The sequence below is a fragment of the Triticum aestivum genome, chromosome 7A, assembly GCF_018294505.1.
Source record: "Triticum aestivum cultivar Chinese Spring chromosome 7A, IWGSC CS RefSeq v2.1, whole genome shotgun sequence".
Classification (NCBI taxonomy): Eukaryota; Viridiplantae; Streptophyta; class Magnoliopsida; order Poales; family Poaceae; genus Triticum; species Triticum aestivum.
In genome coordinates, this window is record NC_057812.1 from 220,946,583 (window position 1) to 221,018,671 (window position 72,089).

Consider the following 72,089-nt stretch of genomic DNA (forward strand, 5'->3'; position numbering starts at 1 on the left):
ACTTCAAAGGTTACCAGGTAGAACATATTGATCGGAGGAAGAATGAGGCGGCCGATGTGTTAAGCCGGCTGGGGTCTCAATGTAAGTCGGTGCCCCCTAATGTCTTTCTTGATGTATTGAATAATTCTTGAGTCAAATTACCATCAGAGGAGGATCTTGCTATTCCTGACCCGGAGGCACAGTTGGTGGAAGCTCTCCATGTTATTCCTGATTGGACAGTTCCATACTTGGCTTATATGACCCGGGGCGAGTTACCTGAGGATGAAACTTTGGCCAGAGAGATAACCCGGCGGTCTAAGTCTATGACTATTGTCAATGGCGAGTTACACCGATGCAGTGTCACGGGCGTGTTCTAGCATTGTGTTTCTCCTGAAGAGGGCCGTGAGATTTTAAGGGAAAACTATGAAGGGGATTGTGGTCATCATGTCGGCTCTAAATATCTTGTGGCCAAAGCTTTCCGGCATGGATTTTATTGGTTGACGACTCATGCTGATGCAGAGGATCTTGTTAGTAAGTGTGATGGTTGTCAGAAGTTCTCTCGATGGGCTCATGTGTTGGATCAAGAATTGAGGATGATTCCAATTACTTGGCTGTTTGCAGTCTGGGGGCTTGATATGGTTGGACCTTTCAAGAGGTCTAAGGACAAGAAAACCCACCTCCTGGTGGCCGTTGATAAATTTGCCAAGTGGGTTGAGGCAGAGCCAGTTAGCAAGTGTGATGCTGCGACGGCGGTTCAATTCATAAAGAAAGTAATCTTTCGTTTTGGTTACCCTCATAGTATCATAACTGATAATGGCACTAATTTGTCTAAGGGTGCTATGAGAGAATTCTGTCAACATGAGCATATCTGTCTTGACGTCTCTTCAGTGGCTCATCCACAGTCTAATGGTGAAGCCGAGAGGGCTAATCAAGAAATCTTGAGAGGTATCAAACCTTGGCTTATGGTTCCTTTACAGCGAACACCGGGTTGTTGGGTCGAGGAATTACACTCAGTACTTTGGAGTATCAACACTACCCCAACAGGTCAACAGGCTATACGCCTTTTTTCATGTTCTATGGGGCAGAGGCGGTTCTTCCAAGTGATATCCGTCATGACTCGCCTTGTGTGGTGGCTTATGCTGAAGCTACTAATGAGATAGCACGCCAATATACACTTGATGTGTTGGATGAGGAGTGTGACCTTGTGGCGACTTGTTCGGTGATCTATCAGCAAGACATGCGTTGCTATCATAACCGCAAAGTCAAAACCCGAACCTTTCAAGAAGGCGGCTTGATGCTTCGATTGATTCAAGACCAAACAGATATGCATAAGCTATCCCCACCTTGGGAAGGACCTTTTGTGGTTAGCAAGAACCTAAACAACGGGTGATACTACCTCATTGATATACGAGAACACAAGGACTTGCGTAAGTCGGAGGAGGAGACCCGTCGGCCCTAGAATATTGCTCATCTTCGGCCTTATTACATTTGAGCCACCGGCTTTTGTTGTTGTACATACTTTTATCAATGTATATATTATGATCAATGTAATAAAGTCAACATCCCTGATAATTCAGGGCCTCTCTTGTTTCATTTATAAGCATCTGAGTCTTTATTATTTGTTCATAAGGTCACTTGGGGGCTTCCAACCCACCGGATTTAGCTTTCTTACCCTCTTGACCAGGCATGGACGCCGAATCCGGAGTTTGTCCTGCCTATCTGCATGATGCTACTCCGCCAGGTAATCCTAAATGACCCGCCGTACTCTTAACAGTCAATCTTTTTTAAGACCCTGAACTCGTTAAGGTTAAAATGACGGTTTGTCATGTGAAGGCCAGCTTACAGTGAGTGAGGATAACTCTAAGGCTGTGCGGCCTATGAAAGCACTTGGATTTTTGAGGCTATGCAGCCCATGAAAGCACTTGAATTTTAAGGTTGTGCGGGCTATGAAAGCACTTGAATTTTTCTGAATTTCTTTCCTTATGAACATTTTGGATTGTATCGTTTGAAGAATTTTTCTGCTCAAGTCCGTTTGGTACAATTCAGGCCATGCAGCCCTGAACATATGACTCATGTTTGAGCATTTTTTGGGTTTGGTAACCCGCCCTGATGGCGAACTTTAAGTTGCCAGGACATTATTGCCTTGAGCAAACAAGATCGTGATATTTCATGGCTCCAGGTTAATACCCGCTACAAATATTCATTATCAAGATGATACCATGATTTCAGTCTACAGGTATGTCTTCCAATAATTATATGAATATTTGGGGTGTGATAATCTGCCCTGGCTTTAGACTTTAAGTCGCCAGAATATCTTGGGTTAGATGGCCTTTTGACTAGTCTCTGTAAATATTTCAAACACTGTTATATTTGGGTTTGCCACCCTCCTTGGCTTAAACCGATAGGGTATATGTTGTTTAACCTGTGTGCGGGAAATATGAAAAAATTGATCTGCCCAACGTGAATGATGATATTATGGGAAAGCACAGTGGTGGGTCATAAATATCAAATTGGCGGTTTAAACAGTTAAAGGCTAACATGCACGATGGCATGACAGATCATTGTTTTCAAAACTAGCCTATTACAAAGTCACCATGGACCTACATAATTGGAACAAAGTGTTTTTTCAGCATAGAATGTATATGCCCTGATTTGAGAGCCGCCTGGTATCAGTTATCTTCATCGCGGCGGGTTGATGACTCCGGGTCATCCCGCTCCGGCTCTCCTTCTTCGCCCATCTGGATGTCAGGTGACATCTAGTCGATGTCAGTCAAGGCTTCGAATATAGCTTCATCACTGATAATTGGGGACGGATCAACATCAGGGGCAAAAGTATGCTTACGCGTTGGAGGTGTGAGATCCACAACATCATAAGACGGCGCCTTGGCCTTAGCATTCTCCATGGTGTACGGCGGTTGATATCAGGATAAATCAGTATCCTCGGCCAATTTGCACGCCAAGGGACGCATCTCTTTTACGCATTTTGCAAAGTTCGTCTGATCAAAAGGAAACCCATCTTCCTTGAGTCTTGGGCAGCCAGTAGCCATTTCCTCTAGGTCCAGTTCTGCTTACCATGCTTTGGCTCCTCTAAGAGTTGTCATGGCACCAGCGCGGGTGGCTGATCGTTTTATCTCTGCCAGGTTGGAGGCATTATAGACAATTTGGCTAGCATCTCACTGATGAGTGTTGGCGGATGTTTACCATTGGAGATAGCCACAAGAGTCCATTGAGTGCGATTATATAATCGTTCAACCAATGCATATGTGGCTTTGAGCTTTACAAGCATGTCCTGGCCAAGATTGGAGCTCCTGGGGCCTGTTGAGTAAACGTACAGATGAGTCACCAGACGGGTCAAAATAAATAGGTTGTGAAAGGCTAAAAATTAAGTGTTACTTACTGAAGATGACAGCTCTCATGAGATTAATGTGACGCTTTAAGCTGGATAACTCCTCAGTCACCGGCTTAAGAGCATCTTCGGCTCTTTTCAATAGCGCCGCCTTCTCAGTCTCCCAGCCGGCTCTTTCAATGTTGAAGTCTATTTTTTATCTTTCAGTTACTTCCAAGGCGGCTTCCATTTCTGACCTGGACTTGGAAGTTTCTGCTTGCTGCGACTTTATGTTCTGCCTCAAATCGCCCACTTGTGATTCCTTCGTGCTTAATTCAGCCTGAAATGCAATAATCAAGCAGTACTTAGCAATTATGATGGTTATTTTATTGAACTCCAAGCACATTACAAGCACTCTACTTGGCACTTGGGGGCTAATGTAGGTCATTTCAAAATTGTTTAATGACCTGGCTCAATTTTTCAGTTTAAGCCGGCCCTTGGGGGCTACATGTTAGATTTTTTTCCACGGTTCTAAGTCTCAGCTCAACTTTTCAAGTTTAAGTCGGCCCTTGGGGGCTACTGATTCAGATCTAATTGGGATAAATTGGTTTTGGGAAGCTACAGTGTGAAGACTATTATTCAAGTATATAGTACATTCAATTCTTTCTTATCCTCTAGACTTGGCGGCTAAACATGGATTCATATGGAAAGGGGTTGATAATTTACCTCAAAGAGTTCCTTAATAAGGTTTACTAAGTCGGCCTCCATGTCACGGTTGGTATGGAGGTGACTCAAGTAGCCTGCGTGGATATCACTTGCGCCTAAAGCTTGCGGAAATCTCCAGGTCCAGCTTCAATTTGCCTTTTTTTGGTAGTTAAAACCTCTTCCTTGGCACTGTGTTTGGCTAAGGCAGTAGAATTCCCTAGTTCTGTGTAGCCTGTGCCAGTGATGATAACATCCTCGGCAACCTTTTGAGAGGGGTTTTCTTCAGCAGGCTTGGCAGGGCTTGGCGGGCCATGACTAGTCGTCGGGTTAACTTCAACATCCATTTGTTCAGGGATGGTGACATCAACTGAACGTGGCGGGTCATTAATGAGCTCTGTTGGATCTTGAGTATGAGCCTCGAAGATATTGGCAGATTGTTTTTCTGGCTCAACCATTTTAGGATCTTTGGAAGACCCGCCAAGTTTATGCTTCTTACTAGCTTTGGCCATCCCTTTGTGGTCAAAATATAGGAACATGAGTATATAATCATAACATATTGATCAACAAATAAAAGCAAGTGTAAATACTTACCCAGGGGCGACTTTGAAGACAGGCATCTGGGTCCCTGAAGAATCGCCAGATGATGGAGGTGTCTATCGGTGTCAAACCCGCCAGATCTCGGGTAGGGGGGGTCCCGAACTGTGCGTCTGAGGATAGAAGGTAATAGGATACAAAGGGGACACAATGTTTACCCAGGTTCGGGCCCTCCTAATGGAGGTAAAACCCTACTTCCTGCTTGATTGTCTTTGATGAGTATAGGGGTTACAAGAGTCGATGTACCTCGAGATCGTGATGGCTAAACCCTAGTTGTCTAGCCTATGTAAATTCTGATAGCCTCTACGGACTAAACCATCCGGTTTATATAGACACCGGAGGGGCCTAGGGTTGTACAGAGTCGGCTTGCAGAAGAAGGAAATTATACATCCGGACGCCAATCTTGCCATCCACGCATAGGAGAGTCCTATCCGGACACGGGGGGGAGGCCTTCTACCTTGTATCTTCACGGCCCATCAGTCCGGCCCATATCGCACAGCCCGGACACCCGACGACCCCCTAATTCATGACTCCCTCAGTAGCCCCTGAACTAGTCTTCAATGGCTATATGTTCGGCACGCAGATTGTCTTCGACATTGCAAGGCGGGTTCCTCCTCCTGAATACTTCAAAGCAATCTTCTGAATAAAAGAACTGTATCCGGCTCTGCATGACAGTCACAACCCTCAACCACGAAGGCAAAATATTTAATCAAAATAATGTCTGTCAACTGACAACTTTTTCAGCAAAATGCCACGTCTGGCCTCTTTAACATTTCGAACCGTTTTTGCCTCCCGCTTCGTGTTGTGAGGCGCGGCCTCTATTGACACGTCTTATAAAAACAGAGATCGTGTCCGCTTATCGTGGGATCCTCATCAATACGGTTTGGGTAGTCCAACCATGTCATTCGCACGACCCCTTGGGAATAGGCGAGTTTTAAGGCTTGAGGGGGGCGCTTGATATCCATTGCCTATATATGTGGATAAAGATCCTGCTTTTCTCCCCACGCCTACTTCCATCTCCTGTTTTCCCACCCTCAAGGTCCAGCGCCCAAGCCTCAATCTTTCCCACCGCCACCAACCTCTCCAGCCATGTCTGGATCTAGCTCGAAGGGCAAGTGGGAGGCCTCCTCCGTCACGGAGAAGGATGTCAAGGAGCTCTGGGAGGCGGGGTACCTATCTGCGGACATCGCACACAGGCTCCCTACCAAGGAGCAGGTTATCCCCACCCCGGAGCCCGGCGAAAGGGTTGTGTTCATCCCTCACTTCCTCCATGGACTAGGGTTACCCCTCCACCCCTTTGTTCGCGGCCTCATGTTCTACTACGGGCTAGATTTCCATGATCTAGCCACAAATTCTTTCCTCCACATCTTGGTGTTTATCATCGTGTGCGAGGCGCTACTCTACATCCCCCACACTTCGGCCTATGGCTAAAAGTTTTCAATCCGAAGCCGAAGGTGGTCGATGGGCAGCATGCGGACTACAGCGGCGCCATGGTGAGCAAGCTCCCGAACACCACTTGGCCTAAAGGGGCCTTCATGGAGACCGTCAAGGTGTGGCAATAGGAGTAGTTCTACATCACCGAACCCCGCGCCGCCAGGTGGGCGGCCACTACTGAGTTCAGATCCAGACCCCCTATGCGGTTCGCGGCGTGGACCAACAAGGGTCTGGACTGGGGGTCGACCGCGGAAGTGCTGACGCTGCAAAAGCGCATCAAAAACATGATAAGCAAGAACACCAGTCTCACTAACGTGATTCAGGTGATGCTCTTCCGCGGAATCCTCCCCTGCCAACTCTGGCCTCTCCATATGTGGGAGTTCAATCCGGAAGTTCCCCGAACCCTGCAGCGCTTCTTTGGCACAACGCACGAAGAGATCTGGAAGCTGCTCTTCAAGGCCCAGAAGACGTGGCCAAAGAAGACTGAAGGCATCGGCCTCGACAGCGAAAATCCGGCCACTCCGGTAAGTGTGTTATTCCCGAACATACACTTGGCCCACAAATTCTTGGTCATAACGAGTTTTCCATCCATCTCACAGGGCTGGATAGCGAAGGCGGAGCGGATCAAGTTTTTTCGGCACCGCTGCCTGAAGATACAGCCACACTCCAGCTCATGAAGATGCTGGTTCCGACGCCCTATCAGATGCCAGAGAAGAAGGCCAAGAAGAAGAGCAAGGAGGCTAAGGGCGGCCTCCGCCGTAAGGGTACTTCGGACGTAGTGTCCAGAGAGACCGAAGTCCCCTCCTCCCACGAGGGAGATGAAGACGAAGAGGAGGAGGAGGAGGCGGAAAGTGACTCTCCCCTCATGGGGAGGAAAAAGAAAATGGCAGCCTCCACAGACCCGGAGGAGGGGGTGTCCAATAGGGGAAGATAACCCTCTCGGATGGTTCGGATTCGGATGCTGAACACATCCCCAAAGGCACCCCAGGGCGAAGCCCCTGGCCACATCGTAAGTATCAAAGGATACTTTACAAATATCCGGTCTTTTATGTTTTTAATATAACATATTATGTTGTGTGTATTTCAGTCCTGCCCGCGACCTCCCCCATCCATCGCTACCTGAGGGGAGCTCTCTGGCACCAGAGATGATGGAGAGCGAGACGCCTCCGCGAGCCTCTACGCCAACCACCGCGGATGACACTGAGGTGTTGTCCCGAAGGGCCTCTCCGGGCCACGGAGAGGTGAGGGAGGCTGCCAATACGGCGCCTGAGGGTGAGGCCTCGGCTGCCGAGAACATGGGGGGTGCAACCCCCATGGAGACCGACGACGGGGGGCCTGACCAGTCCGGCCCCCAGTCGAACACTATTCCGGAGACCCATATGGCTCCGGAATCGAGCGAGCAACCCCCTTCAAAGGAGGGGGAGCGTCGACTCTGACGGCGACCTCCACTAATCCGGAGGCGCCGAATACTCTAACAGAGGCACTATGACGTGCTGCCATCATGGAGGAGCACTGCACCCTGATGGGTGTGGTGGTTGAGAAGGTTCAGTCCGCAAAGAGCGGGCTGAACGAAGCCTTCACCAGCGCGCTAACAGGCTTCAAGGTATGCGATGTAATACTCTTAGACGCTTTTCATATGAAGGAAATATGCCTGTATATAGATAGTAGCCCTTGAGACTCTGCTCGGTTTTGAAAAAGGCCGAACAGAGGATCGAGTAGTAATCGCAGGAGGTGACGTACTTGTCTATTGGATAACAGGCTTCCCTGTTGGTGGCGACTGCCCAGGCCGCTGAAGTTTCCGAACTTAATCGAAAGCTGAAGCTGGCTGATGATGAGATCGACCTCATTAACAAGCGGTTCGATGAGGCGCAAGGTATGTTTAAAAGAGCTCTTATATGCCTGAAGTGATATGCAAATTCAGAGTTAAGCTCATGCACTGCTATGATTATGATTGCAGGTAGCGCGGCCAAGGTCGAGACCCTCAAGAGCGCCCTTGCCCAAGCCAAGGAGCAGGCGAAGGCGAGCAAAGTGGCCGCTAATAAAGCGGCTGCGGATTTAAAGACCGAACAGGTCGCCCACCGCCAGCGCGAGGAGAGGGTGGCCGAGGTAGAGCAAGAGCTTAAGGACGCCATCGGCAAGTGCGAGGCCTTGTAGGAAAAGAGTGTGGCCCAAGCGGCCGATCTCGCCAAGGCCCTCCAAGAGGCCAAAGAGGCGCCGACCGGGTCCCGGGCGGCTCGGGAGGAGATCCGGTAGGCCGAACAGATAGCGGTTGGTAAGCCCTTTCTTTTGCAGAGTATATTTGGTGGTCAAAGATATGCCTTGCTCACTCGACTATGGGGTTCTCTAGACGCCTTTGTGGATCTTCCGAAGAGTGCTACCGACGCCGCGCAGTTCTTCCGGGCCCAGGAGGGGAACATGACGGAGAAGCTCTTCTGGTCACAGTTCCTGGCGCTGGAGCGTCCGGCGCTATTGAACAACCGGATGATGCAACTGGCGGAGCTGCATAGGATGTACGTCTTGGCCATGAAGGACGTCATAGTCCAGCTTTGGCCAACCGAACCTATTCCTAGCAGCTACTTCGGCCTGGTGAAGCGACTCGCCGACGCACTGCCCCTAGTTGAAGTTGTAAAGCGCTCAGCGTGCATAGAGGGTGCGCGGATGGCCTTTGCCCGTGTCAAGATGCACTGGGCGAAGATGAAGGCCACCGTCGTGGCGACCGAGGGCCCACCCGAAGGCAATGACCACCGCAAGCTGGAGCGGTATTTTGACGATGTCGTGGAGGGTACCCGAATAGTAGAGGGCCAATGCTCAAAGGATATTATGTTTGAGTGAATATGATATATTTATCCAGACTTTGTGTTATGAACCAGGGCCTATAATATATGTATGCTTTTATCTGAAATTACTTTCCTCATGTGCAGCCGTTTTTTAATTCTGAGAGTCTGTCACACGTTGGCTTCAGCCCCCCACGTAGATGCTACGGGGGTGTTCGGAATAGCGCACGGTCACACTTAACCCAATGTCTTGGTCCGTAAAGGAGGTGTTTGCGCAACGAACCAGGCAATCAGACTATGCGGCTTTATCACTTTCACTTAGCCATAGGAGTTTGATGGTGGGACTAAGTACTAGCCCCTGGTGCATATGCTGCTATCCGAACTGGGATGCCTTAGGCGCGTGACTAGACGAAGGCCAGTCCTTCGTATAATATGGAAGAATCGCAAGAGATTTATAGCAAGTCATTGAATCGTCGGCCAGCTCTCGCCGTATCATGACAGTCAGTTTTCGGCTTTCTCTACTAAGGTGTTTGACCGGACGAACCAGAAACACAATCGCAATAGTTCTCCCTTTACTACCCTAGTCGAACAAGAGGAACGTAAGGTAGTAATCACAGGAGCCGGGCAACCCAACTATTGACCAAAGACATGATTTGAAGCTGATGCATATAATGCAATATTCGGGACGCCGAAGTATACTCTAGAAGTGTTCAGACTTTTTGAAAATATGTGTGGATGAATAGAGCCCCTGGCATTTAAGCCATACCAAAGTATATATGGCAATCTGACGCAAAGAAGGAATACATATTTTATGAAATAAACCAATGCCGAACAGGGGTTGGTGAAAATTGTTTCCATTATAATCTAATTGATACGTCAAAATGTGCTATTACAGATAATGCCATAAAGATCAAGGCTATTTTACATGCCGAGAATTTGTACACAAGGGGAAGCTGTATATAGGGCCAAAAAAAGAAAAGGTATTCTTGAAGATTCCCTTGATGCCCTGCCGCACGTCTGCATCGCTGTCGCCTTGGTGCCGAATCCTTTGAGAGGAGAAATCGATGATCGCGTGCATAGAAGGGGCCTGTGAAAGAGCCCTTGTGCGCCCGTCAGGTGATTAGGTTTTAACGAACCTATAATAAGACACTACTAGGGAAAACCCTAGTAGTAGCGCGGGTTTTGAGGCTATCAGCAGTGCGGGCAGCCACGCTACCAATAAGGCGCTACAGCTAACTATTAGTAGTAGCATTGTTTGCACCCGTGCTACTACTATTGACTATATCAGCAGCGCTTTTCCAGAACACGCTACTATTAGTTAGTTGTAGCGCTTTCTAGCCCCACGCTACTGCTATGTGTTTCATGATTTTTTTCCCGCTTCCTACCCAGTTTCAGTTTCAATAAACTGCAATTTCCAGATACTAGGTACTACTAGATATCAATTTCATAAAGCATTATAGGTACTAGGCAGTACTACCTCCGTTCCAAATTACTTGTCGTGGTTTTAATTCAAATTTGAACTAAAACCATGACGAGTAAGGAGTACTAGATAACAATTTCATATATAGTCAACATGCATCCTCAAGCAGTACAAGGTGATATCGATGATGATCATCATATATAGTTCTAGATGATATCGGCGACGATCATCATATGTAGTTCTACATGATATCGACGACGATCATCATATGTAGTTCTAGATGATATAGCCACACACACATATGTAGTTCTAGATGATATCGACGACGATCATCATCATGAAGCCTGGGCGATGGGTGTTCCTGATAGTAATTAGGATGGCCTGTCCAACACGAAGAGTCTTGCCAACGAGGAATCTCTTCCACCCAACCAAGTTTAAGTGTGCGCGACCGTCTGTGTCCATGCGGTAAGTACAGGTGGTGATGGAGCCCCTTGCGGTAAGGCGTAATCCAGCTGAGCCTTCTTCATCAGGCTCGATACCACAACTCACAGATAGGTTCTTTGGCAATTTCTGAATAAGAAAAACATATCAATTAATAAATAGCCTCTCACATACTCTTGCAAATATATTTCTATTAAGTATAGATTTCTACACTATCAAAAGACACAGTACTACACATTTGTACTAATTAAGCATGAATTCTACTAATAAGTATATATGGATTATCTACACTATTAATAGTTCCTTGGATTCTACACTAATAAGCATGTGACCAGACTCTACACTAAAGCATATCATCGACTAGATTCCACAAATCATATCATTGGACTCTACACTAAGCATATCATCAGATTCACTAAGCATATCATCGGATAATTTGCATTTGTAAGTATAACAATAAAGCATATATATGTCATCAAATTACTGCAGTCAGTATAACATACCATTTCATGCCGATCGACCATTTCATGCGGCACGGAGGGAGGAGGGGCATCGGGGGAGGACCGGCGCGGGGGGTTGAGGGGGAGATCCGGTGAGTGTGTGAGTGTGAGTCGGATAGAGGAGAGTGGGGGGTGGGGTGGGAGATGGAATGGCTTAGCAGTAGCGCGCTATAGAGAAAGGACATGTAAAAATAGACATCAAAAATACATTGATCACATCAAAAATAGCGCGCTACTATCAATTTCACAAAGAATGCGCTACTGCTATGTGTCAGCATGTAAAAATAGACATCAAAAATACATTGATCATCAATGATCTTTTTGTGTACAATCTGATTTGTCAATATGAGTCCTCACCGGTTTAGGAACCGGTGAAGACTCATATTGCGGTCACAAATTCTACACAAAGAGTTCAATGAAGACCAAGTTCTTGTCAAAGTTTGAGAAGTAACATATTTAAGCTGGTAGAAACTCTCTTCACGGAGCGAGGTGGGACTAAATTTTTGTAGTAAACTTAGCAGTGGCGCTTATTGGTGAAATGCGTTGCTGCTATGATCCGTAGTAGTAACGCTCTTTGTGATAACGCGCTGCTGCTAGAACTAGCCTTGCGGCAGCGGCGTGGGAATTATAACAGTAGCACGTCTTAGAGCGGGCGCGCTACTGCTATATTTATTTCAGCAGCGAGCTTTGTTTGCGCGCGCTACTGCTACGTAGCAGCAGCGCCTTATTTTAAAGCGCGCTGCTGGTAAGATTTTGTGTATATGCTTTTCCCTAGTAGTGGGAGTAAGAAAAAAGGAAGAAAAAGGAAGGGATTGAGGTCAAAATAGGGTTAAACCGCACTATAGACCCTGCCCGCATTGTGCCTCCATCAATTCCCAAGGTATTTTAAGTGCGTATTTATGCACATGAGGTACATATGTCGCGGTTAGATGGGGCGAGTGATGGAGGCGGAACTGCTAGTCCAGCTTAGAATTCACTGAGCTGTTGTTCTGCAGGGTAGGTCGGACTCGTTTAACCGTGTTCAGAGGCTTGATGGCCGATGAAGTGTTCGGCTTGATGAGGCCGCTTTGCACCTCAGCCGCAACGGCCGCGGTATGCTCCTTAGTACGGAAGGAGCGCTCCATGTTTCCAGTGACTATGATAACTCCGCGCAGTCCAGGCATCTTGATCTTTAAGTAAGCATAGTGCGGGACTGGATTGAAGCGGGCGAAGGCAGTTCGTCCGAGCATTGCGTGATAACCACTTAGAAGGGGGACAATGTCGAAGATTAAGTCTTTGCTTCGGAAGTTATCGATGAACCGAAGACTACTTCCAATGTTAAGGAACCCATGCAGCAGGCCTCTATGCCAGGTATCACCCCTTTAAAGGTGGTGTTACTAGGCTTGATTCTTGATGGGTCAATACCCATTTTACGAACAGTGTCTTGATAAATCAAGTTAATATTGTTGTCGCCGTCCATAAGGACTCGAGTGAGATGGAATCCATTGATGATTGGATCGAGGACCAGAGTTGCCGAACCTCCATGACGGATACTGGTCGGGTGGTCCCTGCGATCGAAGGTGATCGGACAAGCCGACCAGTGATTGAATTTTGGGGCGACCGGCTCTATGGCGTAGACGTCCCTTAGCGTGCGCTTGCGCTCCCTCTTGGGGATATGAGTGACATATATCATATTCACACTGTTTTTACCTCGGGGGAGGGGGGAATTTCTTCTGCCCCCCTGTGCTCGGTGGAGGGGCTCATCATCATCCTCGCTTGGGGGCCCTTTCCCCTATGTTCGGTATTTAACTTACCGACCTATTTGAAGACCCAACAGTTTCTGTTGGAATGAATTGCAGGCTTGTTGGGGGTACCATGAATCTGTCAAGGCCGATCGAGTATTTTGTCCAAATTGGATGGGCCATCCCTGTTTCCTTTGAATGGCTTCTTCCATTGACCGGGTTTAGAGCCGCTGACTCCGGCGTTGACCGTTATGTCTTCGGTTTCTTCATTGTTGTTCCGACGCTTGTGCTTGTTACATTGCAGCCGTCCATTGTCGTCCCTGTCTTCGGAGGTGCCGGGGTCGCTGGTACTGTTGCTTCTACGAGCTAACTAGCTGTCTTCTCCCGCGCAGAAGTGGGTCATGAGTGCGGTAAGAGCTGCCATAGACTCCGGCTTTTCTTGGCCGAGGTGTCGGGCAAGCCATTCGTCGCGGATGCTATGTTTAAAGGCCGCTAGGGCTTCAGCATCCGGACAGTCGAAGATTTGGTTCTTTTTAATTAAGAACCGAGTCCAGAGTTTGCGGGCTGACTCTCCGGGTTGCTGGACTATGTGGCTAAGGTCATCGGCATCTGGTGGCCGGACATGAGTACCTTGGAAGTTGTCTCGAAATGCATCCTCCAAATCTTCCCAGCTGCCAATAGAGTTCTCTGGGAGGCTGTTTAACCAGTGTCGTGCTGGTCCTTTTAGCTTTAGGGGAGGTATTTAATGGCGTGGAGATCGTCACCGCGAGCCATGTGAATATGGAGAAGAAAATCTTCAATCCATACCGTGGGATCTGTCGTTCCATCGTATGCTTTAATGTTTACGGGTTTAAACCCTTTTGGGAACTGGTGCTGCATTACCTCATCAATCAAGTATAAGGGGTGTGCGGTGCCTCTGTATCGGGCAACGTCACGACGGAGTTCGGATGACATCCGTGTTCGGTTTTCAGCCCGGGTGAGGTTATGCTTATCGCGCCAGGCTTGATGGCCGTCGTCTCGCATTGGAGCATGCCCCCTTGATCCATAGATTGATCTGGCCTGACCGACTCTATTGTCCAGGTCCTGGCGTAAGTCGTAGGTGTAGCCCGGAGCTGCTACCTCTTTGCCTCGACGACGAGGTGGTGCGGGCTGGTGTTCGACATAAGTAGCCGCTTTGCCTCGCCCACGTGGTGGTCGGTCTGGTTTATCAGCATGATTATATCTTGACGGTATTGGCTCAAGGGTCTCGTCATCGAATTGTGGCAGTAGCCGACGCTTCGGACAACTCTTTGTTGGGCGCTCGAGTCCATATTCTTCGGCAGCTAGGACCTGGGTCCATCTGTCATTGAGTGTATCATGTTCGGCTTGGAGCTGTTGTTGTTTCATTTTTGGGCTTCTGGCAGTTGCGATCAGCTGCTGCTTAAAGCGCTCTTGCTCGAGGGGTTCCTCTGGCACGATGAAGTCCTCGTTGCCGAGGCTGACATCCTCCTAGGAGATCGGTATATAGTTACTATCCTCCGAATCCTCATTCCCGACCGGCTCGTCGGGGTTAACTTGTCCCTCCTCCCAATCATCCTGCTCGGACCCAGGCTCGGTGGGGTCTTCGGGATCTTCGGCATCATCCAGAGTGTTATTGTCTCCGGTGCCGGTATTGCTTTCCTTTTTGCGGCGCGATTTTGAGCGGCGCCGCTGACGTCGACGTTTCGGTGGTGCCTCGATGAGACTGTCCTTGCTCGGGTCCTTCCTGCCATCGTCGTCATCCTTGTTAGGTGTATCCACCATATACACATCATATGTGGAGGTGGCCGTCCAGCGCCCGATAAATGGCGGGTCTTGTCCTGGTTTGTCTCCGACATCGTCGTCCATACCACCGATGTCTTTAGAGGTGTAATCTAGCATGTCAGTTAAGTCTTCGACAGTGGCTATTAAGTGGGTGGGGGGGTGGGACATAAAATTCCTCGCTCTCAGCCCCTAATCTCGGTTGGGCATAGTTCGGATATGATACTTCCGTAATGGCGAGAGATCGCATTAAGTCCAGGGCCTCGTTTAGCAGCGAAGGCCGGACAAGGAACTAAGGTCCTGCGGAGCTGATCATGGTACATGACACCTGGTCGTGTAAACCCTAGTTGTCTAGCCTATGTAAATTATGATAGCCTCTACCGACTAAACCCTCTGGTTTATATAGACATCGGAGGGGCCTAGGGTTGTACAGAGTCGGCTTGCAGAAGAAGGAAATTATACATCCGAACGCCAATCTTGCCATCCACGCATAGGAGAGTCCTATCTGGACACGGGGGAAGGCCTTCTACCTTGTATCTTCACGGCCCATCAGTCCGGCCCATTGATACGTCTTCGTCGTATCTACTTTTCCAAACACTTTTGCCCTTGTTTTGGACTCTAACTTGCATGATTTTAATGGAACTAACCCGGACTGATGTTGTTTTCAGCAGAATTGCCATGGTGTGATTTTTGTGCAGAAATAAAAGTTCTTGGAATGACCTGAAAATCAACGGAGATTATTTTTGGAATATATATAAAATACTGGCGAAAGAATCAAGGCCAGGGGGCCCACACCCTGTCCATGAGGGTGGGGGCGCCCCTACCCCCTGGGCACGCCCCCTGCCTCGTGGGCCCTCTAGTGCTCCACCGACCTCAACTCCAACTCCATATATTCGTGTTCGGGGAGAAAAAAAATAGGAGAGAAGGATTCATCGTGTTTTATGATATAGAGCTGCCGCCAAGCCCTAAACTCTCTCGGGAGGGCTGATCTGGAGTTCGTTCGGAGCTCCGGAGAGGGGAATCCGTCGCCATCGTCATCATAAACCTTCCTCCATCACCAATTTCATGATGATCACCGCCGTGCATGAGTAATTCCATCGTAGGCTTGCTGGACGATGATGGGTTGGATGAGATTTATCATGTAATCGAGTTAGTTTTGTTAGGGTTTGATCCCTAGTATCCACTATGTTCTGAGACTGATGTTGCTATGACTTCTCTATGCTTAATGCTTGTCACTAAGGCCCGAGTGCCATGATTTCAGATCTGAACCTATTATGTTTTCATGAATATATGTGAGTTCTTGATCCTATCTTGCAAGTCTATAGTCACCTATTATGTGTTATGATCTGTTAACCCTGAAGTGACAATAATCGGGATACTTACCGGTGATGACCGTAGTTTGAGGAGTTCATGTATTCACTATGTGTTAATGCTTTGGTCTGGTACTCTATTAAAAGGAGGCCTTAATATCCCTTAGTTTCCAATAGGACCCCGCTGCCACGGGAGGGTAGGACAAAAGATGTCATATGAGTTCTTTTCCATAAGCACGTACGACTATATTTGGAATACATGCCTACATTACATTGATGAATTGGAGCTAGTTCTATGTCACCCTATGTTATAGCTATTGCGTGAGGAATCACATCCGACATAATTATCCATCACTAATCCATTGCCTATGAGCTTTTCTTATATTGTTCTTCGCTTATTCACTTTTCCGTTGCTACTGTTACAATCACTATAAAACCAAAACTACTACTGTTACTTTTGCTACCATTACCACTACTATCATATTACTTTGCTACTAAACACTTTCCTGCAGATATTAAGTTTCCAGGTGTGGTTGAATTGACAACTCAGCTACTAATACTTGAGAATATTCTTTGGCTCCCCTTGTGTCGAATCAATAAATTTGGGTTGAATACTCTACCCTCAAAAACTGTTGCGATCCCCTATACTTGTGGGTTATCAAGACTATTTTCTGGCACCGTTGCCGAGGAGAATAGCTCTATTCTTTGAGTCACTTGGGATTTATATTTGCTGATCACTATGAAGAACTTGAAATATAAAAGAACCAAGATTTATTTTCCTCAACTACGAGGGGGGGGTAAGGAACTGCCATCTAGCTCTGCACTTGATTCACCTTCTGTTTTGAGTAAACTTGCGACACCTACACATGCTATTGATTCTGATAGGTCGCATGTTATTGATGATGACACTTCTGCTATGCATGATGCTGATGATGAAACTGCTTCTATGCTTGATACTACTGTGCCACTAGGTGAATTTCTTGATGAACAACTTGCTAGGGTTAGAGAGAATGAAATTATTGAAACTGATAATATTGATGAAAGTGATGATGAAGATTCTCCCCCTAGATATGAATTGTCTGTTGTGCCTGAGGGTTATGTTATGGATGAAGAAACTGCTAGAGACTTTGTTGCTTGCAATGATAGATCTGATCTTAAGAAATTATTAGCTAAGCCTAAAGAAAAGTCTTTGAATGCAAGAATGAAATATGACCCTGCTTTTGCTACTTCACCTATCTTTATTACTGATAAGGATTATGATTTTTCTGTCGATCCTGAGTTAATTACTTTGGTTGAATCTGATCCTCTTTATGGCTATGAATCTGAAACTGTTGTGGCACATCTTACTAAATTAAATGATATAGCCACCCTGTTTACTCACGATGAGAAAACTCGCTATTACTTTATCCTTAAGTTGTTTCCGTTCTCATTAAAGGGTGATGCTAAAACATGGTTTAATTCTCTTGATCCTGGTTGTGTGTGTAGTCCCCAGGATATGATTTATTACTTCTCTGCTAAATATTTCCCCGCTCATAAGAAACAAGTTGCCTTAAGGGAAATATATAATTTTGTGCAAATTGAAGAAGAAAGTCTCCCACAAGCTTGGGGGAGGCTTCTCACATTACTTAATGCTTTGCCTGATCATCCTCTCAAGAAAAATGAAGTACTTGATATCTTTTATAATGGACTAACCGATGCTTCCAGAGACCACCTGGATAGTTGTGCTGGTTGTGTTTTCCGGGAAAGAACTGTTGATCAAGCTTAATTGCTATTGAATAATATGTTGAGTAATGAAAATGATTGAACACTTCCTGAACCAACTCCTAAGCCAACTCCGGAGAAAAGGGGTATTCTATTTCTCAGTCCCGTAGATATGCAAGAGGCAAAGAAATCTATGAAAGAAAAAGCTATTAAAGCTGAAGATGTTAAGAATTTACCACCCGTTGAAGAAATACATGGTCTTGATAACCCTACAAAGGTAGTAAAGGTAAATTCTCTCTATAGATTTGATAAATGTGAAATCCCATCTACTAAGTTTGCTAGCCAATGCTTGGATGAGTTTGATCAATTTATGGTTAAGCAAGAAGACTTCAATGCTTATGTTGGTAGACAATTGAAACATAATGCTGATATGCTTGAACACTTGAGTGATTATATGTCTAGAGTTAAAGGTGAACTTAAACTTATTAGTAAACATGCTTCTATGGTTACCACTCAAGTAGAACAAGTACTTAAAGCTCAGAATGATTTGCTCAATAAATTAAACAATAAGAAAAATGATAATGTTGTTAGAGTTATGACTAGAGGGGGTAAAATGACTCAGGAACCTTTGTATCCTGAGGGTCACCCTAAGAGAATTGAGCAAGATTCTCAGAGAATTAATGTTGATGCACCTAGTTCTTCTAAGAAGAAGAAAAAGAAAAATGATAGAGCCTTGCATGCTTCTAGTGAACCTGTTGTTGACACACCTAAGAATCCCATGATATTTCTATTTCTGATGCTAAAACACAATCTGGTAATGAGCATGAACCTAGTGATAATGTTAATAATGATGTTCATGTTGATGCTCAACCTAGCAGTGACAATGATGTAGATATTGAACCTGTTGTTGATCTTGATAACCCACAATCAAAGAATCAACATTATGATAAGAGAGACTTTGTTGCTAGGAAGCACGGTAAAGAAAGAGAACCATGGGTTCAGAAACCCATGCCTTTTCCTCCTAAACCATCCAAGAAAAAGGATGATGAGGATTTTGAGCGCTTTGCTAAAATGATTAGACCTATCTTTCTGCGTATGTATTTGACTGATATGCTTAAAATGAATCCTTATGCTAAGTATATGAAAGATATTGTTACTAATAAAAGGAAGATACCGGAAGCTGAAATTTCCACCATGCTTGCTAATTATACTTTTAAGGGTGGAATACCAAAGAAACTTGGAGATCCAAGAGTACCAACTATACCATGCTCCATTAAAAGAAACTATGTTAAAACTGCTTTATGTGATCTTGGAGCCGGTGTTAGTGTTATGCATCTCTCTTTATATCGTAGACTTGATATGAATAAGTTTACACCTACTGAAATATCTTTGCAAATGGCTGATAAATCAACTGCTATACCTGTCAGTATTTGTGAGGATGTGCCTGTTGTGGTTGCAAACGTTACTATTTTAACGAACTTTGTTATCCTTGATATTCCCGAGGACGATAATATGTCGATTATCCTTGGTAGACCCTTTTTGAATACTGCAGGGGTTGTTATCACTAAAAAAATACACCTCCATGATGATACGTGTTTGTCACAGTAGGTCGCGTTTTCTGTCATGCATGTACATCCATGACAAATTTATGACAGAATCAAGATAGTCATACATGTGTTGTCGTAGAAGTGTTCCATGACATTGCCAAAATTATCATCACGGAAGTGTCCACTTCCATGACGATAAATCACGCGTCACAGAAGTGCTTTCATCAAGGGTGACCGACACGTGGCATCCACCGTAACGGAACGCCGTTAAGCTATCGGGTCGGATTTTGGATCCGATAACCCGTTAACAGCCACGACCAATGCCGATTTTCCACGTGTAAAATTCTCATTGGCTGACGGATCCACGCGTCAGCTCCACGTTGGCACAGGTGTCACTCATCCAACGGTCGAGATGGGCCTATGATATGTTGACACGTGGACCGGCCCAAAAGTGGCCCATAAAGATTAAATGGGCTGGCCCAACCGAAGGCCCATAAGATTTAGCGGACCATAATGGGCCATCCCAGCTAAAGGACCATGATGGGTCGTCCCAGCTAAAGGCCCACACGATTTCGCAGACCATAATGGGCCAGCCCAGCTAAAGGCCCACAAGATTTTGCGGACCACAATGGGCCGGCCCAGCTAAAGGCCCACAAGATTCTGCTGACCATAATGGGCCGGCCCAGCTAAAGGCCCAACATTCTCTGTCAAATCAGCCCGTCAACGGCCTGTCCTAAACTTGTCATCAACGCGGCCCATGGTCACTTCTAGCCTGTTAACAGTCCGCTAAGTAATTGGGCCGAATTACGGCCCGGTGTATTTCCGGCCTGTTAAAGGTCCGGCTTCATTTGGGCCCATTTATAGGCCATCAAAACTTTCGGCCCATAAACGACCGTGAAGGATTTGGGTCATATTCGGCCATGTCTGACATTCGGCCTGTTAGAGGCCCACTATAGCTTTGGGCCACTTCCGGCCTGTTGTCATTTTCGGCCTGTTAACGCCGGACGTAAACCATGGGCCATATGTGGCCCAATGTTATATCAGGACCATTAACGACCCATATAAAAATGACGATAATCTAGCCTGACCGAAGTTCCGGCCTGTTAAAGTCCCATGTATTAGGTTGGCGCATTTACAGCCCGTCCGAATTTCGGCCTATTAAAGTCTAGTGGGTTATTTGGCACAATCAGGGCCAATCTCACTTTCGGTCTATTAAAGGCCCATGTATTTTATGGGCTCGAGATATTTACACCTGTAAACGGCCTATTTTTACTGAGGGCCCAAATTATGTTTAGGCCTGTTAAAGGCCCACTATGGGCACAGGCCTACCAGAAAAATATGAAAGCTTATGCTGATTTAGGCCCAGATATTTTTAGTGGGCTACATGCCAATTTCGGCCCGTAATTGTTTTTAGCCCAATTGGAATGGGCCCGACAAATGTTGGCATGTTGGGCTCCTACGAAGCTTTCGGCCGAATACATTACTAAGATAAACCTACACTATACAAAAAAAGCATCGTAATTACTACAGCCTGAGGCAGCATCATAAATGCTGTATCACAACAAAATAAATTCCAACCATACAACAAAAGGCTTGTTGGCATAAAGTTTACAGTCCTTCCAGATAAAAGCACCATCAGATGTATAGAAGCACAGATCATTTGACCTGAGTGCTAATGTTTCAGGCTGTAGAATCTGATGGAGCATCACGATCTCCACCTTTTTTCCGCCATTGCTCTTGAACAACGAAGCGAATGTCTGATAGTCTGGTTTCAAAACCATTCATATCTTGACGACATTTCTCAACCACTATTCTTATTTCCGAAACAATGTCCATTAGGGATTGGACTTGTGTCTGGAGCACAGATATATCACTCTGTCTAGCAGGAAGATTTTGTTCAGTAGGCGATTTGGACGAGGTTACCTTGACAACCAACCCAGAATTACGCAAGAAGGTGCTTTTTGCACTGTTAGTGGAGAGATACTGACGCACTGCAGCAAGAGGTGACATTGTGCCTGTAGTAGCCTCATCAAGGTGGTTGTGGTTGTTCAATCATTTGTTCCATAGCTTCCTGAAAGTTTGAACTTGTAGATTAGTGTACCCGATAAGTTACTAATGAGACAAAAACAAACAAAGTAGGTTAAACGTTTATACATAACTTATTTTGGTGAACTACTATAATACATTAGCATGTACTGTAGTGCCAACTACATAATAAAATCACTTTCGGAACATATGTCCATGTAGCATGCCTACTGTATTGTCTATTTCCTCACATTCGTTGACATCTAAGGATAAAGAGACATGGTTTAAAGTAGGATGAACATAGTATGACATCATTCATATCATGGGCAAATAGATATAAAAAAACAGGCTATTTTATCATTGTGTGCGCACGTGAACATAACAACTAGATTACAGATCAAGACCAAAAAATATCCTTCATCTCTTTTAAACCATGTAAGGTGAAATGATACGTTAAGACAACTGTGAATAAAAGTGAACAGAGTAACTGACATTGGCTGCAAACCAAGTAGTTAAATGAACACATCACAGTACCAATCAGTTCAAGGCAGGAGGAGTAAGGACTTACAACAGCGGCTTGAACTGGTGTGCTCATGCCCTTCATCTTGCTGGTGTGGCAATCCTTGAAGATTTGCACTGCATTCAGTTCAGGTTCTTTTTGGTCCGCACGGGATTTCCTCTGTATTTGGAACAAGTCAATATAGATACGATAATATGGCACAAAAAAAGAAGGAAGTAGAAACTATTTACAAGAGCCTCGCAGTGTGCAATATAGCTACGAGATCCTGTGGTCTGTTGGAATTTCACTTTAGAATGGTTGGTTTTGTTCTTCAAACAGTTAGCCTAGAAGAAGATACACTTGTAGGGGGTACATTTGAATATACATTGTACACGAGTATATATTAAAAAATATGCAACTTACCTCAGTTCATGCATGGTTCCAGATATAATCTCCTTGGTTGCAAAAAAAAGTTAGATATGCGTATGAATATATATAGCATGTTCAAACTCACAACAAAGATTGATGCCCCCTTTTACATCTGATTTACAAATGCCATTATCTCGGGTTCAAATAGATGAATGCACTTCCTATGAATTCGAATCTTCGAAACCCCCTTTATGTTGAATTCGACATGTATTCTATTTCGTAGCTAGCAATTTGGAATGTATCCATGCAAGTGACAAATGTATAAAGTGCTTCACACTAACAACATGGAGTGCACTAATTAATGTTTATATATGAATTGCAAAAGCATCCATTGCCTGTATTTCAAACCGCCCTCACTCAATGGATCGATAATATGGAATAAACACATGCACATGCTAGAATCCAATTGCAGTTGAAGAAAGAGCCTACTCATGTTACTGTATATTAGTGATAGGGGTGTGTACAAAGTACACGTGAATACCAGGCATTGTGCGTGTGTGTATACTATCGACGAACTAGCCCCCAAGCTTGTATAACATACTAAGGGCCTAGGGTTACAAATCATATATAGTCGGCTTATCACCAGTGGGGATAGAGTCCTCCGCGACTCTAGTAGCTTCGTGTTGTACGCCGAGTCCTCCACATGGGTCTTCGTATAACACGTCTGGGTCCAACCTATATGTGGTGCAGGATGGAACCGACCCATGAGTCTTCATGTTGACCCACCACAACTAGAAATGATATGCCCACCACACACCACACGCAATCGTCCACTAAGAAAATAAGCATATACAATAGTACAACGGTATCTAGCTCACGATACGTCTCCATATTTTGTTGATGACACTGACGGACTTTGCATTTGATGCGTGCTCCGTATTTTGTTGACGACACTTACGGTCATTGTATTTGAAGCGAAAGCACGATATGGTCACTGGACTTCAGAATAAGCTCATCACGGTCACCACATACATTTTGTCGTGCTAACCAACATGTGGTTGGATGGTTAGAGGACAGTGGTTTCTCGAGCCCACCAAGGTTAAAGTCCCGGTGCTTGCATTTATCTTGTGTTAATTTCAGTATTTTCTGGCGACGTACGTTCAGTGGGAGGAGACGTTCCACTCGACTACGAGGCACCTATGGTGACTTCATAAAATCTCAAGATCATATATGTTGGCCCACTCTCTCGAAGGTGCTCATAGGGGTAGAGTTCGCGTGTGTGCGCTTATAGCGGTGAGTGCTTGCGCGTATATATGAGCCCTTGCGTCTGTACCATGTTAATCAAATACATATCATGATTATACGGTCACTGGCTCACCCGTACAACTCCGTATTTTATTGATGACACAATCAATTGACAAGTCAAACGTTCCACGCGGCGCAACTAGTGTTGCACCATCGGGGCGCGTAACCGTGGGGCCCACCTGACAGCCCGTATATGAAAGAAAGAAATGGTAGTTTGAGTCTGTAATGTGTTAATAAAATAGGAGTACATTTTAGGGTGATCATACGGTCACTGGCTCACCATACAGCTCCGTAATTTGTTGATAACACGATCAATTGACCAGTCGAATGGTCCACATTCAGCAGCGCACATTACCATAGGGCCCACCCGTCAGCATGTATATGAAGGACAGAAATGGTAATAAATTAGTGGTCGGTGGGTATCGAAGTCGTGAGACCTCTGGTTGGCAGTCACCGGCGGTTGGGGGGCGTTCATTGGGCGGTGGGGTGGGGATCCCTGGAGAAAAAGCTCGGCGGGGGGGGGGGGGCTAGAGGGATGGCCGGTGCGGCGGCGGACCGGCGGTGGGGAGTGGTTTCGGGGAAGGCGGGCCGGCCGCGGGCGGCGGGGGCTGGCGGTTCGGCCAGTGGTGGCTGGCGGCTCAGGGGGGTGGAGTTTGATGATAAACTGGAGGCCCTTGATTTCGTATCCAACGGCTGGAAAATCTAATGACCAAAGATGAAAAAGGTAGTCGACTGACGTGTAGCCTCACCCCGCACGTGCACATGCACGCACGTAAGACACACACGCATGTAGGCGTGCAACACTGACACGTACACACGCACGCATGCTGGCGTGCAACACTGACACGTACACATGCACTCATGAACACACGCACGTATGCACCCATGCATGCAACACTGAAATGTACCATTGCACGCACGCAACACTCGCACGCCTGCATGCACACAGCACATGATGCAAGACACATGTTCAACCTATACGTGCATGCACCCTTTGTTAAGGACATGGATTGTTACGGGTATTAATCAATCTTATCTGTGATAAGCAGAACATTGATGTTTGCAGCGGTCTTTATGAATCACAACGTATCGAACGGGCTATCAACATAGTAGGCTTATCTACATGAAAAAGATGACGTCACACTCAATGAACAATCATCGATTTATGAAATGCCCGCTTCTGACCGCCCTGGCCCACCAAAGGTTCCTCTGCTGTGCGCTGCCTGCGTTGGGTCACTGACATGCATGCCATGCACCCAAAGAGCCCACATGTCAATGGAAGAACGGCGTAGTGTCCTAGGTCAGAGTCGAGGGCGCCACTCATGGCACGCCCTGCTGAACACGCCTCCGTGCCGCATTCAAACGCCTCCATGAAACCCGTCCGTGTGGAAGCCGAGAAACCCACTCTGGACACACGTCCGTTCATGACCGGGCCGGCGTTAAACGCAACACCGGCCGAGCTCCTCCCGTCCGCCATCTATTTAATCTCCTATTTAAACAAGGCCAAACGCCGGCCAAGAATCGCACACCTCACCGCTCCCCTATCTCCTCCACCATTTTGTCCACTCTTAAAACGGCTTACGAAGAGTAGTTATTCCGCATCCAAGCCGGCTGGGTAGCCCGCCGGATACGAGCTATGCAGCTCGCTGATCCACCTCCCTCCCCTCGCCCGACGGAGCTAGTTGCCGCCCCAAGCCGGCGCGCGGTTCAGCAACTCGCCGCTCCAGGCCAACTCGATGAGGAGTGGCGCATGGGCGTCGTTGTTGCCGTCCACGCCGCCGCCTCGTACCGCGTCTCCCGTTTCTGTGGCCGAGACTCCCATGCCGGCGGCCGTGCTATGCAAGCAGCGACAGAAGCGGGGTGCGCGGAGAGCGACAAGTCGGTGGCCAGCGCCTCCGCATCCGCCGCCATCATCGAGGAGAAGTAGAACACGGGAGGCCGCCGCCGCTTGGGTCCCATGAAGGCCACCACGGAGGCGACGCCGGCGTACACAGCAGGTGTCTTGCCGGATCCTTTTTTGCGAGGGCCTTCGTCGACCCCGCATGGGCTCCACGGAAGAGGGGAATGTTAGGATGAACTCGAGCCGGTGTCGGCCATGGCGAAGTAGTGGCCGGTGATGAACTCGAACCGGTGCCGGCCACCATCATCTTCGGCACCAGCCAATGATATCAGTTGGGCGGTGGGGAAACGAGCCATCCTTTGCGCTTAAGCATATACCTCCGGGGCTCCCGGCAGTCCGGTGATCGTGCTGCCGGACATGAGGAACACAAATCGATCGGCAGGCGACCATTTAGGCCAGGTATTATATACCTGTGCTGTCCAGAACTAGCACCGCGTAGTTCATTTGAATGTAATGAAATCTGTCATGTTTGTATGAAAATCCGGTATTTTATATGATTTTCGTCGTTGTTTATATGAAATATCAGTTTGTCTACGTGTTTGCGTGAATTTTGTCCGGTTGGTTGAGTTGCTGTCATAATGTGTGCGGCTACGGTTGGATGGCGTAATTTGCGGGTCGCCGGTCGGTCTGCGGGCAGCTCGGGCGGCGTTGTGGGACAAAAAAACACAGCTCGTGCGAGCTCGTCTCCAACGTGCGCGCTGGAGGATGCATGACAGCATGAGCACCCGAGCCATTCCTCGTTCATCGGTGGCAAAGGCACCGGTGGACAAAAGGGTCGCCAATATTTTGGCTACCCCAGGCAAGATCCAAACAGCCCCTCCCAATAGATTCAAATCCCTCGTTCGTCGTGGAATTTTGCCATGTGTTGTTTTCATGGACTAGCAAGATGCCCGTGCATTGCACGGAACATCAAGATGCATTTTTTTACAAACTCTCACATGCATGCAAGGGATAATTAATGTCCTCCTTTTTTTGAAAGCTAATTAATGTCCTCCTTTGCTAGTACCATGAGGCAAACACCATTACTATTGCATCGATTAGTGTTAGTGGCCTTGTATATCTGCAAATTGTAATTTTGATAGTGGCCCCTTGTATATAAAAATGGAGGGAGAAAGATGAGAGATAAGGTGAGGAGGAGTGGGGCGTGGTGGTGACTGGTGGTCGGACTGGGCAGAGGCATGGGGATGGACGACGCATTATGTCTAGGTTTGTATCTCTCTCACACACACCCACGTAGGTGGGGGACATGCACGAAGAGAAGAGGTGCACGCGCGGCGCACGTACTCCCGTCTCTTTCCCAACCACACCCGCACGGGTACACGGTGGAGCTCATTTCTGTATGAAAAAGGCAGCCCACCTGGTAATTTGGCACGTGTACTAGTTGTCCACTTGGTGGAGGGAGCATCGTTTACCACAGGTGAACAAACAAATTGCGACTTGACGTGTTATGTTAAATTAAAAAAAGAGGCAAACCATGTGGGGCCTACCTTAGAGACGAGGCTCTATACACTGGAGTACTTTTGATGTGTCCCGTCAACTCGCAGAACAAGGAGAAGCTTGCTTAGTACGCCGTCTACCCCGCCCACGAGCGCGGTGGCTCGCAGGATGAGGTGAAGCATGCTAGCGTGTGAACGGCAGGGTAGTGACTTTCCATTCTCCCATGATACGGGCTTCCGAGAGCCCTTGGATCTGAGATCGAACGGTTGCATGGTGTGATTCTAGACCTATGGGTGAATATCCTATCCTGGAGGGTTATTCTGCAAATTTTCAGCAACTTAGCATGCGACCGTTTGATCTCAGATCAAAGGGCTGCCAGCAGCCCGTATCATGGTCGCGCCTACCACGACAGTCGTGTCGCTCGCGCGGTCGCGCCCTTGGAGATTTAACACGGTGCGTTAGGCTATCTGATGTTGGCATGTCATACATAGTCATCACTTAGTCACTCATACTACAACAAGGTTGGCTATAAGTGTATTTTTTTACTCCTCTCTATCTCTTTCTTCGTACTCAAGGAAGAAACAGTGCTAAGCGCGTGTATTTATTGCATTTGCCAAGGAGTGACCTCTTCCAATGAAATGGTGTTGCTAAGTTTGCTTCATTTAATTAGTTATAGACTCAAAATTGTCTTTTCACCTAGGTACACGCGCTTAGCATTGTTTCTTCCTTGGGTCACCAAACTAGTCTATCTCTTCTTGATTAACTTGCCACATCAGACTTTATGCCTATGTGGCAAGCTTAAGCACTTGTAGGAGCAAGTAAAAGTAAGTACAATAGTGCGCTTTACATGGCATTTTTGCATATGTGAAGGAAAGAAAGGCAAGGAAAAAGTGGAGAAGTGGGCTCTTATGCAAGAGCCAGCCTCTACTACATGGTGGAGCATTGGGAGAGGCACCTGTATGGAGGTGGTCAGGAATCTGGGAGACTCACGCCGGTCGTAGCGCCGCGGTTAAAATGATAATGGCAAGTCAAATCACGGGGCCCCACCTGTCCAGCAGTAACTCGCTATCAAATCACACAGCCCTACGTTTGCAGCAGCCTACTCCCTCGCCTTCTCGCGTCTCTGTCGAACCGACTAGGCGGAACTGCCTCGCCGCCTACCTCGCAGGAAAAGCCCCGCCCTCAACTTTTAAATACAACTACATCCGCTTAAGAATCCAATGATATACTTTTTGTGACATAGTAACTCATATTTAGTTAGTCAAATGGATGACCTAGAACTACGTGCAGGCCCTAAAAACCGAGACACCTAAAAATAAAAAAACCAAGACGGAGAGGGTAGTTCAGCACGTATCTTTTTAGATCAATATAGTCGGGATTCACCAAGGAGCAAAACCAAGTGGTAGGTTGCTCCTGTCGTGTTGGCGTAGCAACTCAAGCAGGGTCAGTGTCGTGGTTCTAACTCTGACAGTGATGTAGGGGGGGTGTATGGAGAGGCTAGATCTAAGCTATTGGGAAGTTGTAAACACACCAAGATGTACGAGTTCAGGCCCTTCGCGGAGGAAGTAACAGCCCTACGTCTCGGTGCCCGGAGGCGGTCGACTGGATTACTGGCGTGTGAATAACAGGGGTGCGAACCCTTCATACTGAGGAGGGGGTGGCTTATATAGAGTTCGCCGGCCCCCTCCCGCCCTCAGTAATGCAGGGTTTAAGGTACATTTAAGGTTGGGCGTTACTGGTAACGCCCCTAATAAAGTGCTATAATGGCCATAAAGACTACTTGATAGCCGACCGTTTGCCTGCGGAGTGACTTTAGGTCTCCTGGCGGTCGAGTGGTTGGCTTCATGGTCGAGTGATAGCTTCTTGGTCGAGTGTCTTGAACCCGTCGAGTGGGATACCTTCAAGTCGATTGAAAGGTGACTTCTTCTAGGGATGTCCTAGGGTAGGGCTTTTTGGACAGGTCCGTGCCCCTACCCTAGGTACATGGCTTCATCATTAGCCCCCGAATGGATCGAGGTTAGAGTGGGGAAAGAGTTGGAGATCTTTCCGACTGGTTCTTTGGGCTACGTGAGTGCCTCGTTTTGGGTCAATCGTCACGGATGACGTTGCCAACCTTTTTCAGTCGCCTTGATCCATTCCAGGCCTTTCGTCGAGTGAATTTCTTTATTTGTGACATACCGAGCGTCGGCGCGGGCGGGGTCTTCCGTTTTGACAAGTTGTTCTGCAGCCCGCGGATGTCGTGGGATTTCGGATTTTGGGAAGCGCGCGGGACGGGAGCGGCCGCAGTAATCGGAAGCGATAAAGCGGAAGCTCCTCGATCCCCGCGTCGCCTTTTTCGCCACGTACTGCGCGCGCGTCCGCTGCGGGATTTGACTGGATAGTTTGGGCCTACCAGTCAGCCACTCGGGAGCGGCCCCTTATAAATCGCCGGCTCGGGGTTTCCAAGCAGTGCGCTCTCTTCTCCTCCTTTCTTCTTCCTCTCTCCCTTCGCAAGTCCTTCCGCCACCTCCGTTCTCGCCCCGGCGCAGCAGGCCCGTGCGAGACTTCGCCGGCGACGATGACGAAGGGCAAGACCTCCGCTCTGGAGCGCGTGAAGAAGGCGGCGGCGCAGGGGAAGGGGAAAAGATCCGCTCGGGGCGGATCCTCCTCAAGGTCCGCTCTGCCCAAGGGCTGGATCCAGGGCGATTGGATGCCGTCAGTGATCCGGCAAGAGGATCTCGACGACATGGTCGAGGGGGGAGTCATTCCCCACGAGGCTGCGCGTCTTCCGGGGAGAGAGATCAAACCTCAACCCCGCGATGGTGAGTGCGTGCTCCTAGCCACCCACATCGACCGAGGGTTTTCTCTGCCGCCCCATCCTTTTTTCGGAGCTTCTTGAACTTCTTCGGAGCGCAGCTCCACCACTTTACTCCCAACTCCATTGTATACCTTGCCGCTTTCATTTCCATGTGTGAGGCTTTCTTGGGTTGCCGCCCCCATTGGGGACTTTTCAAGCACATCTTTACCTGCCGTTCTCAATCGGTCAAGAAGGCCAAGTCGAGTGACGAGAAGACGCAGGTGATCCAGTTGTGCGGGGGCTTGGCGATCCAGACGAGGGGGAAGAGCTGTTTTCCATCCATTACTTTCCCGGAGTCGGTCCGTGGCTGGCAGGCGACCTGGTTCTACTGTCAGGACCAGGCGACCCCAGGACAGTCGACTGGTCTTCCTCCTTTCTCCCTCGACCGAGCTGAAAAACCTGCTTCTCTGAAAGTGGCGCCGGAGGAAAGGGCTCAAGTCAAAGTGCTGGCCGGTCGAGTGGTTGAGCTTGTCTGTGAGGGCGTGACGGGCATGGATTTGCTGGAGGTCTTCCTCCGGAGGCGCATCCAACCGCTCCAGGCTCGTGACCACCCGATGTGGCTGTACTCGGGTCTTGACGACACCACTCGGATCCACCCGGAGGAGGTCACTGATGAGATGCTGGAGGGGTGGCTGTCGAGCATCACAGGAAACAAGGACAACCCCCGAGGAGCCAGGAGGGTAATTCCACTCGACAACTCGTACGACGTGGACCAGGTATGTCTCTATGCTCCTGACTGAGGTCTTGTTTTTCTTCATTGGTCTTCTTTGAGTTGGTCGATCGACCTTTGTCTTGTCTGTTGTTTTTCAGGCGACTACTGAAATGTACTCGACGCCCAATGGGGCACAGGGGCCAACTGAGGAAGGGGAGGCGAGCGGAGGTGAGAGCGGGGACGATCAAGGCGAGTGGGAGTCCGACGGTGAAGGAGAGGGAGGCGACGACGTCGACTCCAGCGAAGAGGAGGAGGAGGAGTTTGAACCCCCCCCCCCCCGTCCGGAGGGGCGATCCAAGCTCACACATGACCCATCGCGGGAGCGTGGTAGTGCGACTGCTCCTGTTGGGCAGTCGTCGAAACGCCCTCGGACCTCTTCTCCTACGCCGACTGGAAAGGCTCCCAAGCACCCGCGCGCAGCGCCGTCCAAGCCGCCCAAGGCTCTGCCCAAGATGAAGATGGCCGTCCCCACCATTTCTGGGTAATAATAAAACTTGTTATCCTTTGTCGACCGTGGACGGATCCTTGGTCGATCCATTGAGCCAACCGACTGACTTTCGAGGCTTGCAGTGCTGCTACCTCTGAGATCTCCGCCAAGGACGACGACCAAGAGATGGAGGATGCTGTTACCTCCAACCCTGGTACGATTACTGACGTTCCGCTTTGAGTCGACTAAACATTTATTGCAACCCTGGTCGATTGAACGTTTCCTTTGTAGCCCCTCCTCATGTTATCGACCTCCCGGATGACGACGACAACGAACCGCTGAGAATGAGGAGGAACAAGAGGTCGACGGCTGACAAGACCCCCCAACCTGCTCCGGCGTCTGAGGCCATGGCTCGGGATGGTGGTGACACCACTCGGGCTTCTGTGACTTTCGCCATTCCTCTGACGAGCGTGCGGCCTTCGGCGTCGACTGCGGATCCACCTTCGCTTTTTGCTGCGTACCCCGTCCCTGAGGACCAAGCGGCTGCTGCAAAGGAGGCTATACGCCAGGCGGGGATCATGATGGAGCAAGTGAAGATGGCTCGGGAGGCCAGCCAAGCAGCCTATGACGCGAGTTCGGCTCTTCAGAGCAACGTCCAGGTCAGTCGACTCAACACTTGGTCTGTTATGATATGCTGTTTGAAGAGTCTCTTTTCCGAAGATCTTTTGTATCTGTATCTGTACACCCACTGGGTGTGTCTGCCAATTCTTGGACGAGTGGGGGCACGCTAAGTGCACCCACTGGGTGTAGTCCCCGAGACTACGGTGGACTGCTGGCAGTCGACTGTAGTCTTTACATTGTGTTGCTGTAGCTGTATTTCTTCACTCGGTTTTTCCCCGAAGATCTTTTTTTTGGTCGAACCAGTGGGGGCACGCTGAGTGCACCCACTGGGTGTAGTCCCCGAGACTACTGTCGAATGTTTTTGATTCGGCTGTGGTCTTAGAAACGTCGTCATTGTCTCTTAGTTACTCGGAAGCAACTTATCTTGGACGTCTGTCGACTGATTTTTCTTTTACAGAAATCCTGCGAACTTGTAGCTCGCTATACTGAGTTGGAGAAGCAGAAGATTCAACTGAACCTTGATCTGGAGCTGGCCAGAACAGAGCTGCAGAAGGTCAGAGACGGCGCCGCAGGTAAGACGACTTTGTCGACTGGTTAGTTTTTAGGCTTGAGTACCCTTCTGCTATTTCCGAGTCAATCATCACTTCTTTGCAGAAAAACTGAGCGAAGCTCTGGCGAAGAAGGATCAGGACTTGGCTGCTGCCCGTAAGGAGGCTGACGACAAGACCGCTCTGGCCGAACAGAAGCTGGCTTCGGTCGGCCAATTGGAAGAAGAGAATGCCAAGCTGAAGACCGCTCTGGATGAAGCCAACCGGGAGTGTACACGTTGGAAGAAGGAGAACCTCACCCTGAGCGAGAAGGTGGAAGGCATCGCTCGCAGGAGGGACGACCTGGAGAGCTACTTGAGGAGCCTCGCCAAGAAGTTGTACATCAAGCTTGAAGGTGCACATTCAGTTCCGACTGGTTTTTTTTGTGTCGACTCAGTCTATGAAAATTGACTTATCCTTGGATCGTGTATGCAGAGCTTTGCCAGAACTTTGAAGAGGAGACTGGGCGGATCGAAACAGGTTTGGATCCAATCAACTCTCCCGTGAAAGATGAAGCTGCCATGAATCTGCTCCGACTGGAATCTCGCATTGACGGCGTCGTGGACTACTTGGCTCGACTGAAGGTTGCCATGTCACGGATCGACCCGGCACTTTGGCCAGAGGCTACGCTCCAAAACGATCTCGAGTCTCTGATGACTCGACTTAACGGAATCCCTGACCGAGTGCAGGAGTGGAAGAAGTCTTCTGCTCGGTGTGGCGCTGATGTGGCTCTGTCTCTGGTCCGCGTCCATTGCAAGGAGGCGCGAGAAGAGAAGCTGGCCGCCATCCAAGTTGCCAATACCAGGAAGCACAACTTTCAAGATTTCATGGAGACTTTCATCGCTGCTGCCACCCGTATTGCAGACGGGATCGACTTGGACGAGTTCGTCGCCCCTTCCAGTCCTCCACCTGAGGAGTGAAAAACTTTTAAGCTCCACTTTAAATTTGCCTCGGAATGCCGAGTGGATTTTGTAACTGTTAAACTCCGTCGAGTTGAGGGCTCGATTACTTTGGCCTGAGGTCTGGGACCTTTTAGGCTTTATCTGATCTTGATTTCTCGTTGAATATCTTCATGGTTTGATTCGTCGAGTGGATCTTGATCTTCACTCGGAATAACCTTGTATTTGCGGCGCAGCTCCGAAGGGGAAGGTAGCAGTCAACTCGCGGATTGGGTTATGTCTTGTACTTAGGCGAGCACTGGGCTGCAGCTAAGCCTCCGAGTGGGAGGTTTGCTCTCCACTCGGTAGGATTTTTAAACACTTAGGCGAGCGTTGGGCTGCAGCTAAGCCCCCGAGTGGGAGGATCGCTCTCCACTCGGTAGGATTTTTTCAAACTTAGGCGAGTGCCGGACTGTAGCTAAGTCTCTAAGTGAGAGAACTTAGGCGAGTTCTGGACTGTAGCTAAGCCCCCGAGTGGGAGGATCGCTCTCCACTCGGTAGGATTTTTTCAAACTTAGGCGAGTGTCGGACTGCAGCTAAGTCTCTAAGTGAGGGAACTTAGGCGAGTGCTGGACTGCAGCTAAGCCCCCGAGTGGGAGGATCGCTCTCCACTCGGTAGGATTTTTTCAAACTTAGGCGAGTGCCGGACTGCAGCTAAGTCTCTAAGTGAGAGAACTTAGGCGAGTGCTGGACTGCAGCTAAGCCCCCGAGTGGGAGGGTTGCTCTACACTCGGTAGGATTTTTTAAACACTTAGGCGAGCACTGGGCTGCAGCTAAGCCTCCGAGTGGGAGGATTGCTCTCCACTCGGTAGGATTTTTATATACTTAGGCGAGCGCCTGACTGCAGCTAAGCCTCTAAGTGAGAGAACTTAGGCGAGTACTGGACTGCAGCTAAGCCCCCGAGTGGGAGGATCGCTCTCCACTCGGTAGGATTTTTTCAAACTTAGGCGAGTGCCGGACTGCAGCTAAGTCTCTAAGTGAGAGAACTTAGGCGAGTGCTGGACTGCAGCTAAGCCCCCGAGTGGGAGGGTTGCTCTACACTCGGTAGGATTTTTTAAACACTTAGGCGAGCACTGGGCTGCAGCTAAGCCTCCGAGTGGGAGGATTGCTCTCCACTCGGTAGGATTTTTATATACTTAGGCGAGCGCCTGACTGCAGCTAAGCCTCTAAGTGAGAGAACTTAGGCGAGTACTGGACTGCAGCTAAGCCCCCGAGTGGGAGGATTGCTCTCCACTCGGTAGGATTTTTTCAAACTTAGGCGAGCGCCTGACTGCAGCTAAGCCTCTAAGTGAGAGAACTTAGGCGAGTACTGGACTGCAGCTAAGCCCCCGAGTGGGAGGATTGCTCTCCACTCGGTAGGATTTTTCAAACTTAGGCGAGCGCCTGACTGCAGCTAAGCCTCTAAGTGAGAGAACTTAGGCGAGTACTGGACTGCAGCTAAGCCCCCCGAGTGGGAGGATTGCTCTCCACTCGGTAGGATTTTTTCAAACTTAGGCGAAACAGATTCGCAGCTAAGTCACCCACTGGGGGATTTCGTATGCAAACAAGAGTGACAGCAATTATTGGGACGCTCTTGTCTTTGGTAAAAATGAACTGCAGAAATTTTTTCTTATTACATCTCGTCCAAGGGAGAACTCAAGTGTAAAAGGGGCGGAGTAGTTCCGCATTCCAAGCTCGTGGCTCGTCGGTCTGGTGATCAACATTGTAGAGGTGATATGCTCCATTGTGGAGGACTCTGGTGACGATGAAGGGACCTTCCCAAGTAGGAGCAAGTTTGTGTGGTTTCTGTTGATCCACTCGGAGGACCAAATCTCCTTCCTGGAAGGCTCGGCTCTTCACATTTCTGGCATGGAATCGACGCAAGTCTTGCTGATAGATGGTCGATCTGATCATAGCCATTTCCCTCTCCTCCTCTAGGAGGTCGACTGCGTCTTGCCGGGCTTGCTCTGCTTCGTCTTCGTTATAAAGCTCGACTCTGGGGGCGTTGTGAAGTAGATCACTCGGCAGGACGGCTTCGGCTCCGTAAACCAGAAAAAATGGCGTTCTTCCGGTCGATCGGTTCGGGGTGGTCCTCAGCCCCCACAAAACCGACGGAAGTTCGTCTACCCAAGCGCCTGCTGCGTGCTTGAGATCACGCATCAATCGAGGCTTCAATCCTTTGAGAATCAGACCATTTGCTCTTTCAGCTTGTCCATTCGACTGAGGATGCGCGACCGACGCGTAGTCGACGCGCGTGCCTTGAGAGGCGCAAAAAGCTCTGAACTTGTCTGAATCGAAGTTTGACCCATTGTCGGTGATGATGCTATGCGGGACCCCATATCTGAACGTCAGCCCTCTGACGAAACTGATAGCAGTGCAAGCATCGAGATTCTTGATAGGCTTGGCTTCAATCCATTTGGTGAACTTGTCGACTGCCACAAGCACATGCGTGAATCCGCTCCTGCCTGTTCTCAGTGGACCGACCATGTCCAGTCCCCAGACAGCAAAGGGCCAGACGAGTGGAATGGTCTTCAGGGCTGATGCAGGCTTGTGTGACATGTTGGAGTAGAACTGGCAACCTCCACACTTGTCGACTATCTCTTTTGCCATCTCATTTGCTCTTGGCCAGTAAAATCCTGCTCGGTATGCTTTAGCCACAATGGTCCGAGAGGACGCATGGTGACCACAGGTCCCCGAGTGGATATCATTAAGGATCATCTGACCCTCTTCTGGTGTTATGCATTTCTGACCGATTCCAGTCGCGCTTTCCCTATACAACTGTCCCTTTATGACTGTGAAGGCCTTGGATCGGCGGACGATCTGTCGAGCCTCTTCCTCGTCCTCCGGGAGTTCTTTCCTCAAGATATACGCGATGTATGGTACCGTCCAGTCAGGAGTGATAGCCAAGACCTCCATGACTAGGTCGACCACAGCAGGAATTTCGACTTCAGTCGGATCTGTGGCACTTTTCGGTTGCGGGGCTTCTTCTGCGAAGGGATCCTCCTGGACTGACGGCGAGCGGATGTGCTCCAAAAACACATTGCTGGGAATGGCTTCTCTCTTGGAGCCTATCTTTGCCAGATCATCTGCTGCTTGATTTTTCAGTCGGGGGATGTGATGAAGCTCTAACCCCTCGAATTTCTTTTCTAGCTTTCTTACTGCGTTGCAATAGCCAGTCATAGCCGGGCTTCTGACGTCCCACTCCTTCATCACCTGATTAACCACCAAATCTGAGTCGCCGTAGACCATGAGGCGCCGGACGCCGAGTGAAATGGCCATGCGCAACCCGTACAAGAGTGCTTCATATTCTGCTTCATTGTTGGAGGAATCGAAGTGAATCTGGAGAACGTATCTGAGCTTATCTCCTCGGGGGGAGACCAATACTACCCCAGCACCGGAACCGTTCAGCATCTTAGATCCATCGAAGAACATGGTCCAGTGCTCCGAGTGAACTTGAGTCGGGAGTTGCTGTTCAATCCACTCGGCGACGAAATCTGCAATTGCTTGGGACTTGATAGCCTTCTTTGCTTCAAACTTGATATCTAGGGGGAGGAGTTCAATCGCCCACTTAGCCACTCGACCAGTTGCATCTCTGTTGTGCAAGATCTCTGACAGTGGAGCGTCGCTGACGACTGTAATGGAATGGTCAGAGAAGTAGTGTGCAACCTTCTTCGTGGTCATGTAGATCCCATATACAAGCTTCTGGTAATGGGGATATCTTTGCTTCGAAGGGGTCAAAACTTCAGACACATAATATACTGGGCGCTGAACTCTGAAGGCCTTTCCTTCTTCTTCCCGCTCGACCGTGAGTACTGTACTGACAACTTGTCCCGTGGCCGCAATGTACAGCAGCAGAGGCTCTTTACTGATTGGGGCAGCAAGCACCGGCTGGGTGGAGAGTAGAGCTTTGAGCTCTGCAAACGCTGCGTCAGCTTCTGGAGTCCACTCGAACTTGTCAGACTTCTTCATCAGTCGGTAAAGAGGCAACGCCTTTTCACCGAGACGAGAAATGAATCGACTTAGAGCGGCCAAGCAACCTGTAAGTTTCTGGACATCGTGTACACGCACAGGGCGCTTCATCCGGAGTATGGTGCCAACTTTCTCGGGATTGGCGTCGATTCCTCGTTCGGAAACGAGAAAACCGAGTAACTTTCCACCTGGAACTCCGAATGTGCACTTTGATGGATTGAGCTTGATATCGTATCCCCTGAGGTTAGCAAAGGTTTCGGCAAGGTCAGTCAGTAGGTCGGAACCTTTCCGTGACTTAACCACAATATCATCCATGTATGCTTCTACGTTCCGACTGATCTGAGTGAGTAAACACTTCTGAATCATCCTCATGAACGTGGCTCCAGCATTCTTGAGGCCGAAGGGCATGGTGACATAACAGAAGCACCCAAATGGGGTGATGAAAGCCGTTTTGATCTCGTCGGGTCCATACAGACGGATCTGATGGTACCCTGAATAAGCATCTAGAAAAGACAAACGCTCACACCCCGCGGTCGAGTCCACTACCTGGTCGATGCGGGGGAGAGGGAAATGATCTTTCGGGCAGGCCCGATTGATGTGTTTAAAGTCAATGCACATGCGAAGTGACTTGTCCTTTTTGGGGACCATGACTACATTGGCGAGCCACTCGGAGTGGTAAATCTCTCGGATGAACTCCGCTGCTAAGAGCCGAGCCACCTCCTCGCCAATAGCTTTCCTCTTCTGGACGGCGGACCGTCGAAGATGTTCTTTCACAGGCTTGAACTTCGGGTCGACTCGTAGGCGGTGCTCAGCCAGCCCCCTGGGAACTCCAGGCATGTCAGAAGGCTTCCATGCGAAGACGTCCCAGTTCTCACGGAGGAACTGGATGAGCGCTTCTTCCTATTTGGAGTCGAGCGTCGTCGAGATGTGAGTCGGAGCAGCGTCGGGGTCGGTCGGGTGAATGTGAGCTGGCTTAGTTTCACCGGACGACTGAAAAGCGGATTCTGAAGCAGGCTTCTTGGCTCGTAGCAATTCACTCGGATCAGCAGTCTTCTGGTACTCTTGTAGCTCAACAACTGCCATCTGAGCGTCAGCAATCTTCGATCCTTTCTGAAAACACTCTTCTGCTTTCTTCCGATTGCCGGTAACGGTGATCACACCTCTGGGGCCGGGCATCTTCAACTTGAGATACACGTAGCATGGTCGAGCCATGAAGCGTGCATAAGCTGGCCGGCCCAGAATAGCATGATAAGCACTTTGGAAGTCCACAACCTCAAATGTCAACTTTTCCCTGCGGTAATTCTTTGAATCACCGAAAACCACGTCGAGAGCAATCTGGCCGAGTGACTCGGCTTTCTTTCCAGGAATGACTCCATGGAAGCTCATGTTGCTGGCACTGAGCCTGGACATCGGAATGCCCATCCCTTTCAATGTTTCAGCATACAATATGTTCAGGCCACTGCCACCATCCATCAGGACTTTGGTCAGTCGAGTGCCTTCGACAACTGGGTCGACCACCAAAGCTTGCCTCCCAGGGGTGGCAATGTGCGTAGGGTGATCGGACCGGTCGAATGTGATGGCAGTCTGAGACCACTTCAGATAACTGGGTGTCGCCGGAGCAACCATATTCACCTCACGGTTAATGACTTTCAGTCGACTTTTGCTTTCGACATCAGCAAAAATCATCAGGGTGGAATTGATTTGGGGGTATCCGTCGTCGCTATCTTCCTTGTCCTCGACTCTGTGCGACTCTTTTTCCTTATCTTAGGGTTGTTTGCCCTGAAACTGCTGGATCAGGAGCCGGCACTGTCGAGTGGTATGCTTTGGGTAAATGAAATTACCCTCTTCATCTTTCTTGGTGTGGATGTGACATGGCAGATCCAAAACATCATTTCCATCTTGATCCTTGACTTTCTTGGGCTTCCAGGGGCCTTTGGGTTTTCCCTTGAAATTTCCCTGGGTTGCGGCCAGGGCCTCCCCAGGGGCGGCTGGCTCGGCCTTCCGCTTCTGCTTCCGACTGGAATTGCCTCCGGTTTCCTGGGCGACTGCTTTCTGCTTGCCACTCCAGAGTCGATCTTCATCTTCTCCGTTAGTGTATTTGGTGGCAATTTCCATCATCCGATTCAGGGACATTTCTCCGGTCCGACCGAACTTCAGGTTCAACTCTCTGTTCTTGACGCCTTCTTTAAAGGCACAAACTGCTTGGTGATCCGGTACGTTCTCAACTGTGTGATGCAAAGTGATCCACCTCTGGATGTAATCCCTCAGAGTTTCACTCGGCTTCTGCACGCAAGACCGCAATTCTGTAAGGCCTGCGGGTCGCTTGCATGTTCCCTCAAAGGTTGTGACAAACACTCGAGAGAGATCCTCCCAAGTGTAGATGCTGCTGGGTGCTAACTGATTCAGCCACGCTCTGGCCGAGCCCTCTAACAGGAGAGGCAAATGCTTCATAGCCACCTCATCATTGCCACCGCCAATCTGTACAGCCACTCGGTAATCTTCGAGCCAAGTGTCAGGCTTAGACTCACCGGTGAACTTGCTGACACCAGTCGCCAACCGAAAGTTGGGAGGAATCACCGCGGCCCTGATGGCTCGACTGAAACACTCTGGCCCTGAAACACGTATTCTGCTGCTGGCGGGCGCATCTCTGTTCTGGCCTTCCCGATGAGCCCTGTTCCTGTCAACCAAGCCTTGAACGAGGACAGATCTCGCGTCAAAGCCTGGGTCCCTGGGGTCGACGGGAATCCTCTGCCCAACGCTATGAGGGCGCCTGTCATCTCGATGTCGAGGCGCATATGACCCACTCCTCGGGGGAGGGGTTGGCACTCGACGTTGATCATCACGATCGGATCGGTGATCATACTGCTCATTCCTTCTGTACTGATCATGTCGGTCGCCACGTCCCTCACGCCTCGGGGGCGACCGCGGGCTGTGAGCCGACTGGACTGTATCTGTTGCAACGGATCGACTATGGATCCTATTCCGCGACTGAGAAACGGCGGAATTCTGGTTTCCCGCCGCCCGGAGCAACGCTCTGATTTGTAACAAGCCCCTGCCAGCCTCCGACTGGGAGGGCTGAATCGATTCTGCTATACGGGCCGCGGCGGCCAAATTCTAAACTGGGGTTCGGTATACCTGCGTCGGCGGGAAGAGCTGGCGTCGACTAGACTCGGGAGCCCACTGACGCGCTTGCTCGTCGAGTGCTCGCTGGAGATTCTCCAGTCAAGTGCGCTCGGCCAAATTAGCCAAGCGCGCGTCCTCCAAGGCCCGGGCCTCGGGGGACTCTCCGACGATAGGAGTGCGGAGTGCGTCCATGTTCCGGCGGCGAAGCTCCTCTCGCTGTAATGACGTGAGAGGTTCGGGGAGATACTCATCGTGGGGATGCGACGGGTCGCCCCCACCCGCGCCTCCATCAGCGCGAGGGAAACCAGGAGGACTGTGCGTTCCATCGACCGCCAGGATCTCAGCCGTTGGGACGCTGCTGTCGCACTCGGATGCGGTCTCCGCGGAGCCAGTCGAACAGGCCGTAGAGGGATTCGTCGGGCTCGATTGCCGCGACTTGCGGGGTGGCCGACTGGCGAGCCACGGCGTGCCTCACCCACCTCTGAAGTCTCGACCGACCGGAGCGCTTGCGCCGGTGGGAGACAGAGCGGGGAGACGATACGGGGGCCGACCGATACTGGGTCGACGGCTGCCGCAGGAGGACGCCACGAACGCATGCGCGGAAATGCGTCGCACCGCGGATGGGGAGCGCATCGATGTCGAGTGGCGCCTCCTGAAGCCAGGCGGAGTCATCGGCGATGAACGTGAGCGCACCGAGGCGGATCTCGCGGCCCTCCACCAAAACTCCGCACGAAACCATGATCAAAGGGATCGGAAAAATCGCAACTTCTCCAATCAGGTGCTAAGATTCCGGCCCCACGGTGGGCGCCAACTGTCGTGGTTCTAACTCTGACAGTGATGTAGGGGGTATGTATGGAGAGGCTAGATCTCAGCTATTGGGAAGTTGTAAACACACCAAGATGTACGAGTTCAGGCCCTTCGCGGAGGAAGTAACAGCCCTACGTCTCGGTGCCCGGAGGCGGTCGACTGGATTACTGGCGTGTGAATAACAGGGGTGCGAACCCTTCATACTGAGGAGGGGGGTGGCTTATATAGAGTTCGCCGGCCCCCTCCTGCCCTCAGTAATGCAGGGTTTAAGGTACATTTAAGGTTGGGCGTTACTGGTAACGCCCCTAATAAAGTGCTATAATGGCCATAAAGACTACTTGATAGCCGACCGTTTGCCTGCGGAGTGACTTTAGGTCTCCTGGTGGTCGAGTGGTTGGCTTCATGGTCGAGTGATAGCTTCTTGGTCAAGTGTCTTGAACCCGTCGAGTGGGATACCTTCAAGTCGATTGAAAGGTGACTTCTTCTAGGGATGTCCTAGGGTAGGGCTTTTTGGACAGGTTCGTGCCCCTACCCTAGGTACATGGCTTCATCAGTCAGTCCGCACACGAAATGGCGACACACTTAACAGGACCCCTTTGGCCGACATATGGTTCATCCACCGTCTTGTTCCACGTGCGATGCGCCAAATTATAGTTCGGAGCAGCGGTTGGAATTGGAGGCACCCCAGTCGTAGCGCCGCAGTAGTAGAAAATGAGCGACGAGGGGTCAAATCACAAAGCCCCACCTTTCCCGCATTAAGCTGGACGGACGAAGCAACCATCATTTCACTCTAGGGCGCAAGAGCGTAAAGAAAAGAGAAAACAATGATGCATGCGACAGCTACCTAGGGCACCCTAGGGTAGGGGTCTCCACTATAGATTTTTTTTTAAAAAGCGCCTCCACTACAAATCGGCTTCTCCCTCGTCCTCTTGAAGAAAACCAATGATGAGTGCGGCGGTAGGGTTTGTAGGAGTACTACAACATGCGGGGCCACATCGTAGTAAACGGGTTCGAGCCGACGCCTTAAATATGTGTGGGCCGCTTGGTTTTACGGGAACGAGGCAGCATTTTGGGTTCGGGGACCACTGGAGATATAGTACGTACAAAAAATTGTGGACGTAGGTTCGAACGAAAGGCAATGATGCATGGGCCCTGCATTTTGATATACCCGGGGCCGCATGAAATTTGCTACTCTACTCAAAACTAGTAAGGTACACATGTATTGAACGCATGAGATTTTGAAACCAAATTATGAATAAATACACACTATAGCATGTAAAGCTTTGAGTCATATATGCATGATGTAGATGTTCGTTTAGTTCTTATAGTTCATCTCATTCAAAATCAATAAGTTTTATAAAAATGTTAAGATTCATGGGGTTGTGCATTGTACTCCCTCCGTTCCAAAATAGATGACCCAACTTTGCACTAACTTAGAAAAAACAAATAATGGCAATTCATTTAGAAAAAATAATCAATTATGATACAGAAGATTCTAGAACAAAGGAGAAGTGCTTGTGTTTTGAGGTTTGTGCATTATGCTTAAGTTCAACCATGGAGTCTTCTAAATTGTACATGTGGCAGATCTGGTGGAATGTTGATGATATCCAACGGCCAGTGGTGCTCGGATTTGCCTATCTCTGCACTGTCGGGTTAGCTTCATCCAGCGACCATCTTTCAAAGTTATTGGCACACTATATAGTTCTTGTGCCATAGTTGCATGTTTTGTAAAAAAAGCTACTAGTGGGTTGTACTATCTATTTAGGAATAGAAGATGTATACATGGAAGTTGTAGGGAAAGAGATGACATGGAGCATCTCAATTCCTATGAGTAGGGATTGGAAAAGAGATGTCATTTGGTTCACATCATAGGAACTTTTCTATTGAATCTAGAGATGACATGTTTCTCAATTCCTATGAGGAGGGATTAGAAAAGAGATGTAATTTGGTTCATATCATAGGAACTTTTCTATTGAATCTACGCTAATGTTTATTTTCCTTTGAAATTAAGGGAGTATAGGAATCCATTCATATGAACCAAGTGGCTCTAAAGCTATAGAAATGATATCATGTTTATTTCCTTTGAAATGTGGAGTATATGAATCTATTCCTATGAACCAATTGGCTCTAAAGGAAAAAATCCTATAAAAACCATATCATATAGAGTTCCTATGAAATTCCTCGACACTAAAGGATGCTTGAAATTGCTGCGGGTGATACGATGGTCTTTCTTTGTAGACTCTTCACCCAACTTTATAGTTACCTCTCGAAGATGAATGAAATGATATATACATGGTATTCTACAGGTGCAATTTGGTACATGAAAACTCCGTAAAAGTTTGCGAGGTTCGAATTTTCAATAAAGCTATATGCACTGCATTTCGGAACGGAGGGAGCATACGGCAGTTGCTAACACTCACGTGGAAGATTTGTGTGTAGGAGGAGTGGCTGTCCTGTTAAATGACATGGCAAAACTGACACTGTCAGATGCCGATCTAACGGTCCTTATGGCGTTTGTCGGGAAAAGGCTTGTGGCGAACGTTTGTCAGATAATGATTTACGGACACATGCATTGCATTGATACGTGCCCCCCTCTCTCTCACGCACATGCACCCTCACGAGTCACGACTCTCCCGAGTCCTCTCGCAGACTCGCACGTCGCACCCACCGTCTATCTGCAGGTAGACGTCACGCACGCGCATAATTTATATATCTTGGAGTACACATTTTGTACTAATATTATGTTCTATGCTCAATGAAGAGTTTCTCCATGGATGGCCTATCAATGGTGCTGGATTCTGTCAAGATCTTATATATCCAAGTGAATAGTTTTGATCTGAACAAGATTATTGGCTTGCTGCAATGCTTTCCATGTCTGGAGAACTTGTATATAAAGGTGATAATTGCACGCACATTGGAAGCCCGCATATAGTGTACTAGAATTAACCGTTCAGCTGTTGCTCTTTCGACACTCTTCTTTTAGACCTTAACTGTTTTCAATCTTCATGTCTATTTAGGCAACAGGACGGGGTAAGAAAGTTATAACCGATCGGTGGATTCGTAAGCATCGGATTTTCTCACTTCTCATGAGATTCGATTGAAGACAATAACGCTAGAACGATATGTAGCCAACCGTGCAAACACAAGATTTGTCACATTCTTCCAGTGACCGTATGATGTCCATCCAACGGCCATAGTGCTTCTTCAACCTCTGGTCTTCTTGCTCCAGCCGCCCAAAGCAGCGCCGGTCGTGCCGCCTGCTCCTGCCTCCTATGGCCGGCTGTGCTACCGCGGAGGCCTCACCGCCCCCATACTACTCTCACCACTGGCCAGGCCATCCCTCCACTCACCCACACCCCCTGTTATTCTGCGGCGACGGCAGCCTCACACCACAGCCGAACTAGTGAATGCTCGTACTCCTCTCCGCGTGGGCATCCACTGCCACGTCTTGCACGGCTCCGTGTCGTCCCCTTCCTAGGCCTCACCATCATCCACCGCCGTGCTGCTCTCGGCGCGGCGTGGTCAATGTGGTCAACGACCGACTTCCATCGGAAGAGTACTATACGTGGAGAGGCTGACAGCTGGGTCCATGGCAGCCGCAAGGAAGTGCCTCCTTATTACGCGGAAAATAATTATTCCTCCACCTGACAGCGGGGACCCACCGGACGGGCCACCAGTATTTTGCGAAAAAATCGTTTCCCCCTGACTGCTGGGACCCACCGGACAGGCCACCGTATTTCACAAAAAAAACGTTCCCCCCGCTGTCAGCTCGGACCCACCGGAAGTGCCTCCTTATTACGCACAAAAAAATGAATACTCCCCCGGCTAGCTGGGACCCACCTTGCTGGGAGGCTGACTTGTGGGCCTACTAAGTTGACGAGGACGAAGGGCTTTGTCAACTTAGTCAAATATGAATGATTCTAGCTCCAGTGACCGTACGATGTCCATCCAATGGTCGTAGTGCTTCTTCAACCTCTGGTCTTCTTGCTCCAGCCGCCCAAAGCAGCGCCGGTCATGCCGCATGCTCCTGCCTCCCGTGGTCGGCTGTGCTGCCGCAGAGGCCTCACCGCCCCCTACTATTCCCACCGCTGGCCAGGCCCTGCGACGACGGCAGCCTCACACCGCAGCCGAACCAGTGAACCCTCGTAGTCCTCTCCGCGCGGGCTTCCACTGTCGCGTCGTCCCCTTCCTAGGCCTCGTCGTCGTCCACCGCCATGGTGCTCTCCGTGCGGCGTGGTCAACATGGTCAAGGAACGACTTCCATCGGAAGAGTATTGTACGTGGAGAGGCTGACAGTTGGGTCCACAGCCATAGCCCAGGTTTTTGTGATTTGCCAAGTAAGTCGCTTTGTCAGACCTGTTGGGCTGCAAATCTTTCAAAACAAGGAGGGCTTTCATTCGGCAGGCCGAGTAAATGGCCCATTAGTAATGAGAAATGGGTTGTACATTTTTAAAACACATCAAACCGGCAATTAGTTTCAAATATCTTTTTTTATTTCAAGATTTTAAATTACATTAATTTTTATGCGTGGAGAATTTGTTGGATTTTATATTGATATACATTATTTTTAAAATCAGTTTGAATGTGAGTCGAAATTTCGGGATTAAAAACAGTTCGGACCGCACCAAAATATGCAAAATTTCGTATAATTTTTTAACCGTTGCCACAATATGGGCTGTAATGCTAACAAAAAGAATATGGGCTCCAAAACAAACCTTAAGAATTAGCAAATGGGCTGTAAATTATTAGAAATAATGGCAGATGGGATGTATGCTGTTTTCCACAGATTTGAGGCTTTCCTAAAAAAAGTTGACGCACAAGCACTGACTATTGGATGTCCATCCAACGACCGTCATGCTTCTTCAATCTCTGCTCTTCCTGCTCCAGCCGCTCAAACAAGCGCCGGTGGGACTGCCTGCTCCCTCCTCCTCGCGGCCGGCTGTGCTGCCGCGCAGGCCTCACCGCCCAACCTTACTCCCATCGCTGGCCTAGCCATCCCTCTACTCACCCACACCTACTATTATTCTCCGGCGATGGCAGACGAACCAGTAAACCCTCGTACAATCGTACTCCCCTCCGCGTGGGAAACAACTGCCGAGTCTTCCCTGCCTCCGTGTTGTCCCCTTCCTAGGCCTTGCCGTTGTCCACCGCCCTGGTGCTCTCGGCACGGCGTGGTCAACGTGGTCAAGGAACGACTTCCATCGGACGTGGACTATACGTGGAGAGGCTGACAGCTGGGTCCACGGTCGCAGCAAGGAAGTGCCTCGTTATTATGCAGAAAATAATGATTCCTCCACCTGACAGCTGGGACCCACCGGACGGGCCACTGTATTTCGCAAAAAAACGTTTTCCCCTGACTGCTAGGACCCACCAGCTACATCTTCGCATGCAAGGAAGTGCGTCCGGGCAAAAAAAAGATTCTCCCCCTGACTGCTGGGACCCACCAGCTACATCTTCGCAGGCAAGGAAGTGCCTGACAGTCGGGACCCACCTGGTCGAAGTGTACGTAGCGTTGTCATTCTGGTCGCGAACGTGTACATACATACTGGTCGATGCAGAGGCGCGCATGTATCGTAGTAGAGGTGCACACGTGTCGTAGTAGAGGCGCGCACGTAGCATGTACACGTACGTACAGCGGCCAGGGTGCAAGAAAGAAAATACGGCCACATATGTGTACATACGGGCGGGGTCTCGAACGCCTACTCGCGCATACGTACGGCCAGGGCTCGTGTACATGGCTGGGTCGGAACGGAGAAACATCGTCGTCGTCGTGTTCATGGGGAGGCAATGGAATGCGTCGTGTTCATGGGGAGGCAACGGAATGCGCCGTGTTCATCGGGAGGCAACAGAACGCGTGGGAGCCAACCGGCTGGGTCGGAACGGAATGCGTGGTCGTGTTCATCGGGAGGGCTTGGACGGAATAGGTGATGGAAACGAGGCCTGGCGTACCGCACAACGGAGGAAACAGACCTCCTATGTTCGGAACGGGGTCCTGTTGATCGGGAGGGGTCTGGCGTACCGCAAAACAGAGGAAACGGACCTCCTACGGTCGAAACGGGGGTCCTGTTCATCTGGAGGGGTGTGGCGTACCGCAAAACGGATGAAACGGACTTGTGTTGGAGCGCTACGGTCGAAATGGGGGTCCTGTTCATCGGGAGGGGTGTGGCGTACCGCAAAACGGGACTCCATGGGATATTGTTCATCTCCACCGTCGACCCCCTCCAGCCTCCACGAGCTACTGTTCATCCACCGTCGACCTCCTCCAGCCTCCACCTGCGATTGTTCATCCACGGGCCCCTGTTCATCCAGCCTCCACCACACGCTACTCCACCGGCTACTATTCAACCAGCCCTCTCCATGGGCTCCTGTTCAACCACCCCTCCACGGGATACTATTCATCCTGCCCTCCATCGTCTACTGTTCATCCTGCCCTCCACGGGGTGGTCCTGTTCATCCAGCCCTCCACGGGGTCCTGTTCATCCAGCCCCAACCAGCTCGATCGATCAGGGTCCTGTTCATCCAGAGGCAACACCATGGGGTCCTGTTCATCCACCCCCACCGGGAACTGTTCATCCAACCCCCCCCCCCTCGTGCAACGCTCACTGTTCATCCAGAGGCAGCATCGATCGGCTTCAGTTAGCAGTAGTAGCGAAGGAATCTGAAAGTGCTAGTGATCGACTAGAGCGGGGGTGAATAGGCGATTTTTATGAAAGTCTTCAAAACATGGAAGTTTCGAAGATAGACGGTAGAAATGAACCTATTATCATGCAGTGGAAGGTAGACTACAATAAGCAAGCCATAGTCAAGTATTCAATGAAGTGAAAGCACAACGACTAATAGCAGCTAGGCAGTATAGACCAGGTAGGAAGATAGTGTGGAGCCAATAAGAACAAGCTGTCACTCAGTGAAGACAAAAGATAATGCAATCATATAATGACTTCACTAGAGCCAACAGCAAGTAAAGGGATGGGAAGGATGAAACCAGTGACTCGTTGAAGACAATGATTTGTTGGGCCAGTTCCAGTTGTTGTGACAACTGTACGTCTGGTTAGGGAGGCTGAGATTCAACTCAGAAGACCACGTCTTCACCTTATTCCCCTTGAGCTAAGGACACCCAGTCCTCGCCCAATCACTCTGGTAAGTCTTCAAGGTAGACTTCCAAACCTTCACAGACTTCGTTCACCGGCGATTCACAATGACTCTTGGATGCTCAGAACGTGACGCCTAACCGGCTGGAGGATTCACAGTCCTCAAGTGTAATAAGTCTTCAGATCACACAGACAGGAAGACTTCAGTGATGCCTAACACTCTTTGGCTCTGGGTGTTTAGGGCTTTGTCCTCGCAAGGAATTCTCTCTCAAAGGCTTCGAGGTGGGTTGCTCTCAAATGACCATAGCCGTACACTAACTCTGAGCAGCCAACCGTTTATGGTTGTAGGGGGTGGGCTATTTATAGCCACTAGGCAACCCGACCTGATTTGTCCGAAATGACCCTGGGTCACTAAGGAACTGACACGTGTTCCAACGGTCAGATTTCAAACACACACGGCAACTTTACTTGAGCTACAAGCAAAGCTGACTTACCCAGCTCTGGATAAGATTTGCTCTCATTGTCTTCGCTCGAAGACGTTAAGCATCACTTCAGTCATTCTGACTGGTTCACTTGGACCCCACTTAAAAGTACGGTGGTTCCTATGACTCAACAAAGAAGAAAAAGAACGACGAAACAACTAAGTCTTCGCGCTCCATAGTCTTCAGACGTTGTCTTCTCTTGTCATAGTCTTCAATGTGAATGTCTTCACATACCACCTTTGACTTCAATGTCTTCATACATTTTTAGGGGTCATCTCTGGTAGGAAAACCGAATCAATGAGGGACTTCTACCTGTGTTATCCTGCAATTCTCACAAACACATTAGTCCCTCAACCAGGTTTGTCGTTAATACTCCAAAACCAACTAGGGGTGACACTAGATGCACTTACAGAATCGCTCGATCGGGTTCAGTTAATAACCATCGATCAATCGCTCGCTCGGGTTTAGTAACGCGTAGCCTGCAGTGCAATCGCTCGGGTTCAGTTAGAGCCCAATGCCTCACCCGGGTTTAGTTAGAGCCAACGCCTCGCACACACGTGCGTACGTGTACGAGAGAAACACTCATCGCTCGGCCCTCGACCTCCCACCGTAATGGGGAACTTCCCGAAATTTTCTGAGCCCTTGCTTCTACCACGGTTTTTTCCGTCGTGGACGGCCCAAAGAATGTCATGCAGCTGCGTCTCTGGCCCGCCCAGGATGAAAAGCCCATTTTCTATCATGATTTTTTGTCATGGAAGTAGGAGCCCACCACATCTATGATGATACCGGGTTTTATCACAATTATCGTCATAGAAGTGTCATATGTATGACAGGAAAAAAATTCGTTCGGCCCAAAATGTCACGGATGTGTCTTTTTTGTAGTGTATTGATTGCAACAAAGGCAATGCCACTTTTCATGTTAATGCTAATGAGCATACAGTACACTTTCCGAGGAAACAACCTCAAGTCCACAGTATAAATTCTATTGGAAAATTTTCAATGATTACTATTGGAGGTTTTGAATTTTCTCTTCCTACTGTCAAGAAGAAATATGATATTCTTATTGTTGGTGATGTGCATATCTCTGTTGAGGTAACCTAGTGTTATTCGAAATTTCTCCGGTTTCATGCGATTCAGAATGAGTTTGTTAACAAGACTTGATCAACCTTGTTAGTGGATTCCTTTTGATGAGCATGAGATGGATGAAGTTAGAAAGCACAACTCTTTGTATCCTCTTTTTACTTTTTGTTATTTAGTTTAAATAAAGCAAAAATAGTATTTTTTTTGTCTGTTTTCTGAATTATGCTTGGAATAAAAAATACCCCGAAAATAAAAGTTCTCCAAATGCCCTGAAAATGAAATATGATTTTTTTCTAAAATATTTGAGGATTTTAGGCACTAAGAACACAACAGGGGGAGCATCCACGTGCCCACAAGGGTGGAGGGCGCGCCCACCCCCTGGGCGCGCCCCCCTGCCTAATGGACCCCATGTGGGTCCCCTCCACTTATCCTTGCACCCACACACTTCATCTTGCTCCCAAAAAATCATCCACCAGCTCAAACCCGAGTTCTTGCTCATCTTGCTGCCATTTTCGATCTCCTTGCTCAAAGCTCCATTCACAAAACTGCTTTGAGGGATTGTTCTTTGGTATGTGACTCCTCCAATGGTCCAATTAGTTTTTGTTCTAGTGCTTTATTTGTTGCAAATTTTTGCTTCTTACGTGACCCTGTGCTTGAGCTTGCATGTCAAATTTATGTGGTCAAAAGTAGTTATAATGCATGATATGGCCTCTAGGCACTTGTAGGAGTAGTTGCTATCAATTTTGTTGAGTTTGGTTCACTTTTATTTTTGAGTTACTAAAAATTTCAGAAATTTTTCAGGGGAAGAAATATGTTTAGGAAAATGTACCAAGGTGGTTCCTCAAGGAAGCAAGGACCCAGGCCCGCAATACGCGAGCCGGACAATGAACTACCAAGGGATGCTCAAGTGCGGCCTTGTGAATGGTCGTCCGAAGATTTTATGGTTCAAGCAGGAATCAAGGAAGAATTTGACGCATATGTATGTAACGCTGATCTTGAGAGCTTCGAGGCAGATAAGTGCCCCCAATATTATCATCTAACCAATTCCTTTGTGAGAAGGTTTAAATTTACATCATCGCGCAATTCTCACAATGTCCTATTTGATCTTTATGACAAATCTTATACCATGGACATAGAAGATTTTAATACTGCTTGTGAACTCCCGTAGTGGGGTAGTGCTAGTGAACCTCGCAAATCTGAATTTAAAGAATTTCTTGCTAGTTTCACTGTGGGGGAATCTAGAGAAATAACACAAGCTACCATAGGAGCATTCATTTTACTGCCATACATTATTTTGCTCTCTTTATAGGTAGATGCATAAACGGTAAGGATGAGGCATGTCATATGTGTGTTCCGGATCTTAGTGTTCTCAAGAGTGTTGTATTAGGAAATAAACAATACAACTTGGGGGCCATTGTTGCACATAGGTTGCATAATAACAGTATTAATGGAGATTTGTTTGTTGGAATTTACGCAGCCCGTTTAGCTAATTTTCTTGAGGTACACATAAGTGGATATGATATGGAGTTACCCCCTACTTATCTAGATTATAATGCTATGGTTCGTCATCAGTTTGTTGAGAAGAACGATCAGTTCCTCCAGTACCGACTAATCTTTGACAGGCGGAGCACCATCCATGTTGCTCTCCCTGCTCCTGCTTTCTTTGATTTTCAGACAAAAGGGAGATATGTTATAACCAGGGAGGAGGCGAGCAAGTACGAGAGGAGAACAGAGGTAGCTCGCCTCCAAGCTGCAGCTCATGAGGCAATTGCCGCTGCATCTCAGTATGACCCCAGCTACCACTTTGATCCATGGGCATAGACCAACTCAAGCCAAAAGCCTAAGCTTGGGGGAGTACGTATTTCTCACCGACATTACATTCCTGTTCGCACACTCATGCCAATTGTCGGTGCTCATACTTTTTCATTGTATCATCCATGCTAGTTTATTTTTTGTTTTTAAGCTTTCTTCTTGTGTGTTTGAAAAACCTTAAGAAAAATCAAAAAAAATAGTTCTAGTTTTTAACTAGTTTACTTTCCATGCTTGTAGTACTAATAATTAAAAGAAAACCCAAAAAGATTTCTCGTTCTTCTTTTGCTTGTTGGGAGCTTTCCCGTGTAAATAGTTTTATTTATTTTCTTGTTCTTTGGGGTCGAGAGGAGAAGACCTTGATGAAATTGTTGAGTGGATCTTATATGCATTATTGTTGATCTAACAAAGAGCCCATATTACCTTGTCTTCTCCCTTGAATTGAATGCTTCCAGATTCTAGCTTAGTCCAATGCACGTGCACTATTATTATTATCCACACTATTCGGTCGTGCAAGTGAAAGGCAATAATGACGATATATGATGAACTGATTGAGATGAGAAAAGCTGGTATGAACTCGACCTCTCTTGTTTTTGTAAATATGATTAGTTCATCATTCCTGATTCAGCCTATTATGAATGAAACATGTTTGCAATGACAATTAGAGATTATAGTGTTGGAAATATGCCCTAGAGGCAATAATAAAAGGATTATTAGTATATTTCCTTGTTCATGATAATTGTCTTTTATTCATGCTATAATTGTGTTATCCGGAAATCGTAATACATGTGTGAATACATAGACACCAACATGTCCCTAGTAAGCCTCTAGTTGACTAGCTCGTTGATCAATAGATAGTCATGGTTTCCTGGCTATGGACATTGGATGTCATTGATAACGAGATCACATCATTAGGAGAATGATGTGATGGACAAGACCCGATCCTAAACATAGCACAAGATCGTATAGTTCGTTTGCTAGAGTTTTTCCAATGTCAGGTATCTTTTCCTTAGACCATGAGATCGTGTAACTCCCGGATACCGTAGGATTGCTTTGGGTGTACCAAACGTCACAACGTAACTGGGTGACTATAAAGGTATACTACGGGTATCTCCGAAAGTGTCTGTTGGGTTGACACGGATCAAGACTGGGATTTGTCACTCCGTATGACGGAGAGGTATCTCTGGGCCCACTCGGTAATGCATCATCATAATGAGCTCAAAGTGACCAAGTGTTTGGTCACGGGATCATGCATTACGGTACGAGTAAAGTGACTTGCCGGTAACGAGATTGAACGAGGTATTGGGATACTGACCATCGAATCTCGGGCAAGTAACATACCGATTGACAAAGGGAACTGTATACGGGGTTGCTTGAATCCTCGACATCGTGGTTCATCCGATGAGAACATCGAGGAGCATGTGGGAGCCAACATGGGTATCCAAATCCCGCTGTTGGTTATTGACCAGAGAGCCATCTCGGTCATGTCTACATGTCTCCCGAACCCGTAGGGTCTACACACTTAAGGTTCGGTGACGCTAGGGTTGTAGAGATATGAATATGCAGTAACCCGAAAGTTGTTCGGAGTCCCAGATGAGATCCCGAACGTCACGAGGAGTTACAGAATGGTCCGGAGGTGAAGAATTATATATAGGAAGTGCAGTTTCGGCCATCAGGAGAGTTTCGGGGGTCACCGGTATTGTACCGGGACCACCGGAAGGGTCCCGGGGGTCCACTGGGTGGGGCCACCCGTCCCGGAGGGCCCCATGGGCTGAAGTGGGGGGGAACCAGCCCATAGTGGGCTGGTGCGCCCCCTTGGCCCACCCCCTGCACCTAGGGTTGGAAACCCTAGGGTGGGGGGGCGCCCCCACTTGCCTTGGGGGCTACTCCACCCTTGGCTGCCGCCCCCCTTAGGGGATCCCATCCCCTAGGGCCGGCGCCCCCCCTAGGGGAGCCTATATAAAAGGGGGGAGGGAGGGGCAGCCGCACCCTTGAGTCTTGGCGCCTCCCTCTCCCCTGCAACTCATAGATGGATCTTGGTGAAACCGTAGGAAAATTTTTGTTTTCTGCAACGTTCCCCAACAGTGGCATCATGAGCTAGGTCTATGCGTAGTTCTCTTTGCACGAGTAGAACACAATTTGTTGTGGGCGTAGATATTGTCAACTTTCTTTCCGCTACTAGTCTTATTTTGCTTCAGCGGTATTGTGGGATGAAGCGGCCCGGACCAACCTTACACGTACACTTACGTGAGACCGGTTCCACCGACTGACATGCACTAGTTGCATAAGGTGGCTGGCGGGTGTCTGTCTCTCCCACTTTAGTTGGAGCGGATTCGATGAAAAGGGTCCTTATGAAGGGTAAATATAAGTTGACAAATCACGTTGTGGCTTTCACGTAGGTAAGAAAACGTTCTTGCTAGAACCCTATTGCAGCCACGTAAAACTTGCAACAACAATTAGAGGACGTCTAACTTGTTTTTGCAGCAAGTGTTTTGTGATGTGATATGGCCAAAGTTGTGATGAATGATGAATGATATATATGTGATGTATGAGATGTTCATGCTATTGTAATAGGAATCACGACTTGCATGTCGATGAGTATGACAACCGGCAGGAGCCATAGGAGTTGTCTTTATTTTTTGTATGACCTGCGTGTCATTGAGAAACGCCATGTAAATTACTTTACTTTATTGCTAAACGTGTTAGCCATAGTAGTAGAAGTAATAGTTGGCGAGCAACTTCATGGAGACACGATGATGGAGATCATGATGATGGAGATCATGGTGTCATGTCGGTGACAAGATGATCATGGAGCCCCAAGATGGAGATCAAAGGAGCTATGTGATATTGGCCATATCATGTCACTATTATTATTTGATTACATGTGATGTTTATCATGTTTTTGCATCTTGTTTACTTAGAACGACGGTAGTAAATAAGATGATCCCTCATAATAATTTCAAGAAAGTGTTCCCCCTAACTGTGCACCGTTGCAACAGTTCGTTGTTTCGAAGCACCACATGATGATCGGGTGTGATAGATTCCAACATTCACATACAACGGGTGTAAGACAGATTTACACATGCAAACACTTAGGTTGACTTGACGAGCCTGGCATGTACAGACATGGCCTCGGAACACAGAAGACCGAAAGGTTGAGCATGAGTCGTATAGAAGATACAATCAACATGAAGATGTTCACCGATGTTGGCTAGTCCGTCTCACCTGATGATCGGACACGGCCTAGTTAACTCGGATCATGTTATACTTAGATGACTGGAGGGATGTCTATCTGAGTGGGAGCTCATTCAGTAATTTGATTTAGATGAACTTAATTATCATGAACTTAGTCTAAAATCTTTACAACATGTATTGTAGATCAAATGGCCAACGTTGTCCTCAACTTCAACGTGTTCCTAGAGAAAACCAAGCTGAAAGACGATGGCAGCAACTATACGGACTGGGTACAGAACCTGAGGATCATCCTCATAGCTGCCAAGAAAGATTATGTCCTACAAGCACCGCTAGGTGAAGCACATGTTCTCCCTGCAGAACAAGACGTTATGAACGCTTGGCAGACACGTACCGATGATTACTCCCTCGTTCAGTGCGGCATGCTTTACAGCTTAGAACCGGGGCTCCAAAAACGTTTTGAGAGACACAGAGCATATGAGATGTTCGAAGAGCTGAAAATGGTTTTTCAAGCTCATGCCCGGATCGAGAGATATGAAGTCTCCGACAAGTTCTTCAGTTGTAAGATGGAGGAAAATAGTTCTGTCAGTGAGCACATACTCACTATGTCAGGGTTACATAACCGCTTGACTCAGCTGGGAGTTAATCTCCCGGATGACGCGGTCATTGATAGAATCCTTCAGCCTCTTCCATCGAGCTACAAGAGCTTTGTGATGAACTTCAATATGCAGGGGATGGAAAAGACCATTCCTGAAGTATTTGCAATGCTGAAATCAGCAGAGGTAGAAGTCAAAAAGGAACATCAAGTGTTGATGGTGAATAAAACCACTAAGTTCAAAAAGGGCAAGGGTAAGAAGAACTTCAAGAAGGACGGCAAGGGAGTTGCCGCGCCCGGTAAGCAAGCTACCGGGAAGAAGCCAAAGAATGGACCCAAGCCCGAGACTGAGTGCTTTTATTGCAAGGGAAGTGGTCACTGGAAGCGGAACTGCCCCAAATACTTAGCGGACAAGAAGGACGGCATCACAAAAGGTATATGTGATATACATGTAATTGATGTGTACCTTACCAGTACTCGTAGTAGCTCCTGGGTATTTGATACCAGTGCGGTTGCTCACATTTGTAACTCAAAGCAGGAGCTGCGGAATAAGCGGAGACTGGCGAAGGACGAGGTGGCGATGCGCGTCGGGAATGGTTCCAAGGTTGATGTGATCGCCGTCGGCACGCTACCTCTACATTTACCTACGGGATTAGTTTTGAACCTCAATAATTGTTATTTAGTGCCAAGTTTGAGCATGAACATTGTATCAGGATCTCGTTTAATACGAGATGGCTACTCATTTAAATCCGAGAATAATGGTTGTTCTATTTATATGAGAGATATGTTTTATGGTCATGCTCCGATGGTGAATGGTTTATTCTTAATGAATCTCGAGCGTAATGCTACACATATTCATAGTGTGAGTACCAAAAGATGTAAGGTTGATAATGATAGTCCCACATACTTGTGGCACTGCCGCCTTGGTCACATAGGTGTCAAACGCATGAAGAAGCTCCATGCAGATGGACTTTTAGAGTCTCTTGATTATGAATCAGTTGACACGTGCGAACCATGCCTCATGGGTAAAATGACCAAGACTCCGTTCTCAGGAACAATGGAGCGAGCAACCAACTTATTGGAAATCATACATACTGATGTGTGCGGTCCAATGAGTGTTGAGGCTCGCGGTGGCTATCGTTATGTTCTCACCCTCACTGATGACTTGAGTAGATATGGGTATGTCTATTTAATGAAACACAAGTCTGAGACCTTTGAAAAGTTCAAGGAATTTCAGAGTGAGGTTGAGAATCAACGTGACAGGAAAATCAAGTTCTTGCGATCAGATCGTGGAGGAGAATACTTGAGTCACGAGTTTGGCACACACTTAAGAAAATGTGGAATAGTTTCACAACTGACGCCGCCTGGAACACCTCAGCGTAATGGTGTGTCCGAACATCGTAATCGCACTCTATTAGATATGGTGCGATCTATGATGTCTCTTACCGATTTACCGCTATCATTTTGGGGCTATGCTTTAGAGACTGCCGCATTCACTTTAAATAGGGCTCCGTCGAAATCCGTTGAGACGACACCGTATGAATTATGGTTTGGGAAGAAACCTAAGCTATCGTTTCTAAAAGTTTGGGGATGCAATGCTTATGTCAAGAAACTTCAACCTGAAAAGCTCGAACCCAAGTCGGAAAAATGCGTCTTCATAGGATACCCTAAAGAAACTATTGGGTATACCTTCTACCTCAGATCCGAAGGCAAGATCTTTGTTGCCAAGAATGGATCCTTTCTAGAGAAGGAGTTTCTCTCGAAAGAAGTAAGTGGGAGGAAAGTAGAACTTGATGAAGTATTACCTCTTGAACCGGAAAATGGCGCAACTCAAGAAAATGTTCCTGAGGTGCCTGCACCAACTAGAGAGGAAGTTAATGACGATCATGAAACTTCAGATCAAGTTGCTACTAAACTTCGTAGGTCCACAAGGACATGTTCCGCACCAGAGTGGTACGGCAACCCTGTCTTGAAAATCATGTTGTTAGACAACGGTGAACCTTCGAACTATGAAGAAGCGATGGCGGGCCCGGATTCCAACAAATGGCTGGAAGCCATGAAATCCGAGATAGGATCCATGTATGAAAATGAAGTATGGACTTTGATTGACTTGCCCGTTGAGCGGCGAGCCATAGAAAATAAATGGATCTTTAAAAAGAAGACAGACGTGGATGGTAATGTTACCATCTATAAAGCTCGGCTTGTCACTAAGGGTTATCGACAAGTTCAAGGGGTTGACTACGATGAGACTTTCTCACCGGTAGCGAAGCTGAAGTCAGTCCGAATCATGTTAGCAATTGCCGCATTCTATGATTAGGAGATATGGCAAATGGACGTTAAAACGGCATTCCTTAATGGTTTCCTTAAGGAAGAATTGTATATGATGCAGCCGGAAGGTTTTGTCGATCCTAAGAATGCTGACAAGGTATGCAAGCTCCAGCGATCCATTTATGGGCTGGTGCAAGCATCTCGGAGTTGGAATATTCGCTTTGATGAGATGATCAAAGCGTTTGGGTTTATGCAGACTTATGGAGAAGTCTGCGTTTACAAGAAAGTGAGTGGGAGCTCTGTAGCATTTCTCATATTATATGTGGATGACATACTTTTGATGGGAAATGATATAGAGCTTTTGGACAGCATTAAGGCCTACTTGAATAAGAGTTTTTCAATGAAGGACCTTGGAGAAGCTGCTTATATATTAGGCATCAAGATCTATAGAGACAGATCAAGACGCCTCATAGGTCTTTCACAAAGCACATACCTTGATAAGATATTGAAGAAGTTCAATATGGATCAGTCTAAGAAGGGGTTCTTGTCTGTGTTGCAAGGTGTGAAATTGAGCTCAGCTCAATGTCCGACCACGGCAGAAGATATAGAAGAGATGAGTGTCATCCCCTATGCCTCAGCCATAGGTTCTATTATGTATGCCATGCTGTGTACCAGACCTGATGTAAACCTTGCCGTAAGTTTGGTAGGTAGGTACCAAAGTAATCCCGGCAAGGAACACTGGACAGCGGTCAAGAATATCCTGAAGTACCTGAAAAGGACTAAGGAAATGTTTCTCGTTTATGGAGGTGACGAAGAGCTCGTCGTAAAGGGTTACGTCGACGCTAGCTTCGACACAGATCTGGATGACTCTAAGTCACAAACCAGATATGTGTATATTTTGAATGGTGGGGCAGTAAGCTGGTGCAGTTGCAAGCAGAGCGTCGTGGCGGGATCTACATCTGAAGCGGAGTACATGGCAGCCTCGGAGGCAGCGCATGAAGCAATTTGGGTGAAGGAGTTCATCATCGACCTAGGAGTCATACCCAATGCGTCGGGGCCGATCAAACTCTTCTGTGACAACACTAGAGCTATTGCACTTGCCAAGGAGCCCAGGTTTCACAAGAAGACCAGGCACATCAAGCGTCGCTTCAACTCCATTCGTGAAAATGTTCAAGATGGAGACATAGATATTTGTAAAGTACATACGGAGCTGAATGTAGCAGATCCGTTGACTAAACCTCTCCCTAGAGCAAAACATGATCAACACCAGAATTCTATGGGTGTTCGATTCATCACAATGTAACTAGATTATTGACTCTAGTGCAAGTGGGAGACTGTTGGAAATATGCCCTAGAGGCAATAATAAAAGGATTATTATTATATTTCCTTGTTCATGATAATTGTCTTTTATTCATGCTATAATTGTGTTATCCGGAAATCGTAATACATGTGTGAATACATAGACACCAACATGTCCCTAGTAAGCCTCTAGTTGACTAGCTCGTTGATCAATAGATAGTCATGGTTTCCTGACTATGGACATTGGATGTCATTGATAACGAGATCACATCATTAGGAGAATGATGTGATGGACAAGACCCGATCCTAAACATAGCACAAGATCGTATAGTTCGTTTGCTAGAGTTTTTCCAATGTCAAGTATCTTTTCCTTAGACCATGAGATCGTGTAACTCCCGAGTACCTCTTTGAGTGTACCAAACGTCACAACGTAACTGGGTGACTATAAAGGTATACTACGGGTATCTCCGAAAGTGTCTGTTGGGTTGACACGGATCAAGACTGGGATTTGTCACTCCGTATGACGGAGAGGTATCTCTGGGCCCACTCGGTAATGCATCATCATAATGAGCTCAAAGTGACCAAGTGTTTGGTCATGGGATCATGCATTACGGTACGAGTAAAGTGACTTGCCGGTAACAAGATTGAACGAGGTATTGGGATACCGACGATCGAATCTCGGGCAAGTAACATACCGATTGACAAAGGGAACTGTATACGGGGTTGCTTGAATCCTCGACATCGTGGTTCATCCGATGAGATCATCGAGGAGCATGTGGGAGCCAACATGGGTATCCAGATCCCGCTGTTGGTTATTGACCAGAGAGCCATCTCGGTCATGTCTACATGTCTCCCGAACCCGTAGGGTCTACACACTTAAGGTTCGGTGACGCTAGGGTTGTAGAGATATGAATATGCAGTAACTCGAAAGTTGTTCGGAGTCCCGGATGAGATCCCGAATGTCACGACGAGTTCCGGAATGGTCCGAAGGCGAAGAATTATATATAGGAAGTGTAGTTTCGGCCATCGGGAGAGTTTCGGGGGTCACCGGTATTGTACCGGGACCACCGGAAGGGTCCCGGGGGTCCACCGGGTGGGGCCACCCGTCCCGGAGGGCCCCATGGGCTGAAGTGGGGGGGGGGAACCAGCCCATAGTGGGCTGGTGCACCCCCTTGGCCCACCCCCTGCGCCTAGGGTTGGAAACCCTAGGGTGGGGGGGCGCCCCCACTTGCCTTGGGGGCTACTCCACCCTTGGCCGCCGCCCCCCTAGGAGATCCCATCCCCTAGGGCTGGCGCCCCCCTAGGGGAGCCTATATAAAAGGGGGGAGGGAGGGGTAGCCGCACCCTTGAGTCTTGGCGCCTCCCTCTCCCCTGTTACACCTCTCCCTCTCGCAGTAGAACGGTGAAGCCCTGCCGCGGTGACCCCTGCATCCACCACCACGCCGCCGTGCTGCTGGATCTTCATCAACCTCTCCTCCCCCCTTGCTGGATCAAGAAGGAGGAGACGTCACGCTGATCGTACATGTGTTGAACGCGGAGGTGCCGTCCGTTCGGCGCTAGGATCTCTGGTGATTTGGATCACGTCGAGTACGACTTCCTCATCCACGTTCTTCGAACGCTTCCGCGCGTGATCTACAAAGGTATGTAGATGCAATCCGATCACTCGTTGCTAGATGAACTCATAGATGGATCTTGGTGAAACCGTAGGAAAATTTTTGTTTTCTGCAACGTTCCCCAACATATAGTTGCTCATGCCATGCTTAATTTGCTAGGAGTTTATAATGGTTTACCTTGCGTGCCAACATGCTATTAAAATGGTTGTGATGTGGTATGATAGGGTGGTATCCTCCTTTGAACAATTCGAGTGGCTTGACTTGGCACATGTTCACGCATGTAGTTGAAACAAAATCAACATAGCATCTACGATATTTATGTTCATGGTGAATTATATCCTACTCATGCTTGCATTCGGTGTTGATTAATTTTAATGCATGTTCATGACTATTGTCACTCTCTAGCTGGTCACTTCCCAGTCTCTTTCTAGCCTTCACTTGTACTAAGCGGGAATACTGCTTGTGCATCCAATTCCATAAACCCCAAAGTTATTCCATATGAGTCCACCATACCTGCCCATATACGGTATCTACCTGCCATTCCAAGTAAATTTGTATGTGCCAAACTCTAAACCTTCAAATAAACATTCTGTTTTGTATGCTCGAATAGCTCATTTATCAACTAGGGTTGTCTATATCCTCCATGCTAGGCGGGTTATTCTCAACAGGAGTGGACTCCACTCCTCACTCACGAGAAAATGGCTGGTCACTGGGATGCCCAGTCCCATGCTCAAATCAAATCAAAATAATTGCAAACAAAACTCCCCCAGGATTGTTGTTAGTTGGAGGCGCCCGTTGTTTCGAGCAAGCCATGGATTGATGCTTGTTGGTGGTGGGGGAGTATAAACTTTACCATTCTGCTTGGGAACCGCCTATAATGTGTGTAGCATGGAAGATATCGAGATCTCTCGGTTGTTATGTTGGCAATGAAAGTATACCGCTCAAAATACTATTCATCTCTATTTCAAAATCGAGCTCTGGCACCTCTACAAATCCTTGCTTCCCTCTGTGAAGGGCCTATCCATTTACTTTTATGTTGAGTCATCATCCTCTTATAAAAAAGCACCAGTTGGAGAGCACCGTTGTCATTTGCATGTATTATTGTTAGTTTACATTGAGTATGACTTGACTGGATCTCTTTTACCATGAATTACAATATCTAGTCAGTCCTTGATCTTTAAAGGTGCTCTGCATTTATGTTTTGCGGTCTCAGAAAGGGCTAGCGAGATACCATCTTGTTATATTATATTATGATTGTTTTGAGAAAGTGTTGTCATCCGAGATTTATTATTATTGCTCGCTAGTTGATTATGCCATTGATATGAGTAAACATGAGACCTAAATGTTATTGTGAATAAGGTTAGTTCGTAATCTTTGCTGAAAACTTGAATGCTGGCTTTACATATTTACAACAACAAGAGCAAACAGAGTTTGTAAAAGTTTTTCTTTATCACTTTCAGTTTGTCAACTGAACTGCTTGAGGACAAGCAAAGGTTTAAGCTTGGGGGAGTTGATATGTCTCCGTCGTATCTACTTTTCCAAACACTTTTGCCCTTGTTTTGGACTCTAACTTGCATGATTTGAATGGAACTGACCCAGACTGACGCTGTTTTCAGCAGAATTGCCATGGTGTTATTTTTGTGCAGAAATAAAAGTTCTTGGAATGACCTAAAATCAATGGAGATTATTTTGGAATATATAAAAAAATACTAGCGAAAGAATCAAGGCCAGGGGGGCCACACCCTATCCACGAGGGTGGGGGCTCGCCTACCCCCCTGGGAGCGCCCCTTGCCTCGTGGGCCCCCTGGTGCTCCACCGACCTCAACTCCAACTCCATATATTCGTGTTCGGGGAGAAAAAATGGGAGAGAAGGATTCATCGTGTTTTACGATACGGAACCGCCGCCAAGCCCTAAACTCTCTCGGGAAGGCTGATCCGGAGTCCGTTAGGGGCTTCGAAGAGGGGAATACGGCGCCATCATCATCATCAACCTTCCTCCATCACCAATTTCATGATGCTCATCGCCGTACGTGAGTAATTACATCGTAGGCTTGTTGTACGGTGATGGGTTGGATGAGATTTATCATGTAATCGAGTTAGTTTTGTTAGGGTTTGATCCCTAGTATCCATTATGTTCTGAGATTGATGTTGCTATGACTTTGATATGCTTAATGCTTGTGACTAGGGCCCAAGTGCCATGATTTTAGATCTGAACCTATTATGTTTTCATGAATATATGTGAGCTCTTGATCCTATCTTGCAAGTCTATAGTCACCTATCCGTTAACCCCGAAGTGACAATAATCGGGATACTTACCGGTGATGACCGTAGTTTGAGGAGTTCATGTATTCACTATGTGTTAATGCTTTGGTCCGGTACTCTATTAAAAGGAGGCCTTAATATCCCTTAGTTTCCAATAGGACCACACTTCCATGGGAGGGTAGGACAAAAGATGTCATGCAAGTTCTTTTCCATAAGCACGTATGACTATATTCTGAATACATGCCTACATTACATTGATGAATTGGAGCTAGTTCTGTGTCACCCTATGTTATAGCTATTGCATGAGGAATCGCATCCGACATAATTATCCATCACTGATCCATTGCCTACGAGCTTTTCATATATTATTTTTCGCTTATTCACTTTTCCGTTGCTACTGTTACAATCACTATAAAACCAAAACTGCTACCATTACTTTTGCTACCGTTACCACTACTATCATATTACTTTGCTACCAAACACTTTTTTGCAGATATTAAGTTTCCAGGTGTGTTGAATTGACAACTCAGCTGCTAAGACTTGAGAATATTCTTTGGCTCCCCTTGTGTCGAATCAACAAATTTGGGTTGAATACTCTACCCTCGAAAACTGTTGCGATCCCCTATACGTGTGGGTTATCACCCATATCGCACAGCTCAGACACCCGAGGACCCCCTAATCCAGGACCCCTCAGTATCTTCTAATAATTCAAGTTAGAAGGTGTGAGAGGCTGGCGAATTAAGCCGGCTAGAGGATAAAGAGAATTTGGATCATGAAGCACCTCATGTTGACGCTTGCGAGGGACTGGAGTATTTGGTAAGCCGGAAATCAGCTCCGTGTCACCATTACTCCGAGTCTTGGGTCTGGCTTCGTGTTGTTGTTTTTTCAAAATAAAGTCGGGACCCAAGTAAGCAAGAGGGTGAGAAAATCTTACTTTCTGAGTCACCGCCGGGTTTTCTGTCTTGGCAAAGGCGCTGAGTTGGAGGAAATGTTAGTTACCTCTACGGCACCGGCATGGATGGTCTCTGCATCGTCCTAAGGGGAATCAACGTCAATAAGTTGCATAAAAAGAAACCCAAGAGAGTCAAGTTCTACCTCCGACTCATTGTCAAGGGCAAATAAGTCGTCAGCATTTTGCTTCCTCCCTTTGGTCCTTTTGGTGGTCTTGGATTTTGCTTTGGCCTTTTTGACCGGCTTATCCTGCAGTTTCTTGTTCCAGAAAGAAGAGTCGGCCTGGAGGATACTAGTGATAATAAGGAATGTGAAGTTTATGAGAATACCGAGTAAAGTAAAAATGGCTCGAAATGCTTACGTCAAGAGAGTGCAGAAGGGATTTAGACCTGTTTTGCTGCAGTTTTCAAGGCTCTCACCGAGCAATGATTTGGTCATATCGTTGATCTATTGGTCTTCGAGACATGTTGGATCATACCTCTAAGGATCTTTTACGTCACATGTATATTCACACATTAAGCCGGTGCAGCGACTCAAAGGCAGGATCCTCCAAGCAACCCAGCATCGGACCAGGTCAACTCCAGTTAAACTGTTGGCCAACAAAGTCCTTATCTTTGAAAAGGTTGGCGCATATTTGGCTCGCTCTGCGGTGATGTTCCGGTCAGGGAAAGGATGTCTCGGGCTGAGCCGGCAGGTGCAATAACCCGACAGAGGATTTTCACCCGCCGGAGAAGTATCTTGACAGTAGAACCACATTTGATTCCAGTCTTTGGGATGACTGGGTAGTGCAGCAGCAGGAAAGATGGCATCTCTCCGTCTTTGGATCGGAATTCCACCAAGTTCGAGACAGGGCCCGTCTATCATCTCAGTCTGGCGGTTCAAATAGTAATATTCTCTAAACAAGTCAACACCGGGCTCTTCCTGAAGGTACACCTCGCTGAAGACTTGAAAGTTACAAATATTGGACACCGAATTGGCGCTGAGGTCTTGAGGGTGTAGCTGATAAAAGTGTAGAACATCTCGAAAGAACTTTGAGCCGGGTAGTGAGAAACCGCGGAGGAGGTGGTCTGCAAAAACCACAACTCCGCCCTCGTTGGGGAGAGGCTTAGTTTCGGTCCCTGGAACTCTCCATTGGATCATGTTCTTTGCTGGCAGGACACCCATGGTAATGTATTCATTTAGAGACTATTCAATGACAGTGGAAGCGACCCAATCGCAAGAGGTGGTGGTCTTAGTCATTTTTTGCCAAGTTAAAACCTGAGAGTGAAGAATTGGAGGATTGATATTATGATGACAAGCCGCCCAATGGTTAAACAAGCAAGTTTATTGCTCAAAGACTAGTTATGCATACAAGATGGATTATTATGAGCGATGGGGGTGAGTAAGCATGGTCAAGCCGACAAAGCATCCACAAGTTATGCGGTCATGATTAATGATTAAAGAGGGTACTAGAGGCTTAAACATTTATGAGTAAGCCGGCTGTCGTTTGGCGGGTTGCAAAATGTGTCGCTACAAGCCGCCTATGCAACAGTGATTATGACGACGTCTACAGATCTAGATTCTAGTAAAAAATTACTAAGTGCTGATCAAACAAGTTTCACGAATTTTGCTTATAATTTTGGATCTACGACAGTTCGAAAAACAAGTGAAAATTATTAAACCTAAAATATGAAGGACGAACTACTGTGTTGAGAGATGAATCTCAGAATAGAGGAATGGGTATACGGTGAAAAGCAGTTACTAAAGATTGCTACCGCATGGTTTTTATGTTCTATTGGGATCCAAACAAGCAGTGTATTGGAAGAACCATAGGCGAGCGCGATGCACGCCGACGAACACTGATGAACGGAGAAAACCCTAATGCAGACTGAAAGCAAGGGCAGATGAATACATGGCAATGCTGATAAATAGCCGGAAGGGCGCCGCATTTTTCTGGTCTGAATCAAGTTGATGCAGCGGCCGAGTGGAGGTCGCTGGTGAAGGTCGACAGCGGTGTCGGAGCTCTGCGGGCCTCGGTGGTCGCGAGGAAGAAGATGAAGGGAAAGAGGCAGTGGTAAAAGTTGAGAAAGGGCCCTCTATCCCTATTTACAAGGAAGTGGTAAAATGGCATGCATGGAAATCGAGGAGGCGGAATGATTATCTTCGCAGTGCGGGTGCCTCGATTCTCGGAAGGCCTATTAAGATAATGATCCGTTATGATATCATGGGTTCTGTGCATATTTAATGCGCACGAGGTCATGGCGGGTTACAATGATTCCACTTACATGATGTCACGGCGGCTTACGATGGTTCGGCTCATGTGGTATTATGAAAGGTTACAGTGGTTTATCTGAAGGTTCAATGTTGATGGATAGTCTGTTAAAGCGGTGAAAATTCACATGAACAAGTTCAAATCAATCTGGGGCCTAATTTTGGGGATATAACCCCGAGGTATGACCCACCATGCTGGGGTCGGGTTACACCACTAGAGGTTTAATACAAAGAAGATTCAAGGAGGCCCAAGAAGAAGTATGAAGACGGCGACTCGTAGAGGCAGGCCTAGTGGAGGCCCAGGATCCGAACATGTGAACCACCATATGGTGGCTTGCCTGTTAAGGCAAGGCGATTTAGAAACCAGGCTAGTCACGTTGTGTGATCCGGCTTGGACTCTTGTAAGCCGCCGAGCTTCAACCTGTGTATATAAAGGCGAGACCTGGCAGTGGCTTAGGCCAAGAGACAATCAATCGAGAACAGGTCAAGCATATTCGCTCCCTTGTAATCGAAACTCAAGCAATACAACTAGAAGCATGACGTAGGCTTTTACCTCATTGTGAGGGGCCGAACCTGGGTAAATCCTTTGTGTCCTTTGTCCCATTCAACCCCTTCGAGCTAACCTACGCTGCGATGGCTCCACACCTAAGTCCTTCCACAAGGGCATCTGCCGTGACAAAACCATGACAAGTAGGAAAATATTTTTCAGAGAAGTAATAAATCATATCCTGGGGACTACGCACACAACTAGGAGCAAGAGTATTGTACCATATCTTAGCATCACCCTTTAATGAGAACGGAAATAATTTGAGAATATAATAGTAGTGAATCTTCTCATCATGAGCAAATAGGCTGGCTATATCATTTAGTTTAGTCAGGTGTGCCACAACAGTTTCAGTTTCATAACCATGGAAAGGATCAGATTCAACCAAAGTATCAACTCTGGGTCGACGGAGAATTCATAATCCTTATCATCAACAAAGATAGGTGAAGTAGCAAACTTAGGATCACATTTCATTCTAGTGTTCAAAGATTTCTCCTTCAGTTTGCATAATAATTTCTTAAGATCATCTCATTGCATGCAAGAAAATCTCTAGTTCTCTCCTCATCCATAACATAACCTTCAGGTATCTTAGGCATCTCATATCTAGGAGGGCTTGGTCTAACAGGTGTTTCAGGATTTCCAGTTTCAAGTATTTCATTAGTTTCAATGATCTCATCAGTTTCAGTAATTTCATTCTCTTTAGCTAGCTCTAGCAATTTGTTCATCAAGAGCAAAGTACTAGCATCATCATGAGTAGCATTCATAGAATTAGCATCATCAATAACTTGTGACATATCAGGATGAATAGCATGTGGGGGTGTTGCAAGTCTACTCATAATAGAAGGTGAATCAAGTGCAGAGTGTGATGGCAGTTCCTTACCTCCCCTCGTCCTAGAGGGAACGATCTTGGTTTTTGTATCCTTCAGATTCTTCATAGTGATAAATTGATAATAATCCCAAGTGACTCAACAAATATAGCTATGCTGCCTGGCAACGGCGCCAGAAAAAGGTCTTGATAACCCACAAGTATAGGGGATCGCAACAGTTTTCGAGGGTAGAGTATTCAACCCAAATTTATAGATTCGACACAAGGGGGCCCAAAGAATATTTGCAAGTATTAGTAGCTGAATTGTCAATTCAACCACACCTGGAGATTAATTATCTGCAGCTATATGATTAGTAGCATAGTAATATGATAATTTTGATAGAAGTGGTAACAGTAATAGTAATGGTAACAGTGATAGCAATGGTTTTGTAGCAAGCGTAACAGTAATAGTAGAAATAGTACTTAGAAGAAACAATATGTGGAAAATTCGTAGGCAATGGATCGGTGAATTCGTTGGATGATATTCATCATATAATAGTCATAACCTAGGGCGATACAAAACTAGGTCCAGTTTATAAATATAATGTAGGCATGTATTCCGTAAATTGTCATACATGCTTATGGAAAGAACTTGCATAACATCTTTTGTCCTACCCTCCCGTGGGGTCCATACGGAAACTAAGGGATATTAAGGCCTCCTTTTAATAGAGAACCAGAATAAAGCATTACCACATAGTGAACACATGAACTCCTCAAACTACGGTCATCACCGGAAAGTATCCCGAATACCATCACTCCGGGGTTTACGGATCATAACACGTAGTAGGTGACTATAACTTGCAAGATCGGATCTAGAACATAGATATAATGGTGATAACATAAACGGTTCAGATTTGAAATCATGGCACCCGGGCCCAAAGTGACAAGCATTAAGCATGGCAAAGTCATAGCAACATCAATCTCAGAACATAATGGATACTAGGGATCAAGCCCTAACAAAATTAACTCGATCACATGATGAATCTCATCCAACTCCTAACTGACCAGCGAGCCTACGAAGGAATTACTCACTCCCGGTGGGGAGCATCATGGAATTGGCGATGGAGAAGGGTTGGTGATGACGAAGATCGAAGATCCTCCTCTCTGGAGCCCCAAACGGACTTCAGATGTGGCCTCCCGATGAAGAATAGGAGGTGGCGGCGGCTCTGTCTCGTGAAACATGATAATTCTTTCTCCCCAATTTTTTCTCCGAAAATAGGATTTTATAGAGTTGGAATCAAGGTCTGCGGGGCCACTAGGTGGGCACAACCCACCCGGGCGTGCCAGGAGGGGGGCGCGCCCTGGTGGATTGTGCTCACCCAGCCCCCCTTTGGTGGTTCTTGGCTCTAATATTTTTCTTTTATTCCATAAAAACTCTCCAAAAAGTTTCGTGCCATTCCGAGAACTTTTATTTCTGCTAAAAACAGTGTCAGTCCGGGTTAGTTTCATTCAAATCATGCAAATTAGAGTCCAAAACAAGAGGAAAAGCGTTAGGAAAGGTAGATACGACGGAGACGTATCACTAGTACATGTAAGCCTAACCCACTTCCTATGTATAGGGATTTTGTGAGCAAATAATTTTTGGGAGCAAGAATCAACTAGCATAGGAAGGCAAAACAAGCATGACTTCAAAACTTCCAACACATAGAGAGGAAACTTGAGATTATTGAAATATGTAAAAGCATATATTCCTCTCCATCACAATTTTCAGTAGCATCATAAATGAATTCAACAATATAACTATCACATAAAGCATTCTTTTCATGATTCATAAGCATAGAAATTTTACTACTCTCCACATAAGCAAATTTATTCTCATTCATAATAGTGGGAGTATCATAAGAGACTCGAATACTATAAATTTTTTCCACATTAAAAGAGAAATGTTCAGAAAAAGGGTAATTATAATTATGGCAAGTTTTATAAATATAATCATCACTACTTTTTATAACATAAGTGTCATCACAATAATCATCATAAGTAGCAACTTTGTTCTCATCATAATCAATTGAAACCTCTTCCAAGGTAGTGGAATCATTACTAAATAAAGTCATGACCTCTCTTAATCCACTTTTATCATTATAATAAGATTCAACACCCTCCAAAATAGTGGGATAATTATTCTCTAAAGTTGACACTCTTCCAAACCCACTTTCATAAATATTGCAATCATCATAAATAGGAGGCATACAATCATCATAATAAATATTCTCATCAAAACTTGGGGGACTAAAAATATCATCTTCATCAAATATAGCATCCCCAAGCTTGGGACAAACATTAATTGTAGCAAATAAATTATCAAACATGTCATTCTCATCAAATATAGCATCCCCAAGCTTGTGGCTTGACATATCATAAACATAATCACTCTCATCATTAATAGTACTAATAGCACCAATAGTATAACAATTATTATCATCACAATTTTCTAAGTTGGTGCCAAAAAGATTTTCAAGATTATAAGAAGTATCATTATTTTCCCAATCATAATCACCACAATGAGTAATAGGCATAACATAAATCATCCTCAATAGTTTGTTCGGACATTGTGTCATAACTCATAAGACAAAGAATCAATATCATCATCAAGTATATCATCTTCCACAATTACTTTTGATTCATTCTCACGAGGCATAACAATAATAGGAGTAACATCATTTGGGAGGGATACCTGTTTACCTTTGCTTCTCCGTCTTTTTGTTCTCAATATCATGTGTGGGTTTAATCAACTTTTTGGAGCTCCTTATTGATGATATTGGTTGCATAGGAAGCTCATTCTCGTAACTTGCTTCATCACTAGAGACAATAAGAGGGAAAATGGAGAGCTTTGCCCTTTCATTAGTATTTCTTTTATATTCTATTGGTTTTCCCATCTTTCTATAGTTGGCAATATAAGCATTTTCATTGCAATTTACCATATAAAACATAAAGATTTCCTTCAAATTAGTTTCAACATGGTCTGTGAATATGAATGCTTCAAACCAACTATTTTTATGTGATAATTCTTCACACCCCAAAAAATAAACAAAGTTCATTATAAAGTTCAAGGGTGATCAAGTTATTGCAATATTTGGTCATGATTCGATCATGAAAAAGTATGCATTGAAAATTAAGATGACCAACTCTATTGCAAAGTTCACAAGTAATGGGGTGAAGAGAGCATAATTTTGTAGCAAATTTATCTGTCACCTTAAGCCACCAATTGGTTTTATCATGTTTATGCTTCTTACAAAATCTATCATAGGCATGTCTTCACAAACTCTACGCACTCCACAAAAATTGACATGCTTATAAGAAACATCTTTATCATGACTAGTGCAATCATCATTGGTATCATGAATATTCATAGCAAGCACACTAACAACATTGCAATCAAGTTTATCATTCAAAGATTTAGTGCCAAACATTTGATTGAATTCTTCTTCTAACATTTGAGCACAATTTTCCATTCCATCATTTTCACGAAAGACATTAAAAAGATGAAGCATATGAGGCAACCTCAATTCCATTTTTTGTAGTTTTCTTTTATAGACTAAACTAGTGATAAAACACGCAACTAAAAGATTCAATTGCAAGATCTAAAGATATACCTTCAAGCACTCACCTCCCCAACAATGGCACCAGAAAAGAACTTGATGTCTACTACGCAACATTTCTTCTTATAGACTCGTGTTGGGCCTCCAAGCGTAGAGTTTTGTAGAACAGTAGCAATTTTCCCTTAAGTGGATGACCTAAGGTTTATCAATCCGTGGGAGGCATAGGATGAAGATGGTGTCTTTCAAACAACCCATGCAACCAAATAACAAAGAGTCTCTTGTGTACCCAACACACCCAATACAATGGTAAGTTGTATAGGTTCGGTGAAGAGATGGTGATACAAGTGTAATATGGATAGTAGATATAGGTGTTTGTAATATGAAAATATAAAAACAGCACGGTAGCAAGTAGTAAAGGTGAGCAAAAATGGAATTGCAATGCTTGAAAACAAGGTCTAGGGTACATACTTTCACTAGTGCAAAGTCTCAACAATGATAACATAATTAAATCATATGGCAATCCCTCAACGTGAGACAAAGAGTCACTCCAAAGTTCCTATGGCGAAGAACATAAGATGAAATTTCTTGTAGGGCACGAAACCACCTCAAAGTTATTCTTTCTGATCAATCTTTTGAGCTATTCCTAGAAGTGTCACAAACAACCCTAGAGCTATCCCTAATGTCACCTAGATACTTGTCACCTCAAGTATTAGTGGGTCAATTATACGATATGCATCAAACAACTTCAAATTCATAATATTCAATCCAACACAAAGAACCTCAATGAGTGCCCCAAGATTTCTACCGGAGAAACAATGATGAAAACATGCATCAACCTCTATGCATAGCCAATGTCACCTCAGGAATCCGCGAGTTGAGTGCCAAAACATACATCAAGTGAATCAATAGAACACCACATTGTCACCACAGGTATCCCACGCAAGACATACATCAAGTGTTCTCAAATCCATAAAAGTATTCAATCCGATAATAGTGAAACCTCAAAGGTAAAACTCAATTCATCACAAGATATAGAGAGGGAGAAACACCATATGATCCAACTATAGTAACAAAGCTCGTGATATATCAAGATCGTGCCAAATCAAGAACACAAGAGAGAGACCAAACACATAGCTACTGGAACATACCCTCAGCCCCGAGGGTGAACTACTCCCTCCTCGCCATGGAGACCGCCGGGATGATGAAGATGGCCTCCCGTGATGATTTCCCCCTTCGGTAGGGTGCCGGAACGGGCTCCCGATTGGTTTTTCATGGCTATAGAGGCTTGCAGCAGCGGAACTTCCGATCTAGGTTTCTTTTTGGGGGGTTTGGTATTTATGGGAATTTTTGGCGTCGGTCTCACGTCAAGGGGGTGCCCGAGGGGCCCACAAGCTCGAGAGGCGTGCCCTAGGGGGGTGGGCGCCCCCCAGGCTTGTGGCCTCCTCGGTCACTTCCTGGCCCAGCTCCGGTGCTTCCGGGGTCTCTTTT